The sequence below is a fragment of the Vanellus vanellus genome, assembly GCF_965231255.1.
Source record: "Vanellus vanellus genome assembly, chromosome: Z".
In the NCBI taxonomy this organism is placed as follows: Eukaryota; Metazoa; Chordata; class Aves; order Charadriiformes; family Charadriidae; genus Vanellus; species Vanellus vanellus.
This window is the reverse complement of record NC_138908.1, coordinates 53,922,398-53,994,486: the sequence shown is the minus strand read 5'-3', so window position 1 is coordinate 53,994,486 and position 72,089 is coordinate 53,922,398. Positions and strand designations below refer to the sequence as shown.

Sequence of the window (72,089 nt, the reverse complement as noted above, 5' to 3'; positions counted from 1 at the left end):
GGTTTAGAACATGCTGCAGGACCCCACTTTTGGACTGCCCTACTGGAACTTTGCAACAGGACAAAACACCTGTGATATCTGCTCAGATGATTTGATGGGAGCTAGAAGCAATTTTGATGTCTCTCTTATCAGCCAGAACTCAATCTTCTCTCAGTGGCGAGTGCTATGTGAAAATGTAGATGACTATGAAACTTTGGGAACCATCTGTAACAGTAAGTATGACTGCTGCCACATCCATGGGGATAAAATAATTTTAATAATAAAAAAAATATAATACTTTATAATGCAATGGCTTTTCCCAGCCAAAGTCTTAAAGTGTTTTTTTAAATAGTCTTGATCCAAGTTTCATCAGTCTTCTGAGAGAGTACATACTTACCAACCGTCTTGCACTGAGGCACCATGCAGTTCAAAATTTGATCGGGAGCTTGTAGCAGAGAAAGAGCTAAATGCTTTGACTTCCTTTCTTATGCAGTATCTATTAATCTCCTGTGCCATAAATAATTAAATCTGGCAGTGTCATTTCTTAACTGAAGCTTAAGTTTTCTTCTGACTGCTCCACTTACCACCTTCATGGCATTCTGCTCCTAAAAGGAGAACATCTAACAAATCCCCATGTTAAGTATGTGGAGCATGTTTTGAATGTGAAGAATATTGAATCTTAACACAACTACCTCAGCTACAAGAGCTAAAAAATCCCAGCAAGATTCTTGTATATTCATCACCTTCAAGCCATAAGCCTTCAGCATCTTCATGGAAATAGGGACAAGAAATAGGGAAAACCCACAATATTGGGTTAGTGACCTAAATAACCAACTGTAGTCCTTTCCCCAGCTACTCTGTCAGGACATCCTCAAAACTTTTGCCCTAAGTCTCATCAAGAAGTCACAATGAAAAACCATAGAAAATTTTCCAAAAACACTCACAGAATCACAAATTTCAGTGAAAAGCTTCTAGGTGCTTTTTTAAATCCTGGTGCAAAGGATCTGTCACACAGGACACCATGAAGTTTCAGATTCTTTGCCTGACATAAGGGACTGACCCATTCATTCAGTTTAAGTGTCATGTGTGAGGGATTTTTTTTACCCATGGTTCAGTCATTAGAAGGATGCAATCTGTGGCCTACTGTTTTTTACCAGTATTGTTTTCTCTCTTCTCTCCACCCCCAGGCACTGAGGGTGGTCCCATCCGAAGAAATCCTGCTGGAAATGTTGCGCGGCCTATGGTACAGCGTCTTCCGGAGCCTGAGGATGTTGCTCAGTGTTTGGAAGTTGGTGTATTTGACACTCCTCCTTTCTATTCCAATTCAACAGACAGTTTCCGTAACACAGTAGAAGGTAAACATTGCAAATAAAAGGACCTGGAACAACTCCGAATAATTCAGGGGAGAGTTGCCATTTTTCCTGTTGGAAGTATGAGTTTGGAGACAGTCTATTGGACACTAAGAACACATTGTTCTTAGCACTAAGTATTAGCTTAGTATTAAGTGGAAATAAGTTCTGGGTAAATTACTTTATAGCTTATGTCAGTTCTTTAAATGTGTAAAAGCCTCAAAAGTCTGTCACTGGCATACTAAGTAGAAACTAGCTGAGATCAGGTCCTTGCAACCTAGGTTGTAATAGGTTGCCGTTGCTGAAAACAGACAGCCCTGGCCTGTGGATTGATGCAGCTGCATCCTTAAACAAGGCAAAAAAGTGGTCATAGCAGTTGCTCTTTTATCTAAATTAAAACAAACAAAAGAAAGCAAAAGAAAATGTAAGCCTTGGGAGCACTTAATGAAACGGTGTTGAAGTAGTAATTGAAATCTGTGTACAGAATTTACTGCTAGACATGTTAGTCCTGGGCCATATAACTCTGTTTTTCTCTGAGCTCTACACATTTAAAATGAAATTTTCAGTCACCGGCATCTGAACACACACCCCCCAACACAGAAACCAGCCTAAAGGTTTGATTCATGCTGTTCAGCCAGTATCCTGCCAACTGCTTCTGTGCTTTAATAACAGAGAGTTTTTAACAGGAAAGACTAAGATTCATGAGAAAAGACTACCGAGTGATGGTTCAGATCCCTGCCAGACCTCCTGTAGATCCTTTAGCTCTTTTGAACAGGCATAACTCTTATGACGGGGAGGATTTGCTCCATTTTCTTTCTCTTGGAGAACAAAACCAAGAATCTGCATCAACCTTTCAGATACATAGGAAAGTTTTGGAGGTTTACCATACATTTGATAAATGGGCTATTGATATCTAGGTATCTAAACATGGCTTTACCACTTAACTGTACGGACCCCTTTCTGGAAAGTTCGGCCAGAGCTTGAAAACAGGAGAAATTTTCATGATGTTTCAGATCCTGACATCCGACATGAGGGGTTACGAGGTGTTGAGCACTGATAGAGTTACATAGGGTATCTTCACTGAAAAAACAGGGCATGTGAAGCTTTCTGAGATGTGTTCGCACTAAGCATGGAAATAATGTGTGGAAACATAACAGCTGGCTCATTGGGATAGATGGCAACATAAACATGCTTAAGTCAGCAGCTAGAAAACACATGCAACTGTATCAGTTATGCTGAAAAATATATAGGTCCCAAATATATACCTTTATTTTCATGCTATGATGTGGTTTATTTTGGCTGGTTTTGCATTAGATCCCAGCAGCCTTGCACTCGACATTCTCAGCATTCTTTTGTAAAAAGCTATTTTAATCTGAAAATTATGCATGTTAGAGACACTTCTCAAATGCCAGTAGGTAGAGAATTAGCTACTCAATTATGTTAAGCAAGGCAACACAACAACATGACAGCCTTTCAGAGAAAAATGGGACTGCAGCTTCCAAAACAAAATCTTCACTGGGATTTTTCATGGTTTTTTTTTGTTTGTTTGTTTGTTTTGTTGTTTGCATATTCAGGGTACAGTGATCCTTCAGGGAAATACGACCCAGCGGTTCGGAGTCTTCACAACTTGGCTCATCTGTTTTTGAATGGGACAGGAGGACAAACTCATTTATCACCAAATGATCCCATTTTTGTCCTTCTGCACACATTTACAGATGCTGTTTTTGATGAGTGGCTGAGAAGGTATTCTGCAGGTAAGATGTGTTCATGGACAGAGGTGGGATAGGTGATTGTCAGTCTGTAGTCACAGGAGCTCAGCTGCTTCTTGTGGGACAGCAAGATGCCCCTAAGCTTAGGAGAGAGAACTGGAATTTTAACAGTTAGAATAGATAACAAGGACAGAGTAATAACAAGCAAGCCCCCTTCCTCACCCCACTGACATCCACTTTCAAATCACTGTCTGTGAAGGAACTTGGCCAGAGATACCAGGCCAGAGAATTCAGGGGAACAAAATGTGCAAATACATTGTCTTCGTAGAGCAAAGATAGTGTAACCATGGAAGGTCCAAATATTTCACAGACATTCCATCACTGTGTGGGGTAAATACCTATGTTTCTTCTTGTCAAACAAGACCAGATGCCATGCACACCCTCAGAATTCATTTTGATGACCTTTTTGGCTTACTACCAGCATCCTGGTGTGCATCAAGAAGAGTGTGGCCAGCAGGTTGAGAGACGTTATCCTGCCCCTCTACTCTGCCCTGGTGAGGCCGCATCTGGAATATTGTGTCCAGTTCTGGGCTCCCCAGTTCAAGAAGGACAGGGAACTGATGGAGATGGTCCAGGAAAGGGCTACAAAGATGATTAGGGGACTGAAATGTCTTTCTTATGAGGAAAGGCTGAGGGACTTGGGTCTTTTTAGTCTGGAGGAGAGAAGACTGAGGAGGGATCTTATCAATGCTTATAAATACTCAAAGGGAGGGTGCCAGGAGGATAGGAGCAGTCTTTCTTCAGTGGTGCTCAGTGATGGGACAAGAGGTAATGGGCACAAACTTGAACATAGGAAGTTCCATCTAAACATGAGGAGGAATTTCTTTACTTTGAGGGTGGCAGAGCACTGGAACAGGCTGCCCAGAGAGGTTGTGGAATCTCCCACTCTGGAGAAATTCAAAACCCATCTGGATGCCATCTTGTGCAACCTGCTGTAGGTGACCCTGCTCTGGCAGGGGGGTTCGACTAGATGATCTCCAGAGGTCCCTTCCCACCCCCTTCATTCTGTGATTCTGTGATTTTGTGATTCCATAACCATTTCTATATTGTTTCCAAGGATTGTCACTGTTGCTGCCCTTGCTTCTTTATCTCTGAACAGAAGACAGAAAAGGAATAAGGGAGGAAGTGAATGAGAGGGAGAAAGGAAGGACAGAAGGAAAGAACTGCAAGGAAGGAAGAAAAAAGAAATAAAGAAGGAAGGAGATTGACATCAATTAGCTGGGGGGAGAATTTTGTGTAAACCTAAAGTCTGTGCATTAGTCTGCAGAAAGCAGTGACTATATTTCTCTTAGGACAATCCAGGCCCCTCTTCCTTCTTCTACAGAAGACAGCTGCTGTTGCACAACTGAGACTTCTTTGTGCAGTTTCCACAACCTGCCTCATGTATGTTTCCCACGCCAACTATCAGGGAGCAATTGTATCCCCTTGTGGTACTTACGTGACCTATCACAAGATTTTGCATCATCTTACCAAGATGGATTTCTTTTTTTTGTTTTTGCTTCAGCTGACTTTCTCCTGATTTACCATAACATTGGAAAAAATTCCACTGGAATTCATATCAGCTCCCCTCCTGAACTTCATGAGAGAGCTCTTCACCACTGTTAAAATCAGACAAAGCCAGATTGTAGCAAAAAGGTTTTCCAAGTCCTCCATATATACACATTTCTCCTTTTCCATGCAAGAAGAAATGAAAATCCCAACACAGGCAGAAATTTTTACAATTTATTGGTGGTTTGTGTTAAAACATAGAGATATCATTAGTGGTCTTGCTTTTGCACAGAGCAGAGCCCTCCATTATGGATCTGTCACACTGGAAAAGTAATCCTTCTAGATTAAATTAGGTTAGGAACAAAAAAAATGAGGTACTCAAAATCCTGAGTCACTGTTGGAAAAAAAAAGAATGAAGTAGCGCAAATTATTTTGATTTTATTTACAGAAGTGTGATTTGACTTTCAAATTTAGATATATCAACGTATCCACTGGAGAACGCCCCTATTGGACATAACCGACAGTACAATATGGTGCCTTTCTGGCCTCCAGTTACCAATAATGAAATGTTTGTTACGGCACCAGAAAACCTGGGATACAGCTACGAAGTTGAATGGCCAGGTAAACTGTCCAACCTAAATGTTTCCTCTATTTTTGTCATCATGTCTTTCTCCCATTAAGTTTATGCGTCATATAATAGAGTTGGTTCAAATTTCACAAACAATATTTGATGCATTTGTAAAGGTCTGTTTCTCATTTCTTGCCTGGCTTTCCAAGTCAGTGGTGTTTGGGATTTAGTACAGCTAAACAGCTACTGATTATAGATTCTTCCTGCGTGAAGTTCCCGCTATCCACTTCAATTTTTGGTGAAGTTCTCATTTGGATCGAAACGTTGCAGAAGGTCCTTATTCCTATATCATATGCCTTTATTAAATCACTACAGAGAATGCAAATGCCTTACAAACCAGAAAGCAGAAGAAAAGTCCAGGACTGTTTTTAGACTATATCAAGAGAGACTGAAATTTTCTCATGTTTTGGAACAAATATTATCAACTAAAATTTAAACTAGCTCCACTTCACAACTCAGTGAATAATGACAGATGATGAGCTTTGGTCCGTCCCTCTGATGTTTATCTATATACTTGACTTTTACTTTTAATAACTTTCTCTTTTTTGTTCCTTCCTGTAGGTCGGGCTCTCCGTGTCACAGAGATGATAACTATCGCAATAGTGACTGCGCTGGTTCTTGTTGCAATTATCTTTGCTGCCGCTGCATGTATTGTACGTGTTAAGAAAAATAAGGATGAGTTGCACCAGCCTCTTCTTACTGACCAGTATCAGCACTACTCAGATGATTATGATGGCATACCAACACCAAGCCAGTCTGTTGTTTGAAGAGGCGGCACTTTTTTGCATCTGATTGAAACTGTTTATTTTGCTGTATTTTATAAATGGTGGTCATCCATCTGCTTTAAAATAAAGAGCATAAACTGTCAGCTGTCTTGATATGTTTGCTTCAGGCTTCACCTCCTCTTTCATAACACCTGGGCATCAATAAGTCACCTTTGTGATGCTAATTCTGGATTGATTTTAATAGATTCCACTAAATATTCAGGGCTCACCTGCAAGACTTTTTCATGCGTATTTCTGTAAAATCCAGTAAAATTTAGTTAACTTGGTGGTATCCAATGTTATCTGACTTCACCTAGCCTTTACACACAGAATAATTTTACAAGGTACTTTTGTGAAAAGGTCAAGTCTAGAACAGGACAGAAGCAAAATCCAAAATACAAGTAGACACCCTGGCTAGGCGAGTGGAAATGTGTTTCAAAATAGCCAGCATGCCAGATAGGGAGCTAAAAGGGACTTCTGGGGGCAACAATGTGTTTGAAATCCAGCTTTAGTCACAGAACATAGTTTTGATCTTATTGATGCTTTTCGGTGGATCTGCGAAAACAGATTCACCACCAAGAAGCCACTCCAGCATTTGGACCCTTCAGCTGTACGTTCAAACACAGCTGCCTGAAGGTGATATTCATTTGAAGGGACAGATGGCAGCAGCCTTAATTTTATTTTAATTTTTATTTTTTGCCCTCTCACTCCCTTTGTCTCTCCCATTATGCCCATGGCAGGGCAATCTCTCCAGCAATGACAGACTTTGCTTCAATTCTCTCCTGCGGGAATATGAACCCACATCTCTTGAACTTTGAGGCATCAGGCTGCAGAGCAGACTTGAAAAATTAGCCATATGCAACTGCTGTTGAATTTATTCAACATGAGCCAGTAGGACAGCAACAAACTGACACCTGCCTTTGCAGCCTGAGGTAGGGCTTGAGGAATCTGACTTCAAACTTCACCTCCTCTCTTCTCATCATAACTGCGTACCCATAAATCATCAATTGTCTTCCTGGCTTATTAAATCTAAATTAGCTGTCATTAGCTGACATGCAGAGATGTTCCTGGGTTCAGATTACTGAATCCCACATCATGTACTCAACCTTCTAATTGTCAAGACTATAAAATCAAGCTGCCTCTTGTCTCTCTTTCTCTCTGACCCCAACTTCAACAAAAATGGCAAGTAATTTGGACTGAGTTCCTTCAGTCTGAGGCAGCTCTCCTAGACATTAAGTTATTAGGTAAAAGCAAGAGTCATGCCTTCTACGTGCTATGTTAGCCTCAGTAGTTACAGTGAGCACCGGGTGCACTCATAGCAGACTTACTCAGTTGCAAGAGGATACGTAATTTATACATTAAGAATGACAGAAACAGGAAGACAAGTACTCTCGGCTAGTCATGCCATCTTACCAAGCATAGGGCATGGACAAAAGAAAAAATTTACACATATAACTGATATTTAGGAAGAAAACTTTCACCTGTGGCACCCACAGAGCAAAAGTAAATTCGACAAAGGTTTTTTTGGATTGCGCTTTTGGTTTTCTTTACAGTCTAGCCAATTAGTATTTCAGGTACACAAGCAGCAGTTTGGATTTCAACTTAAATGCCTGTTTCTGCCATTCTTGCTTGTACTGAGTAGCAACTTAACAAGTCATCCACTTTAGTGATTGCAACGGATAAAGCAGGGTGATCCAATGTACTTTGGATTGGGGTCAAGAGAACAGGATTTTATCCTTAGCTCTGTTACTGACCTGCTGAATGTTCTAAGCTAGCATATTTTTACCTCTGTGACTCATTTGACTCATTTATAAAATGATAATAGAGCCTCCTTTGTAAAGTGTTTTTACTTCAGTGGATGAAAAGAAGCATACAGAAGCTTGATAGCAGAAGGAAAATGGCATGGAACAATCTGATCTTGTGAAGAGGACATTAGCCATTAAAGCTGTTCAATCCTTAAAGCAAAAACATGCACCCATGTTTTGAGCAGACCATAAGTCTTGTGGGTCAAAGAATAAGGAGACCTGCCTCCTAGTTACAGCTGCCATGCATAAATGAAGGAAGCAAGGCAGCTTTTTATAACAGACTTTAAAAGAAAAGGAAAAGCAAGTACAGGAATTAGAGGGTGAAGGAAAGTGGAGAACTCCGTGTGTGACCCATTCTTGATAAGAGTTTCACAAGTCCTTCTGTCTTTGGTCACTACTTGCAGTACTCTGAACTATGTCTGGGTGTGGAGAAAAAGTTCCTGCCATTCATTGAAGCTGCTTGGTGTTTGTTCCTGAGCTAATCTGATGGGGAAAAACTGTTTAGGTTTGAAATCTGAAATGGCCAGCATATGAGAAAATTAAGAACAAAAAAATAAACACCATAAAATTGAGTGAGTGATAACTATAGGCTTTCACTTGTTATATGGAGGCAAGAACAGGCAGCAGAAGTCATAAGAAGAGAGGAAGTGAGAAGCTGGAAAAAAGTACTGACTGAGAAGTCCTAGGTCCAACAATTATGAAGCATGTGATGTCACTTCTTCCCGTGACTTTCCCTCCCTGTTCTTGCGAAGGTTTATTCATATAAGGGTTGAATAAGGCAGCTGTAAATGATATCTGGAAATGATGAGAAAATAGAGCTAAGTTCATGTTGAGTTGATGACCATGCCAAAAGGAACTGTGACATAGGTAACAAAAGGTTGGCATCATTAAGGAAAAACTGAAAGGAGCCTCAGATTTGTATATGAGTAGAGATCTCTAAAGTCTTGTCAGACAGAAACTCTCATACAAATTAGAACTGTGTAATTTATGTAAAAATTGGAGATTGCTGAATAAATATTGATATAGTTGCTAAGAGAACTAAAATCCATGGATGTAATTGGTGACAGACCTTTTTCCACAAATAGTTATTGGCCTAACCAAATGTCATATTGTTATTGTTTTGACTTAGATTGCAGTGGCTGCATCACAAAAAAAAAAAAAAAAAAAAAAAGTAAAAATTTAAGCCTGCTTAGGTGTCCTCTACAACTGAGGATGTTAATGATTTTATATGTTTATTTGCCTTCTTAGTTCTCTAACAGTACCTAAGTTTGGCTTATGAAATGTATTTATCTTATAAAAAGCAAATTAGTAGACAGTAACTAGTGAATTCAGATAATGAAACAGTAATTCAGATTCTCTCCAGACAATATTAAATGAGTTGAGGTTTCAAAGTTATGCAAGAGAGAAAAGGAATCAGGGTCAAGGATTCTAGAAATAAAAAGAAAGCTGCTAAATTGGTATTTAACTTTGGAAAGGAAATATTCAAAAGGTTCTTTGACCATATAAATGAAAATGCAATAAATGCAGAGTCAAGATTAGCATGATTCAGATACGTTTTTCTATGTCAGTGATAGTCAAACTCCATTTTCAATAAGATGAACTATGCTGATCTTGTACAGAAAGACTTAAAGGCTTATTGAATGAGAGACAGAAATTGCCTCACAAGACAGAAACTAAACAATATATCTGCATCAAGACAGCAGGTAATTTCCATCCAAGAACCTAAAAGTTACACACAAAACTTTAAGTGTATCTGTAAGGTGTTTGAATAATTTTATCAGGTCAGCCAAAGTATTGTGCAATTGAGAACAGCAATATTTTATGGGGAAAGGAAAGTAAAAATGTTCTGTGCAACTACAGACTTATTAATTTAGACTCAATAGCATGACAGTATCCAAAACAAACCGTGAAAATACAATTGGAATCAAATACAGCACAGATTTATCAAAGTTAGACCGTGCTAGCTAGCTTAATAACTTTCTTTGATAAGATAATTAAAAGGTTTTATTTAGGAATTATATTGACACTGAGGCCTTTGATAAAGTGCCATGTGCTTAAGCCTGAAAAGGTAGGAATTGGAATAGGATCTGCAGACGGGGAAGAAAGTTAACTAGAGGAGAGATGGTGATACAGTATTGAAAGAGGTACCAGGGCTATAAGGCTAGTCCCTGCGGCCCTTTACTAGCAGATTTACGAAGACTGAATCACCGTTATTTAGTTCTTTCAAGAGAGATGTTGATGCATAAAACTGCACTGGGTGAATAGTCATCACCCCTGGGACAGTACTGGAAGAGAACATATGGAGGGATAAGGTTAACCTGCAGAAATACCTTGTCAGCTTTTAAGATTTGAAGAAAGGTGAAAGGAAGTGAAACAGCACAGTAATGATATCTCCCATTTTCCCCTACATTCCAGTAACACGAATTTCTATTCCCACACGCAAAATTTTCCAGTAAGGAATAAAAATGCATTTCAAACCAGCTTACAGTAGAAAACCTTATGCCACCAATGTGATACTAGTGTGAAAACAGCAACAGCAGTTAGTCATATAATGTAGCATAGTTTGTTGAATAAATGTACCATATATCATGGAAGTTGAAAAGATTCTGTAAGTTGGCTACATCTGGTTAAAATTTTGCCTTACGAACTGGTGTTTCTACACAAAATAAAGTTTTTCAAAGGCAGATTGAAGAATTCAGTGGAATTAATGCGCGATCAGGCTCTCCAATTAACTTCTTTTTAATGGTGGTTAGTAAAATCATAACTTGCATGAACATCCACTTTGGACACAAAGCTGAACTATTTGTGTAATTTAGAGAAACATTTCTAACCCCAGAAGGTTCACCTCCCCTATGTGTGGAAGAGCTAAGCAACACTGCTTAGTAATGGCTTTATATTGACATAGAATTGGAATGACTCCCAAAACAAGATTTATTGCTGAAGTGTATTCAGTTTGCCATCTTAATATTTCTTATTGTCCAAAAAAATGCATCCCAGCTAAACATTTGACTACCAAAAGAATAATTTGGCAAGGAAGCTTGATTAAATATGAGAAATCTATTTTGAAAATATTAATTTAGAGCAGTATGTATGGATCTTCTCTCTCAAAACTGAATTTTAACTTGAAATCTCATTTAACCTCCAGTTTACAGTGAAAGTCCTGGCTTTAGCAGAGGCTTTGTTCATTTGCTGTTTTATGGTAACGGGAAAGGGAAAATGGCATTCACAGTAATTGCTTCTTGCTGCCCGCTGGAGGGAATTAAAACAGCACAATTCCAACAAAAATAAACTTTAGATTGATTTCTGTGTAGATTTTTAAATATAGAGCATAGCGTCCATTGTTTTTTTGTCATCCTGCCAATCCCACCCTTAGTGCCCAGAGGTATCTAAGGTAAGACACTGACAATTCCAATTACGTGCACCTCTTTTCCCCCTTTATACCTCAAATGCTGGGGGCAAAGGAGGGGATCTAAAGAGTAATTTCACAGTAAGTTAGGTTAGCATGCACATAGAAACTGACTTTAAGACTTTTGGCAATCAGCCAAGCATAGATTCAGATTTTATAACTAGTAAGAGCTCTTCAAGCAACAGGACTGGTATCTTGCTGAAGTCAGTGCCCCTGTTCAGTACAACAGGGGCACATGGTGCTTTGCTTAAAGCAAAGGAGGCTGTAAAGGAACACAGAAGCAATGCTGCAGACTCAAACAGCCTTAATTTGAGGCTGAATTCATGATAGGATGACTGCCTAAGAGGATTTTAAGCTGTCCACACAACCTGTCTGTTTACTATTGGTGTTGAGTTTTATTTTGCTTCGGTTCAGAAAGGTTGAGAGAAAACTACTGATATAGATAAAAGGCCTTGTGCTGAAGAAAAATTTTCCAAAGACAAAATCTCAAGGGAGAAGAGAGGAGGGGGAGAAAATGTTTGTTTAGAAGCTGAAAGTTGTGTTATAGCTGAGATGGTCTCAGGCTATTAAGATTGAAGTTTGCAGGAAAAACAATATTTCTCTCCAGACTACCAGATAATACACCAGAAAAAAAAAAGTAGCTCTAAACAATATCATTGCACCTAAGGCCTCCAAGTGGAATTTTGTCTCTTTGTAACACCATCTACAAATCAATATATAGGAATGATTCTCAGTATGAGCAGTACAGTTAAAGACAAAGAAGGAAATAAAATTAAATAGTATCAAGTGATTGAATTATTATCTCATGCATGAATCAAAAGCGAAGATGTTGGTTTCAACTGGACTTTGGATGACAGGGCTCAGCTGTACGTATTATTTATTAATTTATATGGAAAAAAAAAAAGTCACCCTGGCTAATACCTACTAAGCAATTGCATTTCATATGAGCATAAAGCAAAAGTCTTGTGTTTAAAACAAGGTGAAATCGCCATTGTACATCTCCTTAGGAACCGTATTCTTACTTATTCCATAGCTTCAAGATTATTTGGAGTACAATTCCCTTGCGCTGTGCCCACACCCAGGCAGAGGGCGCACAACGGGGCTCCTGCCACAGGCAGGGCTTGATGCTTGCCACAAGGTGGCACCTCACCAAACAATTCCGGTGGTTGTCTGACACGGAATAGAAAACTTTCTCTAGTCAAGGAAAAAGTAATTTCAAGTTCTAAACGCAGTTTTCTAGAAAGTTATTTTAATTTCTGTCCCTCAGCTTCCTATTCCAAGAGAAGACTAGCTTCATTTTCTTTGGGACTCTATTTAAATTCCTGTATGCTTATTATTTTAAAAGCAAATCCCTAACAGGAGCAATACATGCCTAACTGTTTCATATCTGCAATTATTGGTTCACAACGGCAAGTAAATGCTGTCCATTGGGGAAGGTAATAATTTTTTTTTCTTGTTTCAACAGGGGCAGAGAAGTGATTGTCACATTGTCTTTTTTTTTTATCCCTGCATCTAGAAATGAGAAGAAAATGAGGGTCTACCAAACACCGATATTATTTGATATTAGCAATTTATGATCTGAATTTGTCCTTTTAGCACTGCTAATGTTTTTCTTCTGGCAGTCTTGGAAGACAAATCAACAGCTGCAGCAGCAGGGCCCGCAAAGAGAGCATCACTCCTTCAGGTGAATAAGAGTCCAGAAAAGTGATGCTGATAACAATCAAGCTGGCATAAAAGTGACCAGATTTTTTCAGCTGGAAATCCTCACTCAATGGCAGCCCCTGGTCTGGATTTGTACCTCAGTTTAGAAACCAAGAGCAATTCCAATGCACTGGAGCACATCTGTTCCGTGAGGCTCCCTGCAGACCACCACGCAGCTCTTCCCACTGTGCCTTTCCCTGGTGGTATTCTCTGCAACGGTGATCAAAAGATATTCCAGCCTCACCACACGAGACAAGTGCTCACCCATTCTTGAAAAAATGTATGGTAATTATTAATCAATGATAATTTGGAAACAGGCTAAAATTAGGCCATGAACTACAGAAAAGAGGCTGAAACAGTATTTCACTGATAGCATTTCCTTTCTTGAGTAACTTTTCCACATGTTCTGTCATCAGTCTGAGTCTTGTTATAATTACATTTAATGGACTCTTTAAAATGTCTTTTCTACGAGTGGAGATTTGGGGTCAGAGAGGAGAATACTTCACATGTCAGCTTCATCACAGACAGCAAGTGCTGTTTCTCCACAAAATTACCTCAAAACTGTTCCTGATCTAGAGGCAAATAGCCATAGATATTAATTACGGTTCTTACCCTTCAGATGTTAGTGAAGTGGCAGGAAAAAATAAAGTCTGTCCTCTTAGCTATGGAAGATGAGATGAGGTAAAATGAGAGACAATGAAGGATAATGACATGGAAAGAAAAGTTCAAACATTGTTCTTAGTAATCAACCAACAGTGGATATCCAGCACAACTGCTGTGAAGCTTGACATCTCAGGTTCATGTACGGTATCATCCTCAGGGGTTGCATTTTACATCCCGCGTGGCAGGACCCTCAGCTCTGACATTTGCTTAAGTCATGTGAGGCTGTAGGAGCTCCCCAGGCCTGACTGTCTAGTGTCCAGTGGTTCACCCTCTTTTACTGTCAAAAGACCCCTCTTGTTCTGCCTCCTCTCTCAGCTCTTATTCAGATGACACCCAGCAGTGCCAAGGCTAATGGGTCAGACCAGAGGAAAAGGTAGCATTTGCTTTTCAAATGTCATCAGCCTGCAGGTTAGAAGCATGCAAAAGAGCTGCTGGTGATGCCAGTACTGGAGAGCTAGACAGGGCAGGAGAGCTCCATAAACAAGGGAAAGAGGAAGACAGTAGTTATTGCTGGTTCATTTAGGGGAAAGTTATCTTTGTGCATAATGTCTGTTCACTATATGAGTTTTCAAAGGACTTGTGATGGCTGGCACGATGCCTTGCTGAAAGCAGGTCCTCTGCATGTGGATGAACTTCACTTATTTCAGGGCAAACTGTTTTCTGGAAGAGTATTTTCATCCAAAGTTTTGACTTGAAAATTTCCATCCAAAGTAGGATAATTGATTGCTTTGTTGACAAATGAAAAAAAGGAAAACAAAAAAAAGAAGAAAAAAAGAAAGAAAAAAAAGAAAATTAAGAAAAATTGAGGGATGAGAGGCCATAAAGGGAAACGACAACTAAAACATAAATGAGTTTTGCTTGCTTTAATGAAGTTTTGGGAAGATGTTTAGAAAAAGAGTAATGAGTACTCCATTGTGGAAATATTTGCCTGTATTTAAACAGCTGTAGTTTCCCTCCTGCATGGGTCTTTCTGGTCAAGTTGCTCTTGCTCTATCACTCTAGCACAGCCTTCCTTTCAGGATAGCAAACTATCTTGTTTGTTGTTTGACATCCATGTGTTTTGTGCCGAAAATAATGTGCTATGCTTCCTAACAACTTTCTCAAAAGCTCCAAATCCAGATTGAAACAGCCTTTTCTAATCTCCCCTTTCTGCAGGCAATAGCCTCTTCTACACTCCCAGGAGGAAAACAGCAGAGCTCCACATGTTCACAGGTCTTCCCTAAGAGCTGAATGTACAGTCAGTGCAGCTCTTGATTCCAGGGCTGCCTTCAGGGTTGGGGCTTGGGAGTCTCCATGTCCCAGGGAGGGCCCACGGGTCCCCAAGCCCAGTGCCAGTGCCCTGTCACCGGCATGGCCCAAGATGGTGGTATTTCAGAGTCCTGCTGCAGCTGGGGTTCCAGGGGAAGGGCTGTCCTGCCTGTGCCTTGCATCCTCAGCTTTGCAGGCACCATTTCAGCACTCCAACCTCTCTGCAGCAGATTAACAAGTAGATTAACTTCAGCTCCCATGTTCAGGCACTTTCAGGCACAGCTTCTAGTTTCTCAATTGGCTTGAGTTGCGTTTCAAACCCAGAGAATGGAATCGAGTCCAGCAGATCTCAAATTGTGTGCTGTCCCAGGTATGCATAGTCTGGAAGAGAAGAGGGACATTTTTATCATCTACCACCAGATGTTGATGTTGAATTGTCACTTGAAGCTACCTCAGGGATACAGTGCTGATTGTCACTGAGAGATTGGTACATTCCAGATTATATGTGTAGACATGACTCCTTTGACACCTGGGGAATGAGACCAAGATACCAGGGAAAGGGTGAGATTGTGGCTGCATTTTGACTACAGCTTTGCTTCCTCTACAGGAACGAGTGTCTAAAAGGACACCTGTGACACCATGAAACTAGTTGATGAGTTATTTTATTCCCTTCTGGACTTGTACTTGCTTCAGTGAAAAGGGTTTATAAACCAAAGACTGTATTTTTAAAATAAATCAGAAATTCAGAACAACACTTTTTGGCCTCAAAAGCCAAATGCTTCCATGACTATTGACTTGACAACACCATGTATCTTTAAATGAAGAGGTATGTCCCTAAAGATTCAGTTTTTTTTTTAATCAATTTATCATTTTTTTGAAGCAATTTATCATTGCATAAGGAAAATGTCATTACTAAGTCAAAAGACTCTCTGTTTGTCTAAACAGCACATAGAGTCAGCCTGTATAACCTCCACACCTCTCTGCCCCAGGCTATTCATTGGCATAAACCATACTTCTGGATGTTTTTTTTTCCTGAACCACAGGGGAAAACTTCCATACAAAGCAGAACAATCATTTAAATTCTTATATCTGTTCTAGGGTTGGAATTTGGTCTGACGTATTCTTCAGCTACGGCTAGGCATAGTGTTCTTCCATCTACAATCAGTGCTTTCAGACATCACCTTGCTAGATACAAGTTATGAGAGAAACAAGCATAAGATCAGCTAGGGGAAAAGTTAGTGACAGAAGACCAAGAATCAAGGCCAAGAACTGCAGTTAGGATTCACGAATACAAGAAAAGTAGTTTTGAGATATCTACCTGTACTTAAGACTTCACAGACCCACCCAGATCCACCTGGAAAAATTTATACCTGCAGTGGTAACAATCAGTTGGCTGCAATTAACCTTAGCCTGAAATCAAACCTAAATATTATCACCTGATCTTTAGGCTTAGTCACCTGATCAGGCTGCAATCTGGATCTTCTCCCAAGGCAGGTGGAGTTTAATTAGGATCAGGAAACACCAGGCGAGGTCATTTAGGCTGCAGTCCCTGCTAGATAACTGCTGTTATCAGGGGTTATTAACTTCTTACTTGCCTAACAAAGGTGAGTTATGGATTAACTAATTCAAGCCAGTAGGAGGGGATCAGCTGGAGTTAGAAAGTGAAGGTTTGTAGGGGCTGTGCAGGTAAGTTTAATGTTCACAGTGGCTTGTGTTCACTATGTAATTCTAGGTCTAGGCCATGTAAGCATCACCAGCTAAAGTAAAGCAGTGGAGCTCGTATCACAGTGCATGTATATGTAATTCTAGATTATCACTGACAGCCCAAGTCTATCAGGGTCAGACATGCTCAGGGATGGTGGTGGACACTGGTGGGAACTGTAAGAAATGAGGATTACTTGCCTGAGCTGTACATCTGCAGCCAGTGTTGTAACTAGAGACTTTACTCAGACTTGAGTAATTGTATACATCGTTATGACTGGTTTGGAAGTCTTCCTCCAGGTTTTACCTCAATTTATAGAAAGCTGATGGGCTAAAGAAATTATAGGGTGGGGATTAATATTCATGCTGGCAGGGAAGGCAAGTGGTAAGAATTACTTTTTTGAAGGGAGAGTTCTAAGACTAGGTCTGTGCTTAATGAAGGTGATGGGGAAGGGTAGGTGGCTAAGGTCATCAAGATGCATTTAAATATAGGTCATGGTGGTCCTGGCTGGGATTGCCAAGTATATGTTAAAGTGGATTCCTTCTAGAGATGCTTTGTAGGTAAATGCATGCTAGGGTATAAATAATGTCCGAAACAGGTTTGCTCAACTGGATTAAGGTTGTCTATCTAAAAATAACATATTAAATTAAATCAATATTAAAAGAAATATTTCAAACTGTAAAAGCCATAGGGACTGCCAGGAGTCACTGGTTTATTATGAGATTAGGTCTCAAACCAGCAAGGACTGATCTGCTCATTTGGCAGACAGAATTTAGAATAGCAGAATCTGGTTTAGCAGCTGAAAATATCCCACAGGCTAAATCTACATTTTGGGTGTGTGACTTCAGAGTAAATGACGCTGCTAGACCCGTGTAGAAAATGGTAAACAGAATGGCTGAGGGTGGTTCAGGGCTGACCATTGGGGCTAGGGTATCCATCCAGGACGGAGGTTCAGACGAACAGGTAAAATTAGGTTGATGGGGTCACTGGGACAGACCTACAGACTATCCTGGTTGAACTTGCTGATTGGATGGTGGCACAGGGCCACTGTGCTGAGGCTGAAATGAGATTGGAGGTGTGCTGCATGCTTACTACAGTTGGAATGGATCTCCACTTCACATGAAACATAAGAGCACCACTTACACAGTTGGGAATGTGCTAGAGGTTGGTGTGTTTTACCTATCTAGGGAGGAAATAAATCTGCCTAGGAATTTTTTTACCCCTTGATCCCTGCCCATAAATGTTAGTGAAGTTACTGTTAAAAGCTGACAACAGGAAGACTATTGATTCCACCGTGTTTGTTCCATGTTAAATATTTTCCCAGTAGAACTGTGAGGGATGGAAAGCAATTCAAGCCACTTAAAATAATGAGCTATTTCCTCTCCTTCCAGCACTTAAAATAATTGTCTTGGGAGAGGGTGAGGAGTCGTTCCTAGCAATAATTGAATGGGTTCTCTTTGTGTTATTCCTTTCAAAGATATCAAAGTTGTCTGTACTAAATGACTCTTCTACACCTGGCAGCATTGATAACACTGTTCAGTTCCCATAATAAATAGGATCAGCCTTCAGCACCACTTTCATTGACATTTATCTTGTGACACTATGTTTTCTATCAGTGCAAGGCTAAACACAGACCTTACCATGTTTGTGACAGGTCTTTAACCTGTCTGCAGAGCTGCTACTGTAGTGAATAAACATCTGCCCTCTTTATCTAATAAGTAGAATCTAGCTGACATCAAGTGGTGTGCAAAGGAAAAAAGGGTAGAGGTTGCACGAGGACTGTCTTTAATAAAATGTCAGAAGTGAACCTTTCAACAGTAAGATAAAAAGTAGGACAGCAATCATGACCTCTTTTGCACGCACTTCCTGACCTCCCGTGCTCTTCTATAGGGGAGGATGAGAAGCCTCATGCTTTGAATAATGAGTGTGGTATCTTTGCTAGGAAACCCCAGAAGAATTGTGCCAGATCTGGGTTTGGGTTGCTATCATCTCCCTGGGAAACTCTATTTATTTGCAAAACTCAGAACTGGTAAAAGAGCTAGAAATATGCTCTCAGCAAGAGTACTGGTCTCCTAGTACAGAAGACTGAACCCTTCTGCTGTCGTCTTGAAATTTCTGAGGAATGAAGGTTTGGCTTAGTAGCAAGCCACAACAGTTAACACACATTATGAAATCCTGTAAATCCAAGAAACTATTTTAGCTTACTTACCAACACAAACCTATTTAATTCCTGAATTGAATTTATATAATGTCAGACTACAGAAGATTTAACCAAAAAAGTGTCTCAACCAATATAATGTCTCAAAAATGAAACAGCTTCATTCACTTGCATTTCTAATGTAAGGGAGGAAAATACTTCATACTTGAATTTAAAATATATTTTTTTTAGTATAAATTTTTGGATGCAGACTGGAAAGTAACAATACTTTTAGAAGCTGTACAAATTCTGGTACTGTCAAAAGCGTTATGTCCCTTTTGAGTCTTCCTTACATGATCTACCCCTCAGTCTTCCCACAGTGGATAGACACAGGAATGATTTTGTTGAAAATTTGACCTGCAAAACAGTCTCTGGCTGATGGCCAAGAATACTTGAATGCTTTTTAGTGAAACTAAAGATGGAACAGAACAAACTCTCAAACTTTTCAGCTGTTATCTAGAAGCCATAGCCCTGCAAGAGCAATCAAAGGTTCTGAGGATGGAAGATAAAAAAAGAATGTAGAGATCTATTGAACACACTGCATGGAGTCACTCCAGAGGAAGGGCTGAGTGGCACAAGAAAGGAGTGTTGCAAGTGATCAGCAATTTCCTGGGGTAGGGGGAGAAGTAACAAGAAGCAAAGGGACAAAACCTAAATTATGGAGTGCAGAAGATTTTGCATCGATCTTTGCATGATGGGAAACCATCCTAAAAGTACTTAGACAGTTTTAATGGGTGTCCCAGTGTCAAGTCACATTCCTGTGGTTTCTCTGTGCTAGGAGTTTTACTGCTTGGACCTCAATAGTTTGTTCATATAAAAAGAACTGAAGAGTACCCTCCCTAGATACTGAGTTGATGGAGGCTGGGAATAATATTCCTTAGCTCCTGTCGAGACTGTGTAACCTCTTGTCATGCAGTTTTGTCCTTTATAACTGTGATTCTTTTTGAGTTACTTTTGCCTTGTATACGTGACCAAGTTCTACTGTCAGGACTATAGCTAACCTGAATCTTTTTATTTTAAAGTCTAGAAATTAGCATAATGCTGGTGATAAATATATCATTAAGAAGAACAATCCTATCTTCCACTTCTTAACATGACAAATGTGTGGAATATCTTACAATGATGCTGCTGGAACAACAAAAATAGGGATGAGTGGTTTGTTCCCTGTACTTTTGCTGAAACTGAAAATATGCACCTTCACATTACTCAGTTTCATGTGATACAAAAGTTTCAGGATCCTGAATGTCTTCATGGTGCCCGAGAGTATAAAATATCACAATTGGCTTAAAAAGCCACAAAGTTTTCTCTGTCCAATCAAGTGGAACAAAAAGAATTTTGAATGGCTTTGCAAGTCATGTGTTCCTTATGAGTCAGTCTAATAAAGAGCATTTTACACTAGTCTTTGTTTATTGGTTTGATTGGCACAACTGTATGTGCTATTATTGTGGCTGTTTTTGCATTAATGTTCTCACTTCCCATGCTTTCTCTTTTCATCTCTTGCTCCAGGCAGGATTTAATTATTCTCCTACCATTTTCCAAGTAAACAGACTTCATTTCAATATAATATGAAAAGATGCTTCCATTCAGGTCTCTCAGGAAAGTAGGGTGTGGTTTCTATATCTTACCCAGTAAGCTGGACCTACTGGCCTTTGCTTGAACCTAACAGTACTTAGCTCTTTTGGCATTTCTCAACAGTATTAGAATGCCTGTGTTCCCAGGAGTAGTTTACTGGCCATATGAGCTCCTTTTAGCAATTCTTGAAGCCCTGAGTAGTTTCACATTGTCTGCAGCCCAATTCTGTGCCTAACAGTAAAGATAGCCCTTTCTTAAAATACATCCTTTCTTCACTTCTGTCCGTCTATGACAAATATCTGCAAATTAATATGCAAACACTTACATTTGGTAAAAATGGCTAGTTCTTAAGAAAACTAGTTGGTTTAAATTCTCAGTAATCCACTGTATCCCACAGGCATAACTTCAGCCTTTTATTCTTAATTCTTTCCAGGGTCAAACCACGAATTCTAAAGCCATCAAATGTTTTTTATTTCTATAAATCTACTACAAATTATAAACTGTTTCACAGTACTAAAACAATGAGATCACCAGATGCCTGGCCATTTCCAACAGCAAGGCTGAAACCTGGAATAATATTGGCATCACTAAAGAGGAAGCAAGCTGCAAGGGTCTTCTGGGCTGGCTAAGGAGAGTCAGTCATGGCACTGACATGCCGTTTGGGCATGCTAACCACAATCGACCTGCAGCAGCCTTGAGCAGGTTTATATTAACAGCTGTGTAATGTAACTCAGTGTCCAGATGGAGATCGGTGACAAGTGGTGTCCCTCAGGGGTCTGTATTGGGACCAGTAGTGTTTAATATCTTCATCAATGACATAGTGCGATGGAGTGCACCCTTAGCAAGTTTGCAGATGACACCAAGCTGAGTGGTACAGTTGACACACCCGAGGGAAGGGATGTCACCCAGAGGGACCTGACAATCTCAAGAAGTGGTCCTGTGTGAAGCTCATGAGGTTCAATAAGGCCAAGTGCAAGGTTCTGTATCTGGGTCAGGGCAATCCCTGGTATCAATACAGGCTGGAGGATGAAGGGATTGAGAGTAGTCCTGCCAAGAAGGACTTGACGGTACTGGTGGATGAAAAACTGGATGTGAGTCGGCAATATGTGCTCACAGCCCAGAAGGCCAACCATATCCTGGGCTGCATCAAAAGAAGTGTGGCCAGCAGGTCAAGGGAAGTGATTCTGTCCCTCTGCTCCGGTGAGATGCTGCCTGGAGTACTGTGTCCAGCTCTGGAGTCCTCAGTACAAGAAGACACGGATCTGTTAGATCTGAGTCCAGAGGAGGACTACAAAAATGACCAGAGGGCTGGAACACCTCTCCTGTGAGGACAGGCTGAGAGAGTTGGGGTTGTTAAGCCTGGAGAAGAGAAGGCTCCAGGCAGACCTTATTGTGGCCCTTCAGTACTTAAAGGGCTCTTATAAGAAAGACAGGGAAAGACTTTTTAGAAGGGCCTGTAGCATACAACAAGGGATAATGGTTTTAAATGAAAAGAGGGTAGGTTTAGACTAGATATAAGGAAGAATTTTTTTACTATGAGGATGGTGAAACAAAGGCATAGGTTGCCCAGAGAGGTGGTAGCTGCCCCGTCCCTGGAAACATTCAAGGTCAGGTTGACAGGGCTCTGAGCGACCTGATCTACTTGAAGACATCCCTGCTTATTGCAGGGAGGTTGGACTAAACGACCTTTAAAGGTCCTTTCTAACCCAAACTATTCTATGATTCTACGATTTCTATACCAGTATAGCACAGACTGAAAATTGACCCCACAGATTTTCAGTAGGTAGTGTGTGATATCTTTCACCTGTCTTTCCACTGTGGATATTGGATGCTGTTTTCTCAACTCACCACACAGGCAGGGATATTTAACAGAATAAAACTACCGATGCTTGTGTGTATGTCCAACTCTGTCAGCAGGAAAAATGAAAATGGCTCCAGCGAAGTGGTGGTGTCGTGTCTGGACATGGTGTTGCAATAAAATAATAACATTCAATTTCACAGCAAAAGCAATCCCCATATTCAAGCTTTGCATTATGATGCATCTGTGATATTAGAAGGAAAGACAATCGAAGGATTTAGAAATTCCCGTAGGCAACTCTCACATTTCCTCCTGTAACATGTCAAAACAGCAAAGGGTGAGCATGATTCATAGGCTGTTGTTATTGTGCTGCTTCCTTATGTGTCAGATCTGACCGCTTCTAGAAGTTTAGTTTGCTTTCTGCTGTAGATGTGATGTAAGCCAATGCTTGGGCCTGCTGTGAGGGTTTTGGCACAACTCTAGGGGAAACAGAATAGTTGGAGTTTTTTTGTCTCAGGAAAAGGCTTTAGTCTAGACTGTTGCATTGAGTAGAGTTCTACTGTTTATTTTATTTGTAAAACTGGCACACATTATGAATATCACAGCAGCTAAAGGACTCTCCTGTTGGTGGAATGGGAACACAGGTCGTTGCAGTAGTTTTTCAATCAGTGGCTCACAAACCTTGAGACATCTGTGGACTATGTCTTTGTTAGGCTATTTTTGCTAAGGAGACTGTAAAAACTACTGTCAGTAGATTTAAAGCCACTGTACAGCAACATTTGTTGTACAACATTGTATTGTACAACAAAGGCAGGAAAATATTATGAAGTTTGTGATTAGGAAAAAAGGTTAAGCCACTGGACTTGGAGGTTGCTGAGATGGCTGCATGATTTGGGGTGTTGCCCAGAATTCCACACACAGTCTCCACTGTTGCTTACAGCCTTATATAAATCATTATAGTATGACTGTAACTCTGAGACAGATGCTTACCACAACCTTTAAGTCTTTCACATTAAGCTTGTCCCATAGGGGCAGTTCATTGCTCCGTGTATTTTTAAAGTAAAGGCTGGTACAACTGGTATCTACAATCTTTGCCCAGTGGCAGTAATGGCTAATGAAATCATGTACGCACATGGGCAAAGCAGCAGAGAAAGAATAATAATGCTTTAGATATGCTTCTATTTTCTCTATGTGCAATGATTAATGCCTCTGGAGTCAGTAGGGTGCATTAGCAGAAGGTGCTGTGAACACATTGTAAAACTGGGACTTCTCTGTATGCCTTCAGATCTGATTCATCTGGGTTCTTGTACAAGCCTGTGAAACAGCAAGTGCAGCAGTCTCATTTCCTCCCTTTAAAGAAAGTCAAGAAAATACTGATCTGTGTTCCTAAATGCTGTCCCTGTGTTTCTTCTCATGCTCTCTTTGCCCAGCCCATGGCAAGGAGCTCAGGAAAGGGGATTCATCACTTTTAGCATGCATCGTTGAGAAAATGTGTCAGAACTGACAGAAATAAAATACCCTGCTCTTTTCTCCACCGCCATGTTTAGTGGTGGGTTTTGGCAGTGTTAAGTTGATGATTGGACTTGATGATCTTAAAGGTCCCCTCCAACCTAGACAATTGTACGGTTCTATGTTCATGTTCTAACTGTTCAGGGGCCTTTGGGCACAGGACAATGCATTGCAGCAGTATTCCTGCTGCTGCTGAGGTAACAGTTCGTCAGTGAGTTTGTTGGTGCAAGGTGCCCTTGGTAGTCATTTCAGACTTTCACAGTTCTTTTTCTCACACCTGGATACAGTCTTAAATTTGGGGAAAGCCTGCTTTGGGGTGAACTACCTACACGTGGCATTGCCCCAGATGAAAGTTCTGACTTTGGTTGGTATGACCCAAACTTCTGCTTTGTAAGCATGCACCAGGCTTTATTTTGTTAGTTGATTTGAGTAATAGTCACCTTGATGATGATTATTAATGGCTTTTGTTAGTCTACTTGACCTTACTCATCTGCAGCAGTTCTTCAGTTGTAGAGTATCTTCATTCCTTCTAAGTGACCTACTTAAGAAGTTCAGCATTATCCTGCCCAGGTAGGAGTCACATAATGTGACACCGACACATGGCCAATGAACATCCAGCTCAAACCACCTCACCCTCCTCTGGGTGTTGGTTTGAATAAACAAATGATTGCTTCCTAGAAGCCTTGACAAAGAATATTGGCATTAGTGAGGTAACTAGCTGAGAGCAGGAAAGGCAGGACTAATGTCTACCACACCCTTTGTTGTCATGTACCTGGAACTCTTTTAATGCTCCTGCAGACTTTGAAGACAAAACGAAGGTCCGACTGCTGTAGCCCGTACTTTCAAGGGAAAGTCCACTTACAGCAATTATTTATATAAGGCTTATTTACTTCAGTGAGACTGTGGGATTCCTTCAGGACCCAAATTACTAAAACTTCATCTCTTACAGTTTGTTCATCAGATCCTCCAGTTCCTCTGCATAAGCAATGCAAAGAATATTTTTATCTCGTTATATGTGGTATCGTCTTTGACCAGCACTTTAGAAGAAGTATACTGTATTATTGGGAATAGTTTCCTCATTAAAAAAAGCCTATGTTATTACATCATGAAAAATAACCCCCACAGAACTGGCTGTACTCCAGAAAATTTATTTTTTTTAAAACACTTACTCATCCACAGTTTGATATGACATAACTCCAGGTTAAATATCAACCAAACTTTTTGCTGTACTGTAGGAATCAGTTTGACATTGTCAACAGATTAACGAATAGAAAACTTGTATGGACCTAGGTAACTGCTGGCTACTTTCCAAGATATTCTTCCAGCATAACTTTATAAAGGGGAACTAGTAATGACGACAACTGAGCACTCGGCTCAGCATGGCTAAGCATTTTTTGTCAGCCAAAGGTGGAGATCTATCTGATTGCCCACCCTGTTCAGTGGGAACCTTGAGCAGTCTCTGCATTGGGCTAATAATTCCAACATCACCAAGTCAAATTCATCCTGGAGTGCACTCTAGCTGAGGGAGGGCCTGACTATATATGCCCCCTTTGGATCTCACTTCAGGAAAATTCCTACATTGCAGGATCATATTACAGCTACTTTTGACCTCTAAGACATCTTAAAGACTTTATTTAATAAAAATTGAAAAGAAATGTATTATAAAGATACATTATTAATAAAATCAATGTTATAAATAACCTGAGCTGCTGTGTCTCATCCACTAAGTATAACATCCTTAAAACCAAATTTGCTTTTGTTTTGCTGTTCCTTTCCATTTTGAATTCTAGCACTCCTTGATAAGCACCATCTTTTATGGAAAGCGAAAGAAAGCATAAACTGAAAACAAGCCTCTTCCTTCCCAAGCTGCACATTGTTGTCCTGTTTAATGACTTTTGCCCTCTAATCTCCCTTGCCTCAACAATCATTCAAGTGCTAAATCTGCAAAGAAATACCATTAAAATAAGCATCCTATCTTACAAGCTGGGAGTAGTCACCTGGTTAACCTACATGCCCTAAGTTCACAAAATCAAGCTGACAATGTGATTTTTGGAAAATGCAGGTGTGTTGCATGATGGCACTATGGTTTTGTTCAAAGTATTTTCACCCTTCTGGACAAAGATAGTACCATGTTCCAGAGCCCATAGGCTTAAGGCGTCAAGAAAAACTACACAGTGAAATCATTTTAGGATCATCACCTTATTTCAAAATGTTTAGCATAACACCCACTCTCCAATTTCTTATGTAAAAACATGGTTTGACTTAAGGCAGGTCCAAGGCAGTGCTCAGCAGAGTCATGTGAAGAAACTTATATTTCTTGGCTCTTACACCCCGTAGGAGATGCAGATGAGATGGTGTGACAACAGAGAGACTATCCAACAAGAGGCTGAACAGCCTCATTTCTTGTCTGCACAAGCATCTGGATTTTGCTGGACTGAACTATCAAGACTTCCATCTACAGAAAGAAAGAAGTGGTTGACAGGAGGATTTAACAAGACATTGAAATCACTGAATATGTCTATCTAAAAAAAAAATAATAATGCTAGCAAAGACTGCTGCAAATGGCCTTATTTAGAGATTCAAAGTAAGAGATTCAACAAGTTCTGAATCTCACCCAAAGACTGGACTGCACAGGGCAGAAGAGAACTAGGCAATATGGGAGGACTAGAAAGATGCTGTTTGCCACCACAGGGAGAAAATTTGTGTGGCCAAAGCTCAATTAGAGTTCAAGCTGTGAAGGACAACAAAAAGGACTTTTTTTAATATGTCAACAGCAAAAGGAGGACCAGAGGTAACGTTGGTCCATTACTTGATGAGGTCAGTCACCTCACAAATAGGGACATGGACAAAGCAGAGACATTTAATGCCTCTTTCACCTCTGTCTTTAGCACCAACGATGGTCTCTGGGACTCCTGCAACTGGAAGACTGTTAAGCCCTGTGTTGGAAGACTGTGACTTGAGGAATGATAAAGCTCCCAGCCAACTCTCAACTTGTTTGAGACTTGCTGCTCCAGCTGCATGCGCATAAATCTATGGGGCCCGATAGGATTCATCCCAGGGTACTGAAAGAGCTGGCCAATGTCATCGCGGGGCCTCTCTCCACTATGTTTCAACAGTCTTTGGAGTCTGGAGAGGTCTCAGTCGACTGGCAGCTGGCAAACATTGTCCCAGTTTTCAAGAAGGGTAAGAAGGAAGACCCTGGTAATTACAGGCCTGTCAATCTCACTTCAGTGCCTGGTAAAATTATAGAGAAGGTTATTCTGGCAGTTATTGAAAAACACTTGAGGGATAACACAGTCATTGGTCATAGCCAGCATGGGTTTGTGAGGGGAAAGTCCTGCATAACTAACTTAATTTCTTTTTATGACAAGGTCACCAATCTAGTTGCCCAAGGGAAGGCAGTAGAGGAGGGGTTGTTTGTTGTTTTTTTTTTTTATTATTATTTTAGCAAAGCCTTTGATACTACCTCTCACAGTATCCTTCTGGACAAAATGTCCAGCATATACCTAGACAAGTCCACAATACAATGGGTAAGCAATTGGCTGATGACTCCGGCTCAAAGAGTTACAGTAAATGAGGGTTACACCAGGCTGGTGGCCAGTCACCAGTGAGGTTCCCCAGGGCTCAGTGTTCTTTAGTGTTTTTATAAATGGTCTGGATGCAGGAATCAAATGTACATTAAGCAAGTTTGCCCATGATACTAAACTAGGAGGAGCTGTGGACTCCCTCAAGGGTAAAGAGGCCTTACAGAGAGATCTGGATAGATGAGAGAGCTGGGCAATCACCAGTCGTACGAAATTTAACAAGAGCAAGCGCAGGATTCTCCACCCAGCACAGTGTAATCCTGGTTATATGTACAAACTGGGGGATGAGAGGCTGGAGAAAGGCATCAAGGAAACAGATTGAAAGGGTTTGGGTTGATGGCAAGTTGAATATGAGTCAACAGCATGCCCTGGCAGCCAAAAGGGCCAACCATGTCCTGGGGTGCATCAAGCACAGCATCACTAGCCAGCTGAGGGAGGTGATTGTCCCACTCTACACTGCACTGGTGCAGCCCCACCTCAAGTACTGTGTGCAGTTTTGGGCACCTAAATATGAGAAGGACATCAGACTATTAAGAGCATGTCCAGAGGAGGGTGACCAAGATGGTGAAAATTCTCAAGGTCAAAAGTTATGAGGAGCATCTGAGGTCAGTTGGAGAAGGCTGAGGGGTGACCTTATGGCAGTCTACAACTTCCTCAAAGCGGTCAGCAGAGAGGGAGGTGCTGATCTCCTCTCTCTGGTGACCAGTGATGGGACACAAGGAAACAGAATGAAGGTGCATCAGGGGAAGTTCGATTGGACATTAGGAAAATGTTGTTCACTGAGATGGTGGTTAGTCACTGGAACAGGCTGCCCAGGGAAGTGGTCATGGTACCAAGCTTGTCAGAGTTCAAGGAGCATCAGGATGACACCCTCAGTCATATGGTTTAGTTTTAGGTAGTCCAGGGAGGAGCAGGGAGTTGCACTCAATGATCCTTATGGGTCCCTTCCAACTTGAGATATTCTATGATTTTAAAATGAAGATAGAAGATCTGTCCCATAGGACGAAAATACAATTTCGATACTGTTTGATGTATGTGTTTTTGTTCACTTAGAGAGAAACCTATTTCCTTGAAATGCAGATTAACATTGGAAAAAATGGAAGATTAACAGGTTAATCTTCCAAAAATGGAAGATTAACAGGGTGGCTACAACATAGGCATATCTTTTTATCTTTGTAATTCAAGAGTAAGCCCATTGACTTGCATGCTGTTATACTGATGCAAAGCCTGTGGGAGGTGAGAATCAGGCCATCAGATAGGAAAGCATAAATTCATGAATGCATAGGGTACATTATATAGTTTACTTTCTGAATGTTGCTCATCTGGAACAACAGAAAGAACTTATTTTCTTTCTTTTCAGATTATTTACAATAGGGTTTGGGGAACTTTTTTATCAATAGGAACACTTTTTTTAAACTAACATGAAACCCTTCTTACATTTTCATTTCAAAAAATCTTGATAATTCAGGTATTCTAAAATCTTAAAAATAAAATTAATCTTTCAGATCTTGTTTTTAAAAAATCTCCTCAAAAAGAAAGTTTGAATACAGCTGGATCATGACCTTCTTGTATAACAAAGAAACCTCCTTTTATAGTTCAATATTGCTGCAACAGTAATATAAACCCTCATTTAACAAGTTGTTCATAGTTCACATAGGAAGAACTTCAACATGATCCTTGCTGATTTACAGAATGGAACAGATACATATTAAATTGAGGTTATATAGAAGCTGTTCTCCAAATATCCATAGATTAAAATAGAACTATAGGACACATGAGGGTGGTGGCAGTAAGAAGGATTCTGATTTTGTGTGTGTGGCTGCTTTTAGCTTTCTTTTCTGACGAGAATCTTGATGGGTTTTTGGTCATCTGAACTAAACAGTGCCGGCAAATATGAGAGACAAAAGTCTTTGCATATGTCTCAAGCAAAGGATTTCCAGATGGTCTGATTATATTGACGTAACAAGGGTCCTGGTCTAAAACCAATGCACCTATAATATTACTGCACATCTGTGGGATTTTTGCATGACTGTACTAAACCGTTGCAAAGTTTTCTGATTTTAAAGCACTGATGAAAATATTTCCCAGAAAACATCCAGTTTGCTGTAACAATATTTTATTTCCCAAGCTCACCACATGACTTTTTGTGGCTCTAGTTGCCATAAAAGACCTGGCACCCAAACAGAGTGGATGGCCTCACTCTCTCAACCCCCCTGGCCTGGCATGTGTCAGCTGCAGCCTCACGCATGGGGCTATTCATACCCCAAGTTTCATTCCTAAATGGTTTTTCAGCACCGCGACAGGTGTATGCAGCAACATACCCGGCCAAGCAGCAACAGGGCGCTGCCAGCACTGCTATCGGCACAGCCAGCACGTGCCTTGCTATCAGAATTACAGCAACCGGCTCAGCTGGCAAACTTTGCTTTTCCGAGAGGAGGAAGGGGGTACAATAATAATAATAATAACAATAATAACAATAATAACAATAATAATAATAATAATAATAATAATAATAATAATAATAATAATAATAATGAGCTTGGGGGGGGGGGGGGGGAGAATCAGCCTGTCTGCAATAAAACCTGTTTGACGAGTGGGAATAACATTCACATTCATATTATACTCCTATCCCTTTTAGAAAGTGATCTAAGGTCACAGAGCTCTACAGAGTTTTTCTCTTTTCTTTTTCCTTTTTCCTTTCCTTTCCTTTCCTTTCCTTTCCTTTCCTTTCCTTTCCTTTCCTTTCCTTTCCTTTCCTTTCCTTTCCTTTCCTTTCCTTTCCTTTCCTTTCCTTTCCTTTCCTTTCCTTTCCTTTCCTTTCCTTTCCTTTCCTTGTCTCTTCTCTTTTTTTTTTTCACTTTTTCTTTTATCTTCTCTTTTTCTTCTCTTCTCCCACCCCCTCCTCTCTCCCTCTCCCTCTCCCTCTCCCTCTCCACCTTCCCCCGCAGGAACACGCCGTTGCCGAGCCCTGCCCGTCAGCTCCCGGGCTGGGGGGTGGCACTCCCCGCCGTGCGGGGGCGCCCCGCCGCCGCCGCTTCGCCGCCGCCCGTGCCGCGCCTCTTCTCCAGGCATTACGGTAGGAGGGCCGCGCCGCGCCTCTTCCACCTGCCAGCGGGCTTTAAAGTTGCAGCCGGCCGAGACGCGCGATGACTCGGGTCCCGGTGCCCGGGGCAGGCAGGCGGCAGCTGCTGCCGGGGCGCATCGCATCGCGGTCCCGCAGCCGGAACAGGGCCGGGCTCCCCCTTGGCCTTAGCGGGAGTTTGTCTCCGCCGCCCCCGCCTGCTTGATTGTGCCTTTCCACCCCGTGGCAAAGGAGGGCCGGGGAAGGGCGGGCGGGAGGGGGGGAGGCCGCTTGGCCCAGGAAATCCCCATGTCTGCGGCGGGTCACCTGCGCGGCTCGCCCGCCGGCCCCGGCGCTGCCGCGGATTACAGCGCCTCCGCGCCCCTGCAGCGGCCGGGCGGCCGCGGGTAGTGCCGCCGCCGCCACCTCAGGTCCCTCCGGGGCAAGCCATGGAGCCCGGCGCCCCGCCAGACCTCCGCGACGTCGAGCAAAAACTGGGGCGCAAAGTGCCCGAGAGCCTGGCGCGGCCGTTGCGCGGGGAGGAGCTGCCGGGACGCCTCACCGCTGCTGCCGCCGCCTCCGCCGCGGCCCCCGGCCCCCCCCGCCGCCGCCGCGCCGCCGCCCTGGCCAGGCTGGAGACGAAACTTCACCTCCTGAGGCAGGAGATGGTGAGTAGCCGGGCGCCGGCCGAGGGGCCCTGCGGGCAGCCCTCGCGGCCTTCGCAGAACCTCCCGCACCGCCGCCTCCCTCACGGCGGCACCGGCCCTCCGTGGGCAGCGCTCCCCTGGCGGGGGGGACGGGGACGGCTCTCCCCAGCCGGCCCGTCCCCTCGCCGGGGTGGCAGCAGGGAGGGTGCAACCTCTGGTGCCGGCCAGGTGAGGAAGAGGAGGTGGTGGTTGTCCAGCCCAGCGGCGTGGAGGGCCGAGTGGCGGGTCACCTGCTGTTGGTTTCCGTCCCTCTGTCGGCCCGTTAAAAGTGCTGAAAGCTGGTGTTATCAATAAACGAAATAATGTGCTAATCTTTCTCTGTCCTAAACGCGTTTTCTGCATCGCACCTGTTTCCTGGTGATGACTAAATCCCGACACTGCATGGTTTTGGGCTGAAAATTTGGCCAGTGATAATCACTGACTCAGTTTCTGAATGTTGGTCTTCAGAGACTGACTTAGTTCCAAACAGACTGTGCAGAAGATGCACAGTAACCTGTGAACAAACAACTATTTATAATTTGGCTGAGAGGTGTTTTTTTTGCCAGTGGTCTCTAATGGGATTGTACTGTATTTAGTTCAGAAGTTCTAACTTGTTTACTGTCTTAATGCAGGTGCTTGTCCTACTTTGTATGTCACCATCTCAATAAATTTAGATTTTGATGATGCTGTAAAACTTACTTTTTTTTTTTTTTTTTTGAGGCAAACCAAAACAACACTTGTTGGAAGCAAGTGAGCAAGCAACTTGCGAACACTCGACAGATACGATTCTGACAACGCAGAGCACTTCAGATGTGCAAGCATAATTGGCTTCCTTTTTTATTAGGCTGTAATTGTTATGTGAGGTCCCAAAAGACCGCTTTTGGTAGCGGTTCTTTCCATAGCTCTTGCCACTAACTAAGTTTATTTGAAAACAGTGTGGAATTTGATCTTGTTGGGATGAGGATTTTGCTGGCAACCTGTTGAGGTGACTTTATGCAACTGTCTTGGAACTCAGCTGTTTACAGTAAACAAAGCAATCTCATCTTAATTGAACAAGTATAATGCCATACCATCAGTCCCTGTCACATATATATAAGCAAAAGATGGATGGGTTTGTAGGAGTTTTTAAAGAATAAGCTTGCTAGGGGAAAAGGGAAATCAAGAATATTCTTAAGAGTTAATAGCCAAGATGATGACCTTCATCTTGAGAGGTAATTTATAAATCACACTTGCTATTGTATGGCTTCATATGATTTAAGAGATCCTCATGAATCAAACAGTGTAATGATCACTGTGAATTTCAGTTCTAACACTAAGTTCCACATTGTCAGCACATCTCATGTTTATTTTTTAATTTTAAGCTTGCACAATGGTTGTGGAGTAGTTTATAATGTAAAACTATTAGGGGTGTCGGACTGCAAAGGAAACAAATAAGGTAGCCAGAGTTCTCATTGTGACTTTGTGGACATGTCATGACAGTTAGGCCTATTGAGGGGGGGGAAAGATGAGTGACTTTCCCCCATCACCTTTTCCTTTCAAGCTGGTCACTTCACCAACTTTACACTTGCAAGTTTCATGTCACAGCCATGTCTTCAATTTGCCTCTTCTTCCTCCTGCCACCCAGCTTCCCTCTTTTTCCTCCCCGCCCTCAGCATGAACATGTTTTACTCCCAACATCCCTGACCTCTCCTGTTTTTTATCACTTTAATGACTGGCTGACTTTCACATCTGAACTCATTGCTCATGCTAAGTAAGGGGAGTTCTTTTACATACCTCTTCCCATTTGACTTCTAGTCTGTATATGCCCACTAAACCACCAATATAATGACTATTTGTGAAAGGTGAAGTATTGGTACTTTGACTGTATCCTTTTCATGCTCTCAGCTGTCTTCTGTAATGCAGAACATGAAAGTGCACTATCTTCCTGGGGGTTTTCTCTACTCTCTTAGCAACTTAAGGATTTTCCTCTGTCCTTCAGGATTCTTTAGGTTCTTAATCTGTCACTTTCCCCTCTGCAGTTTCCTTTGTGATATTGTACAGATTTGATCAATTTAAGAACAATATCAGGTAAAAACACACTGTTTCTCTCTAATTTTCTTTCTCTTTTTTTTTTTCTGTACATCATGCCTAAACCAGAACCAAAACTAGCTTCTGATTTCACACCTCTTTGTAACATTATTTGGCTTTGCTGCAAGGCCTAAGAGGCTTTAAACATGTAGAAAAGTAGTTTATAGCTGCTGCAGTAGTAAACAGATGCAAGAAATCGAAAGATTAGAAGTTTAGAAAACCAAGTGTCACCCATCAAGCTATCTTTTCGTTGTGCTATGATGGCAGCTTCTGCAGCCCACTCACTGAACTTTGGATAGACACGTATATGCTTTTTTTTACTTGTTTGCTTCAGACTTGAGACAAACTTTTTGTAAGTGTTTACAAAGTAGGATTATTCAGGCTCTTCTTTTCTAGTCACATACAAAAAACTTGACACTGGTTACTGTGCTCACATCTTGGTCTTTGATGCTGAGCAGTACTGTCTTCGTTATCTTCTTGTGTTCTTGTTTTTGTTAATCAAGATGTTTTGGAGAGATGTGGCTATTTTCTGCGTTTTGTTTTGTTTTAAACTTGGGTTTATACAAATTGTGCAATTATGCAGCTCAACTTCTGTCCTTTCCCACAGCTATTGTTTGTCGCAATGACTGTGCCCGTGCTGACAGATTTCAACTAAATCTGACAAAGTGATTTCATAGATACTGTCTTAATATGTTTTGACTTATCATTGCGTTTAAAGCATGGTGATCCCAAAGCTCTTGACTGTGCTAAGGATATATTTTACTGTTCCTACATTTTCTTGTCTCTTCCCAGCTCATAACTTCTGTAAAATACCTCTATGTTCCCCCAACATCTTATTGTTTGGCCCCTGACAGTAAAGGACAAGGGAAGCATACCTGAACCTGTTTGTAATGCTTAGGAGTAGGCACCAAACCTTAGCTGAGGCAATATACAATCCTTCCAGCAACTGGAGTAAATTCAAACATACAGGAGTGGCAGTAGGTGGAAGGTTTTGTTCATTTAAAACTGAAGGGCCATTTCCTTTCCTGGCAGTGCACACTGTGTCCTTCCAAAGAAGTTGATCTTCTGTTCTTCCATCTGTCTTGTTTATGAGAAGCTAGTGCTTATCTTGCCTCAGGACAAAGTAGCAATATCTGTTGGACTGGATACTTCTGAGGAGGAGAGGTGGAAGCTCTGGGAACTCTCATCAAGTTGCCATGTCCTTGGGCTGGAAGAGCATGAATGAAATGGTGGAAGTGATTACCTCTCCTGAGTCATCTGCTGCAGGGGAATGTTAAGAGATAAGCATATTATCATGTCACCACAATTTGTCTCAGAAACACTGGTTTTGACTGTAAGTTAAAGAATCTGACAGATCAATGCTGTGAGTGTGTGTGGCAACTGTACATCTGCTGCTAAAGGCCTTGAGGCTTGCATCTTGCTCTTCAGATCCGTTTGCTGTGCCTAGTGCATGTTTCTTTTCCCCTCAAGCCTGATTTTGCTGGTAGTCACTGGAATCACACACAAAGCACCATGGATTATCTTTCTTGAAACATGGCCCTGCTTGTTCACGCCTTCTTCCCCTTCTTTGCTTTCAGTTTTCCCCACCAATGCCGTGATGGAGACTGTTGGGTCCTGGAAACCTTTGAGGCATAAAGCCATCAAGTAACAGGAGAAGCAAGACGTAATTGCCAGTGTGGGTCAAAACGCTGTGCTCTGGTCAGCCTAGGATGTGATGAGTCCCTCCTACTAGCTGATGTGCCCTTGATTCAGCATGAAATTTGTCACAATGTTAATGTTAAACTCTTTCCTCCTGTGGTATTTTAGTCAGAATCTTCCCTTGGGGGATTAATAATAACCCTTTATAGCTGCAGCCCAGTTTCTAGTGTACCATGCTCCTGAGGTCACCATTCAATAAATATGACTTCAACAGCTACACGCTGCTGTAAGTAACCAGTGAGGTTTGTTCTGCAAACTAAAATGATACTGCTTCAAAAGCCTCATTTCTCCTTCACAGGTTTTGGGGTTACTCAAAGGGAGATTTTCCTTAACACCTGAAGAAAAAAAGAGTGTGGGATTTTCTTTCTTTTCATTCAAAAGTTTCCCAAATGAACTTTTTATTACCTCTTTGAAAGCTAAAAAAGTTAAACAGAGTATAGGCTGCATTACATGTGATAAAAAAACAGCATGCTTTGCATAAAAATATTTCCACTAGAGAAGGTAAACTGTGTCTTGGAAGTGAGGGGTAAATGACAGTGCTGGCACTTGTAGATGAGATTCCTTCCAGTGAACACTGTTGAGGATCATTTTTTAAAAATATTTAATTATTAGTTATTATTTTAACAGTTATTATCAATATTCTTAATAGTTACTTGTTAATTACTAAATTTTAATATTTGAAGGCCAAACTGGGCATTCTGAGTGCAGTAGTTTTTAGGGTGAAGGGATGAAGAAATGGAAACAATCCTCTTGCCAAGAAGCTGAGCATGTCATATTTAAGCTAAAGCTATTTGAGATAGAGGCATATTCCTGTGCTTTCCCATTAGTTGAGTCTTCTCCCCCTTTGCTCTCCTAGTTCTATTTTAGTATAACTATTTTTAAAAGCCTAATTAACATGGAGCCCTGACAAAATTAAGCATCAGTAAAAGTACTTTTAACTGATTGGAATTAAGGCAGATATGATCATTATGATGCCAGTCCTTCTCTTACTCTTTTATTTTCTTTTCTTTTTTAACATATCCTTAGCATGTAAATGCAGGTGTAGGTTGGAGGGCAGAGCTGCTGTAACTCTATTCTACCAGCTCTTAAGAGTTTGAACAACTTCAGATTTGCTTAGATTTATTAGATCCACAGTTGTGGGGGGTCTGCCTTTATTAGTTTCTTTAAAAGACCTTTTTAAAAAAGTCAACAACTGTGACTTGAAACATCTCTAACACACACTGTAGTACAGGCTGCTACATTCACTGTTTTGTATGATAACATCAATTGACTTAATTGAAGCCAAGATCTGGTTCGGTGTGTCTAGTCAGCAGCGCAAAGCTATGTATCAGATGCTGGTTTTCTATTAGATTAACTGGAATTTTTGCTTAAAAACTTGATTGAAGATAAAATCTTAAATGTAAAATTACTAGTGGCTAAGCCTCAAGCCTGTGTAGGAGGTTTTGATTAACCTTGGTGTTTTAGTGAGCAGTTATTCAGTGAATCCCTACAGTGAAGCTCTTCTTAGAAGTAGAAAGAAAGTATACAGCAATAGAAATGAACTTATTTTCCCAAGACCTCCTGAAGTTCACTGAAAAAGCTGGTAATCTTGGATCTTGCTAACGAGTTCTCTCCTTCATACCCTCTGATTTGCATGATGTGGTAGAGGAGTTTGTAATTTTTACATGTAAGGCAGATTGGGCAGTGTACAGGGATCAGGATACTCGGGTTAAAGGGGTTTGTAGATTGATCCTTCGGGAAAATTATCAAATCTAGCAAGAAAAAATTGCAACCTGATTATACTACCAGAACTATGCCAGGTTTTCCATCTTTTCAGACCATCTTTGGAAGGATGAGGTGAGCAAGGTTCTTTAAATTAATGCATATTTAAACATATCTTTTGACTGGCAAATCTCACCCAGTGCCTGGCAAAAGGTTTTGAATGGTGGAACATCTGCATGTTGCTCTCTGCCAGTGCTTATGGCCGTTCTCATTCAGCTATAGCAGCTGCTGAAGGGTTTAAGTCCCCAGGAAGCACAGGTGAATATGTGCTTACATTGTCGGCTACTGCTTGACCAAGAGCCTGTGAAACATTGCTGATACCTTACCTAGCAGCGTCAGTGTGAAGTACTACTGTACACGTGCTTCTGTCTTGTGTATGGATCGTCACAGCGGTGTCAGGGATACTTCACTCGAGACATCAGTTAGACTGCCCATGTATAGTGACGCTTTTGCCAGTCCTTATTTCAAAGAATATATATTATCATTTCATGATGTTTCTTTCCTGATTACTTTGTTGCAAGGGTAGAGGAAGCATTGTGGCTTTGATGACAATTTTTAATGAAAGACATGAAGACTAAACCCCATCTGCCCAGAACTCTGTAGTTTAAGTGACTTATAATAGCTGTTAACAAATTACAAGCTTTCTGATGAAATCAGCAAAACAGCATGATTTTCGTAGAATAGCCCAGGCTGAAAGGGATCTCAAAAGATTCATCTGGTTGAACCTTTCACAGGAAAGGGAGCCTGGATGAGATTATTGAGCACCCCGTCCAGTCGCATCTTGAAAACCTGCAATGGGGACTCCACCATGCCCCTGGGGAGGCTGTTCCAGTGACTGATTGTCCTTACTGTAAAAAAAAAATATTTCTAATATCAAGATGAAGTCCCTCCTGCCTCTTGTCTTCTCCACATGGCTGCTTGTGAAGGGAGAGCCTCTGTCCTCTTTGTAGCAGGCCTTTAAGTACTGGAATACTGTGATGAGGTCCCCTCCAAGACTTTTATTCTCCAGGAAGAAAAAGCCTAACTCCTTCAGTCTTTCATCATAAGGCAGGTTCTCCAGCCCTTTGATCATCATCATTTTGTGTGGATACTTTGTTTTTTGTAGATACTCATGACTAACAGTAATTAAAAAGTACATTTTGCATGTGAGCAGGAAAAACTTGAAATGCACAATACCAAATACATATATTGAGCAGAGGTGATAGCCAACAAGTGCCTTTCTATTCCTCCATACTTTTTTTTTCCCCTAACAGTAAATAGTGAAAGAATACATTTTCAATTCAATTTTGTAAAGGTTATAAGATACTCTGTCTGTTCTCTGCCTTCAAGCTGAACACCTAGTAAACTTTCCACAGTGGACATGTTCATTTCCTACGTATTTCATTTCCATCCATGTCCTGGAAGAGAGGCTGGAAACTGGAATCTGGAACAAATGGGGATGAAGTTACAAGATCTGAGCTGTTGAAAAGCAATTGGAATTGAGTTCAATTGAGTGGAGTTTTTCTTGGATTTTCACCTGCATTTATAACCATGGCAGCTGGGCATCTCACATGTAAGATGGTTCTCAGATCACTGTTTGTAAAGATTAAGAGCTCTGAATAGAACATTATAGGCAATCTCATAATAAAAGGGGAACTTTTTTGTTATGAAGGCAGACTTGTAGGCTTTGTTTTCCAGCCCTCACTCTCATAAGCGGGGATGTTAGTTATAAGCGTTTATCCGTGGTGGATTACTTTTTGCCTTCGTGCCAGTTGTTCCCTATGTTGAATTTTGGCTTCAACCACCCACTTATCCTTACTGGTGTGGAATGGGAGCTGGTATCTAGGAGGGCAACTGGAGCCTGAGACAGCATCAGTGTATGATGTAGTTTCTTAATTTGAGAATCTGCAACTATTTGGATAACAGTGCTAAGGCCAGCTCACATCAGAGCATCTGTCTGCTATGCAGTCTGTAATCTTCTGTATAGATATTTTTAAATTCTCACTGAAATACAGGTAACAGGCAGTGCTTGAAACTTCAGCATGTTTTTTGTGAATGCAGACCTTCGGTACTGTAGATATATAGGAAAGTGATGACTTTTATAAGCTGTGATAACTCAGAAGTAGCTTGACCAAATATTACTCTAAAATAACTGCAACAAAAATGGCTTTTTGCTGGCTTGTCAGAAAGCTGTTACATTAATTACAAAGCTGAAGAAACTGTTAATTGGAGCTGTTCAAAGCAAGTAAAGTAGGAGGCAGGAGAAGCTTGAATTTGGACTGAAACGTGTAAAGGTCTCCGTCAATACAGCAGTTCTGAAAAGCAAGCTTACCTAGTTTTGGCCAACTGGTTTACTGAATGCTTAGAGGGGGACAGGGAGGAGGGAAAAACAAAGCAACCCCAAACTCTGTAAGATTTTCATATGTCTGGTGTCCTTGTTAGGAAAATCTGGATGTATTTTGGTCACTTAAGCTGTTCTGGCTTGCTGTCTTGTAGCCTTGTACATACTGTAGTTGTTTTCAAGGATAGTTTTGAAATATCATCCTTGTCATTGGATAACTTCAGTTAATGCCAAAAGGGAATCATAGCACTAAGAATTTTATACCTGTGAATCTTGGTCTTTTCAGCCACTTAAGAAAAATACTAATTTTTTTGTGGCAGATGGGAGAAGTTGTTCAAGGACTGGAGAAGAATTGGAGAGAGAACTGGATAGGAGTGACTGCTACAGAGCTTAAGGAAGAGGTTGAAATATTTCTTCTGAAATATATGACTGCTATAAAAGCCAAGAAGGAGATTAATTATTAAAATAGTGATGTTTCTTTAATGTAGGCGATAAAACATTCCTGCATATCTGTACTTTGCAGTTAAGGATATGACTGTGAGGAGCTCTTTCTTTATCAGCTGAATGGCTACAAACCAGATCTAGCTGGGAAACCTTTTGCGCCTGAGCTCATCGTAGTAACGCTGATTATAAAGTAGTAAGCCTTACCCCGAGGGTAAGTTGCTTTCTGCTCTTAATTTTACTCTGTACCATGATGCACAGAGCCATGTGAGTATACAAATGGCCTTGGTATCCCTTGGTATGCTCTTACTGTGAGTCTGTAGAAAGCTGTAGCTATACTAGGAGTAAAACCTGGAATCATAGAATCATAGAATGGTTTAGGTTGGAAAGGACCTTGAAGATCATCGAGTTCCAACCCCCCTGCCATAGACAGGGACGCATCTTACTAGACCAGGTTGCCCAAGGCCATGTCCAGCCTGCCCTTGAACACTTCCAGGGATGGGGCCTCAACGACCTCTCTGGGCAACCTGTTCCAGTGCCTTACCACCCTCAAAGTGAAAAACTTCTTCCTAATGTTCAATCTAAACCTCTTCTAGTTTAAAGCCATTCCCCCTCATCCTATCGCTACATGCTCCTGTAAAAAGTCCTTCCCCAGCTCTCCTGTAGGCCTCCGTTAGGTACTGGAAGGCCGCAATAAGATCTCCCTGGAGCCTTCTCTTCTCCAGGCTGAACAGCCCCAACTCTCTCAGTCTTTCCTCATAGGAGAGGTGCTTCAGCCCTGGGATCATCCTCGTGGCTCTCCTCTGGACACATTCCAGCAGGTCCATGTCCTTTTTATGTCGGGGACTCCAGAGCTGGAATGACAGAGACCATATTTTTATATTGAATCATAGAATCAGAGAATGGTTTAGGTAGGAAGAGACCTTAAAGATCATCTGGTTCCAACCCCTGTGCCATGGGCAGGGACAGCTTCCACTAGACCAGGCTGCTCAAAGCCCCACCCAACCTGGGCTTGAACACTGCCCAGGGTGGGGCCTCCAGAACTTCTTTGGGCAACCTGTTCCAGTGTCTCACCATCCTCAGAGTGACAAATTTCTTCCTGATATCTATTCTGAATCTACCCTCTTCCAGTCTGAAACCATTACCCCTTGTCCTATCATTACATGTCTTGTAAAATGTCCCTCTCCAGCTTTCTCGTGGGCGCCCTTCAGATACTGGAAGGCCACTATAAGGTCTCCTCGGAGTCTTCTTCGGCTGAACAACCCAAACTCTCTCAACCTTTCTTCATAGGAGAGGTCCTCCAGCTCTCCTCTGGACCAGCTCCAACACGTCCATGTCCTTCTTATGTTGAGGGCCTCAGAGCTGGACGCAATATTCCAGGTCAGGTCTCATGAAAGCAGAGTAGAGGGGCAGAATCACCTCCCTTGGCCTGCTGGCCACGCTTCTTTTGTTGCAGCCCAGGATACGGTTGGCCTTTTGGGATGTGAGCACACATTGCCGGCTCATGTTGAGCTTCTCATCAACCAACCCCCCAAAGTCCTTCTCCTCAGGGCTGCTTTCAATCCATTCTCCGCCCAGCCTGTATTTGTGGTTGGGATTGCCCCTGCTCATATGTAGGACCTTGCACTTGGCCTTGTTAAACTTCATGAGGTTTTCAAAGGCCCACCTCTTCAGCCTGTCCAGGTGCCTCTGGATGGTATCCCTTCTCACCAGCGTGTCAACCACTCCACACAGCTTGGTGTTGTCAGCAAACTTACTGAGGGTGCACTCAGTCCTACTGTCCAAATCGCCAACAAAGATGTTAAATACTACCGGTCCCAGTACCAACCCTTGAGGAACACCACTTGTCAGTGCTTGCTACTTGGACATGGAGCCGTTGACCGCAACTCTGCGTGTGACCATCCAGCCAGTTCCTTATCCACCGAGTGGTCCATTGGTCAAATCCATGTCTCTCCAATTTAGAGACCAGGACGTCATGTGGGACAGTGTCGAATGCTTTGCACAAGTCCAGGTAGATGATGTCTGTTGCTCTCCCCTTATCCACCAACAATTAAACACCATTGTAGAAGCCACCAAATTTTTCAGGTACAAATGCGTCCATTGAATCAGTTGTATTGTAATTGCATGGTATTGCTATTTGTTTTCCTGTAGATGGGTGTCTGACTAGGATACTTAATTTGGTAGTTGTTGAATTCACAGCTATGTAGTGACTTCTGTCAAATTAAAACATCACTAAGGATTGTGCCTGCAACATGTCTAGACTCTGTTTTGTAAAGTAACCATTATTGGAGGATGTGGTTTGTAGAAAGATTGTAACTATATATTGAAGTAATCTTCCTTCTTTTTCACAGCTTTTAACCTGCTTTCTCTTTATCATCAGTCATTTACAGATTAATATCCGTCTTAGTCTCTAGTGAGAGCCGGGTTGTGTCCAAAGTGACCAGTGGGCCCACTAGGTACATCCTGAGATGTTTTCTTCAATGAGTTCTGAAAAGCTGTTCAGCCACATACCTGAGCAGTTTGCAAGCTTCAAGAGATGCTTGACTGTGTCGGGGAAGTGTTCATAACTAACTGGAAGGAACCCTAGTCAGGAAAGTGACCAAAGTAAGTGACCAAAATACATCCAGAGGGTCTGTAAGGCACCTTCTAGTACAGTTTTGAAAGGTATAAATAACACGGCTCCATTTTTTTTTTTCAGATCTTGAAGCATATTCAGATGGTCAGTTATTTCAGAAATACCCTGTTGGGTGTGCAGATGATTGTGTGGAATAAAATGTGTCTGAGGATTCTGCCCTCGAAGTTGCTTCAAAGGATGTTTTCCTCCTTCCATAAAGGAGATAAGGGGAGGAGAATAGAAAGTATATATATGTCAGGTGTTAAAGTTTGCTACTCTATTTTGTCAGAATATGCAATCTCTCCCAGAGCTTCCATAAACATGGAGAAGATCAATACTGGCACAGCTATGCAAACCCTGCTCTCAACAGTCCAATCCTTCTCCTCCCTCCCCACCAGCCTGGCATTTCATAGAATCATGGAATGGTTTAGGTTGGAAGGGACCTTGAAGATTATCTAGTTCCAACCCCCCTGCCTATGGCAGGGACGCCTCCCAGTAGACCAGGTTGCTCAAAGCCCCATTCAGCCTGGCCTTAAACACCTCCAGGGATGGAGCATCCACAGCTTCTCCGGGCAACCTGTTCCAGTGCCTTACCACCTTCAGAGTGAAAAATTTCTTCCTAATATGTAATCTAAATCTGCCCTCTTTCAGTTTAAAGGCATTACCCCTCATCCTATCACTACATGCCCTTGTAAAAAGTGCCTCCCCACAAGTATTTCATAAGTATTATGTTTTGTCAAGGGAATAGTATGGCACATTTGTTAATTAACAGGAAACACAAAGTAGCTAAACTGCTAGGAGAAGTTATCTGAATGTTTCATTTGCCATACTGTAAAATAAACTACTGGCAATGTTGTATTGCCCTGCTGGGTGCAGTGCCAGGTGAAGTGAAAGCATTTAGCGCTGTAAAGCAATGCTAAATTTCTATTTAACTACTGGGAGTTTCAGATTTTATAAACACTTTACTGGCTTAATTTGTAATTTTGTTCACTGTTGTTAGGTACCAGCTGTATTCATGACTAAAATGCCTCCAGAAGGAGAGTCATTTTACTGCATTGCTGCTTTGGCCATGAAACCTACCTCTCTCTAGATACAGAAGGAAGCATACATCCAAGAATTATAATGTAACAAATGTGTTCAGTGTTTCCAGGCTCCCACATTTTTACCCCAAGGCAGAAACAAAGGTGGAACAGCTCTTTTGCTTTGCATTTTTCTGAGTATTATTTTTTTCTGTCTTCCTACAGAATCTCCACTGGTTTAAAGAAATGTTGTATTTGACATGGTTTCACTGCTTTTTGTAACTCAGATATCTAAGTGCTTGTAAGACACAGTAAACATTGCACATGACTCAATACTGAGTGTTTGCTGAAAAGGTTTTTAATTTGCAAAACTTCAGATTCTGACCTTGACCCTTCCCATAATTATAAATGATTAGGAAATTCAGTCCTGACAGCAAGGAGGAAACTGTGAAGCATTTCTCTGTAAGCAGAAATAGGATCTGCATTGGTTTGCCACCTCTTCAGAAAAATACTGAGTATCTAGCACCCTTCCTGGGATAAAACTAACACGTAAGTTTGGAAGGGTGCATGGAGAAGGCCTGTTCCAGCTGCATCGCAAGCCTGAATTTGTTCTCTAAGTTTGGCTGCTAATACTGTTTTCTCTGTTGAGCAAAACCAAAGGATGTGTGTTTAGAGTGAAGTACAGGATGAACAGTGGCAATGAGGTAGTGTTTTTATGTAGTTTGATACTGATGAATCCTTTCCACAGGCAGGAAGGTTTTTCTGACTAACAGAATTTGGATAGGTCTGCACAAAACCATGACAACTTCAAGAAGTTGGCTAGCAGGTCAAGGGAGGTGATTCTGCCCCCTTACTCCACTCTCGTGAGACCCCACCTGGAGTACTGCATCCAGCTCTGGAGCCCCCAACATAAGAAGAACATGGACCTGTTGGAGTGAGTCCAGAGGAGGGCCATGAAGACAATCAGAGGGCTGGAGCATTTCTCCTATGAGGACAGGCTGAGAGAATTGGGGTTGTTCAGCCTGAAAAAGAGAAGGCTCTGGGGAGACCTTACAGCAGCCTTTCAGTACCTAAAGGGGGCCTACAGGAAAGATGGGGAGGGACTCTTTATCAGGGAGTGTTGTGATAGGATGAGGGGTAATGTTTTTAAACTGAAAAAGGGTAGATTTAGATTAGATATTAGGAAGAAATTCTTTATTGTGAAGGTTGTGAGATACTGGAACAGATTGCCCAGAGAAGTTGTGGAGGCCCTACCCTGGGCAATGTTCAAGTCCAGGTTGGGTGGGGCTTTGAGCAGCCTGGTCTAGTGTAAGCTGCCCCTGCCCATGGCAGGGGAGTTAGAAATAGATGATCTTTAAAGTCCCTTCTAACCTAAGCCATTCTATGATTTTAAGTCATTCTAGGAGTCTTTGTAAACTCTGACTTTATACTGTTGTTCTAGTTCTCAAAACTATACAGTTATGAGAGGAGTGAACATGAAGCCAGAGTAATAATTTTTAGAGGAGTTTGCCTGATCTGTGACTGCAAGTGCATTTTGCCTTTACAAGGCCATTTCAACCACTGTAACTGTTAATGGGCTATCCATACGTTGTAGGAGAATTTTGCTGTACACTGAAATGTTTCATTCTCGAGTGGTGGCCTGTGGCAGGTTCCTAGTCTTACAGGGTTTGTAGGAGAAAACTAAATCCTGCAACAGTAATGGAGAAAGCGTCTTTGCAAGAGAAGAGCAGTACTACTAGCATGCCAAAGCAACAGTAATTTTCTTCAACTTCAAATGCTCATGGAATTTACTTATCCTTCATTAGCACCTACCTTTAGTTGCTGTGACGGGAGCAATGGAGTGGAGGCACAGTTGCTGTTTTCCCCATAGGCAGATGAGGTAGCTCACAGTGACCATCGTATTCATATTGCTGGTTATGAATTCACCAGTGCACAGCAGCAGTCCTCGCATTTCAGAGGAAAAAGAAATGCAACCCGAACAACAATATGTTGTTTAAGCTTTTGACTTTTCTTTCCTTAATTGTTATTAATTTGTATTCTGTTGAAGTTTAATGACAAAATTACTTCAGAAGAGCCCTAACCAGCCCTTTTCAAATAGAACCAACTCTGTTGTGTCCGAGCTTTCCTTGTCTAGTTTTCTCATTTCCCAGGTCACACTTGATTATTGGCAAAGGCCATATTTGTCTTTTCCTGGCCATCTAGTGCAAGTCTCGCACCTTATTTCTGCTTCGCAACTGTCTAGTTTTTCCTCAGTAGAAGGGGAAATGGTGAATGTAACCAATGAGCTTGATTCCTTCCTGCTCTTCTTATACCTTTGGTAACTACATTGATAGATATGATTAATATTCTTTGCTGAACTAGGATTAAACTATGCTGCCTCAGTAGTCTACTATGTAGAAATCTTTGCTAAGAGCAGGTTTAGGTATGAAAAGAGCAATATGATGTGAGCTAGAGTGGTGTAGGAGAAACTGAGGTTTGCACCACATGGTGTGGATGATAGTTCTTGTTCAGAGGAGGGATCAAGTAATATGGAAAGACTAGTAGCTACAGTGACTGTTCTTGTCCTGAAGTTCGTAGTTCATGACTATGATTACTGCTGCTACTTTGTCATGAGATGTCGTTGGCTAGAAGCATAGGATTTCTATTTATTTAATTTTTAATACCTGCTTTTACTTTATTACCCAGGTAATCATGCCTTTTGACCTCCAGAATGGACTACTGCATTGTTTTCTGTAGGAGCCAAAGAGTCTCTTGGCTTTTTAAGCCAAGAGGGCTCAAAAGCTGCAGCTGGTATAGCCTGCAGCAGCCTGCTTGGCTAGTTGTGTTGGCCAAATTCAGCACTTCAGCTTGCTAAAAATGGTTCTAGCCTCTTGTTTGCTTCCAGCTCTTTAACTTGGAGACCCCAGATGCAGGTTGGCTGCTAGCTGTTTGATACTTTTGTAGTGGGCAAGAAAGAACTAAAGTAGTTAACAATTTATAAATATCTGGAAGTTTGGAAGGGTATTTTTGATGGAAAGACTCAAAATAGGCAACTTTGCTTCATTTTATTTGAAAGATCTCAAATTTGCTAGTACATTCAGGTGGCACAAAGCCTGTGTATGAACCATATTTTAGCAGGATGGTGATTACACTAATGGGGAGATTTGGATGAAGTTTTTCATTTAAAAGAAAAAATAAGGCTGAATCTGAAAGACACGCAAGTTCGAATAGTGCACAGATTAAGCTTAAGGAAAAAAAAACCCAAACGTTATTTGATGAGATGTTGACTTACTTTTATTCATTAAGTTTGAAAAAATTTAGCACTAAAACATGATGTTCATAACTTTTTCATAGAAAAAAAAAAAAAACAGTGATCAGCACATCACTTTCTAACTCTAGTAAAGTAGTTCTAAGAGGACATGTCATCACTTATAATGACAAGGCTGTCTTGAAGTTCCTTTTTATTCTATTCAGATAAACCTTCAGTAAATAGGGCAGGAGTTTGCTGTTAGTGAAGATTTGGTTGTTAGATTAAAAATATGTTTTTAACACGACCATCTGGCCCATCTCCAGGGCCACAGAATTGTTACAAACAAAATCTCGTTTTGAATTCTGGGGAGATTCAGACAAAGATTTGAATTTTTTTTTAATCTTATGTGTCTCTCCAGTGGTATTGCAAAAGCAGACTTGAATTTCAAGAAAGATCAGGTTTGTCTCCAGTAGTAATATTGCCATGTCTCAGTTCTGACTTAATAAAACAAGTTGGGTTTTTTTTGTTGATTTTTTTTTTCCTTTTAAAAATAATAATGAGGTGAGGATCACTTTTGTCTCAGTAAAAGCAACATTTTCAAACTTTTGATATACCTGTAAGCAAAACCCATGATCTCTTTAAACTTTTGTTTTACTTCTATGCTTTTGAGTAGACTTACACAGTGCCAGTATTAAAGCTGATTAATTTTAAAGGGATGAGCAGGTCTGGAGTGCTCATTAACTAAACCTAATTCAGAAATTAACAGATATTTTATCCAGTTGTTTGGTTTTTTTAGAGCATGGTTTGGTCAAGACAAGCGTAAATAAGACAGAAAGTGAAATCCAATGAAAAAAAAATCTAGATATGCTACTGAGCTCTTGTGCTGTCTCATGTTGATGGGGAAGACACGTACAGTCCTGTGTGATGATTAGTGTCCAGAACATGTTATAATGACGCTGTGATCATCCATCTGCTGTAACACTTTCTGACACCCACAGCCAATTGTTACCACTGTGTATTGACCTGAATGTTTGCAGGGGTATTATCTTGCCTGTCAACATATGTGGGTCCATAATATGGATTTTTCTGGACATTTTCACCTCTCTCCTATTAGATACATATGTAAGGTCAGATGCTGCTTTTATGACAGCAATGTGGGATATTTTGAAACATTCAGTAAAAACTTCCCGTAGTATTAAAAGCTTTTTGCTCTTTGCCAACCCCTACATTTCCTCACTGCTCATTTAACTAAGTTTTAAAATAATCAGGACCTTCCTTTTATATTCATTTATCTTCTGAGGCTGGATGTTTCTCTCCCTGAATTTTGTGTTGCTTCTATATTTAAAGAGTTTATTTATTGGGCTTGAGGTGATAAAATAGGGACTTAACTAAATAACCTTTATTTTTTTCCCTCTGCCTGCTCTCTGATGTATAGCATGTTTCTCTGTGATAATCATCATCATCTTAGTAGGTATTTAAATTGTTTCTTCTTTTTCACAGTAAAATAAAAACATGGCCAAGAAACTAAAACAAACAAACAAAAAAAGATTTTCCCCCTGAGAATTCTGTGTTACACTTAGGCATGCAAGGTTCCTCAAACAGTATAATGGCAAAAAAAAATTAAAAATTATACCCTACTGAGTGAATAATTCATCCAAATCATCGAGATTTTACTAGGTATTAATGCAAATGGCAGGTTGTCCACAGGTACTCCACAGGAAAGGATCATGCACATTTCAGGGAGGTGGAAAAAGGCCTTGACATCCACTTTTTTTTTATTACAGAGATAATGTAATTAAAGAATTTCATAACTTGGTGGTATGTATTTTCCTGTCAAGTCTGAAGGAGATCAATTAGTATGTATAAAATTAACATATTAAAATAGTGTGTTGTAAGAGAAATGTAAATCACCAGTGCTGTCATTTCCTATACCAGATGATAACCATACTAGCATAATATTTTGTTCATATATTAGCAAGGAATGTCCTTGAAACCTGTTCATTAAATTATTTACACTCATTGCTTACTGATCTAACTTGCTCCCTCATGAAGTTGTGCTGCCTCCTGGTTATTCTGGTGGTGTCTCAAATCTGGCCAGCCCACTTCCTTGCTTTAGCTACTGGGTGTTTGGTAAGCCCTGCTTGCAGAAGGAGAATCCTTTTCTGGTTGATGTCGAATCACACTGTCTTTCTCCTTCCTAGTTAAAAAATGCTGTTCACAAAGCTGTGGTGTGTTGCTGCCAAATTTTACAGAAGGACCTGTAGAAATATTTATCGTAAGCATTTGGTGCAGGATAGCACTGGAACTGCAGCACGTTGCAACAAGATCATGACTAGGCTAGGGCTTCTTTTTAAACTAGCAAGGTCAAGGGCGCAGACAGAAATTGATGACTTAATGACTGCTCACTTTCTGAACAGTTGGGACTTCAGTAGTCATAATGAATTCTGCCTAAAAATCTGCTGTGAGGGTTTTAACAATTTTGGAGTCTTCAAGAGAAACAAGGGTATAAATAATCCCTTTTGCAAAAGAAGGCAAAAACTCAGCCATCAAGACTGCTTCTGTAGCTTGCCACAATGCTTTTATTGTGACTCATTATGGGAGTGCAGCTGAGAAGGGTCAGTGTAACTTGCTCAATTTGCAGAAATAAACTAGATCAGCAAATTGCAACTACAAATCAATGATGGGTCACATAAATTTAGCTTTTGTATATGTAGCTTTTGTCTGTGCTCCCTGTTGACTGAAAATTACAAGCCTAAAAAACATGAGAAAAGAAGTGGGAAAATGCTTCAGCAATACATTACAACACAAGTCCATGCCGAAGGAAACCAGACACCCAAAAAGCTGTTGATCTACATATATCACTGTTGACTGAAGTTTAATTTGCCTAAAGCAGTGTGGTGGATCACAGTCAGACACACATGGCATAATGATGAACACTGGAGCAACTACCTCAACTCACTGACAGTCTCACCTCTGCCAGACTGTGGTCACCACCTCAATTGTTTATGCATATGAAGAAATTGAAGAAATGAGAGAGCTCACATACAGTGTCAGGTTGATTGGGTTAGCTTGAATTATTGTAACGCCTGAATCAATGCAAGCTACTTGACTTTGTGGTGGAGTGGATGTAGAGCATTCCCACAAGCAGTTATAGTTCCACCTGTGCGTAGATGATCCCTTCCAGCTAAGGATAGTAAACCTGTGTTCTTATGCTCTGTCCCGTAAAAGCTCCCTGGCTTTTTGACAGGTGATGCTGAAGATGGTGTTCAAATTCAGAAGTCACTCAAGGCATTCTGCTTTTTCATTTTGATCCTGAAATACCATTGCCCAAAGTGGCTTAATTATATAAGGAAACTAATGCAAACATCCTGAATCAGTGGGACAGTTTTGAAGTAGGCAAGCAGTTTGAAGTCATGCACATGCCTATGTACTAATTAAAGTAGGAGAGAGCTCATGCACAACCTATTAATCGTTCTGTGTGTTTAAGGAGCAGACATTTGTCCCTTATCTATCATTTGTGGTTTTATTTTAGACATGTTAAATCGAAAAAAAAAAGAGCATTTATTTTACTCACTGCTGTTGAGAAGCTATTGTAATGTCATTCTGAGCTTGCTAACCTTCAAGTGGTATGCTTCAGGCTTTATGGTAGTTGCTAATAAACAAAACCTATGTCTGTGACAACACTCATCCCTGTTGTAAACATGTTAGCTCAGTGACTCCGAGTAAATAATGCTTGCATGCAGATATTCTGAATTTTGGACTTTGAGTAGGTGGCTTATGGTCTTTTTAGCTTATTATATATATTCTCTCACATGATTGGTTGATGAGGTTTTATTGATGAGTTTTATATCCTTTTATATGTGCTTACTAAATTTGTGTCTTCATAAGACTTAAATAATTCAACATTGCCAACCAATGTTTATTTTTCACACTTTGACCTTTCTCCTGGGGAATTAAGTTTCTTAGTTACTTTACAAAATGCTACGGAGTGTTTGTAGTAGCAAAAGTATCACCAGGAGAAAATGGAGTAAGCTTCGGTTTTGGACGAAAGAGGCTTCTCAGAATTCAAAACAAATTATTCAAAACAAAATCCAAGGCCAGTTTGTATGGGACTTTGAGCAACCTGGTCTAGTGGAAGGCATCCCTGCTCATGGGAGGGGGGTTGGAACAAGATGATCTTTAAAGTCTCTGCCAACCTAAACCCTTCTATGATTATTATCTGGACATCAGTTGTTAGATTTTTTACATTTTTTTCTGTTACATCTCAAATGAATTCATGGAATTCATTATTCCATGGAAAACTGAGATAATCTGCCTTTAAAATAAGAAAGGGAAGTACGCATAGCTGGGTGACCATAAAGCTGTTTATTCTGAATGACATGGGAAGTAGAAGAAAATGAATGGGAAAATGGAAAGCTGTCTCTGACACACCCTAGAAAAAGGAAAACTGCAGTAGCATTAATGCTCCTAAACTGTAGTGGTCACACATACCTGTTTGGCATGGAAAGATTCTACTGGTTTGGAATTCTGTTTGTAAAATGGGCGATAGAGATGAGTATGGCAGCGTTTAACAACAGATGGAATTGGCTCCAGTGCCTATTTCATCTAACTTCTTCACATGCTAATCCTCTTCTGCAAGACTGTTCACGCACTGAACGGCTTTCAGTCAGATACCATATTTTGCTACTCTTTCCATCCAACATCCATTTATTGTGGAATATCTGTCCAAAATTATCCTGGTTTAGAAACACAAGATTCCATAGTAGCCTACCCTAGATCAGTGTTTTAGTCCTGCTCGAGATCCTGTACAGAACAGAGTGTTTGAGCTGAGTGACTTAAATAACTCCCTGAATCCATTAACTTGTAAGTTTAAGATTTTGTGTCCTGTAGTGACTTGTTTTGCTGTGCTCTGGCTAAAAGATTTGTCTTGAAGGAAGTAGCTTGTTACTCATGCTCACTCATTTCCTTTCCTTTTACAGTGGGCTCTTTACAGCACGCATCATAAAGGTGTTAAGGAAAAAATGAAACTAATATCTTTTAATTAAATTTAGGAGTATCTTTTCCTCAGACCACATTTTATGGATACTATTAATATCCCTGCAGACTTCCTGTAGTTAAAAGAAGCAGCAGCAGCAGCATGTGACCCCAGAAATCTTAAGAGAATGAGATTACTTTCTTTTGGATTAGCAGAAAGGAACTAGAGTTGCAGACAGCTTTGACAGATTAAAAGGATGTATCAAACAGAATTTTCAGCTTTGTCATTTTTGGAAGGGAAGGGGACCCACTGTGTTTGGACGCTACTGGAAGCTAAGTCTGCAGAACATGCAGCAGGAAAACACAAATCCATTCTTCCTGTAGTCAGAGTGCAAGTGTGACTTTGATCCAAAAGCAAAGTGACCAGGCTAGGGACAGCTAATGCACTATTTTGGGTGACTGCCAGGAAGCGACAATTGTCTTTGTTAACAGCCTTGATCATTAAGACTTTTATTCTAAAACCAATAATCTAGTCAAGTCCTTTTTTAAAACCACTATATATATAAAAATGATATGCATATTTGGATATAAATGTGTATACATACATATACACAGATGTCCATATCTTTGTGTATACGTAGATTCTCTTGAATAGATTGTGACAATGTTGCACATGTTATTATGGAAGACCATAAGCAAGGCTAGTTGCGTAAGGAAAAAATATCTTGTTAAAACAACCAGTACGAGAGGGAAGGAGGCACAAACAGGAGTTTAGGCCATTTATCCCTTTCAGACTGAAGATCTGGTTGTGTCTGAATTTGTCTGTTCTGCTCACCTATGTTACCAGACTGTGTTACTTGAAAGATACTCACTGTCACTTTAATTTAATTGTTTTCTCTTGCCATGACTGTTTGTTTATTGTTAAACATTTACTATCATTCCTGGGGATCTGCACTATTGTGATTATACAAACTAGGCAAAAAGATGTAAAACCTAGCCTGTCTCTAGAATTTTGGTTTTTCTTTCTTGTCACAAATGGTTTTCTCTGTAGACCACAAGTTTGTGCTGAGGACTGAGAGATACTCACACTCACCTAACCTATGGCGGTGCTGTGCTTTTACCTTTAATTCAAAGAGCAGCTGTGGAAACTGTTCTGAAATACCTACATTAGCTATGATACACGCTGTTTAGAGTGTATCTGAAATGCATCTGTTACTGTGCATAAGGAATGGAGCTGTCAAACGTAATGAGATTTTATTGTGTTTAGTCCCTTTAGCTGAACCATCTTGGAACTGACTCGTTTACTCCAACAGTTACATGGGTTACAGCTGCATAAGTGAGTACAAACTAATGTGATTGTGTCTGGACTAAAGCAGATAAGAGGCATGAAAAGTCATAGTGACATTTTTGTGTTACCAAGCAGATGATGAAGTAAGCCATATTAAAGAAAGATGACACTTGGTGGATTACTTTTTTAATGTTTGCTTTAGGAAAAGCACACTCTTGATATGGGAGAGTTGGGATGACATGGTAGCTTGGAGGAGGAGGACTCAAGTACACAGGAATGCAAAGAATTACTCCCAGTAAGGCTGTTCCACAGAAATGCTGAAGCTGTGAGTGTATTTAGAGCAAAAAATTGTTTCCTGTGAACTGAATCTGAAATATACGAGATCGCTACTTTGTCTAAAAGGGACTGTTTCATTAGAGGCGTATTGGTGCTAGCTCTGCTAAACCTTTCCTTAATCAGCCTCTTGGGAAATTTGCTGTCTCCAAGCTTGCTTATATTCAGCGAGTTGCTGAAGTCTGTAGTTGCATTTGAGAAGTTGGGTAATTTACTGCTTTCATGACAGCCTAGTTGCTGAGCAAATGGTTTATAGTGATTTATGGGTAGGAGTAGAGGAATGGTCTTGAGCAGGAGAGCTACAAAATGGTCAATCTGTTTTCAGAACCTCACATCTGAAACAATGATAGATGGGCAGTATTGTTACAACTGTGATTAGTAAAGCTATTTTGCACAGTACCAGGTTAGTACTATGTTAAATCCTGTGATACTGGATCGAGGATAATTCAGAAGTCATTCTGTGGATTGGGGAAGGAGACTGGGAATACATATGAGAGTTACATAGACAGTCTGTTACTAGCGAAGCTTGAAATGTCTTTGTGTGGGGGTTGAACCTGGCCAGTAACTAAGCACCCACCAGCTGCCCTCTACCCCTCCAGTGGGATGAGGGAGAGAATTGGAAGAACAAAAGAAGAAAAGTAATGTGTTATAATAAAGACAGTCTAATAAGTGAAGGAAAGAAAAAATGAACAAACAAACAAACAAGTGATGCAAAGTCAGTCACTCATGTTCTCCCACCAGTAGAGCAGATGCCCAGCCAGTCCCCCAGCAATGGCTGCGTCGGAAAATCCAAACACATGGGTCTTATTGCCAAGCACAACATTTTATGGCAAGGAATACCCCTTTGGTCAGTTCTAGTCAACTGTCCCAGCTCTGTCCCCTCCAAACATCTTTCCCAGCCCCAGCCTACTTGCTGAGGGTCTAGAGTGAAAAACAGCAAAGGCATTGATGCTATGCAATCACTGTTCGGTGACAGCTGAAACACTGGTATGCTATCAACACTGTTTTAGTCACAGATATAGACCACGGCACCATACTGGCTGCTATGAAGCATCCGAGCCATAGCAGTACAATCTTCTGCAGTATCTAACAGAATGAAAATACATTAAAATAACTTTTTGAACAACTGTACCAGGTCAGTGTAATTTAGGATATCAGGAAGATGGCATCTGAATATGGAAAGGACCATGTCTAGATTGTACATTTGGCAAAACAAGATACAGTCTTTGCTTCCTGAGAATACTGATTCCATTCCAGTCCATTGTGGATGAACAATACAGGTGCTATATTTCTGTAAAATAATTGTGGACTTGGAGAATAGCATATTGTCAGTCTATTGTCTGGCGTAACGGATCTTACATGTTTTCTTCCTTATTTCTCAATGGGGTGAAAACATTCAAATTTTCAATATAATGTATTATATTTTTTTAATTAATAACCTGAAAGTTAAGATGTTAGTGCCATATGAAGGAAAAGCATGTAATATATGTGCATATATCAGACATAATGGCAGACATTTTTCTGTAGAGATGGACACTCAAATTATATACAAAGTATTTTCCAAATGTATGCATTAAAACAATGACATATCTGCATTTAGTATGCTTGATTAGTACAAGTAAAAGATATAAGAACATGTGATAAAATATGACACAAATTACACGCTAGACATGTATTGCTATGAGTTAATCTGAAATGACTGACATCTTTTTTTCAGTGGTTTTAAGCATGTATGCCCTATGTTGGCACTATGGCAGAAATTCATCTAGGTAGAGGTCTTAACTGGGGAAGTGATGAGACTGGAAGCGTGTCTGTTGTGATGTCAAACATTTAGTAGTGGTGAGGCACTGTTGGAAAGGGCTGGAGAGTTGATTAGGTCACAAACAAGCATTATCTCTCACAGTATGGATAGAAGTAGCTTCTGGTTCTCCACACTTGATATTATGGTCAAACCCATTAGTCAGACTGCCTTCTCAGGAAAACATGAAGTCAGTTAACTTAAGTATATCTGCAAAATGCAGCACTGTAATATTCCACTGTGCTTTACCGTTAACTCTTCTGTGTGAATACATCAGCCACCACAGCTAAGTTGGAAAATAACACTTTGTGCTTGATGTGCATTTTTTATTTAGTTATTTTTTGCAAATTGTTGCTCTTTATGTTAATCTATAATAAGTGGTTGACTATGAACTCATCACCTTCATCTAATATGCGTTTAAATATTTTTAAATTTACAATTTCACTAAGTTCACTATTCAATTCTCAGACATTTATAAAGCAGCTTACAACATAAACTCAGGTGTAGTGTGAATAAAAGTTGAAAGTCCATAAGCCTTTTTCCAAATGTTGCACATCTGAAAATTTTAGGTTACCCAAGTAGCCATAATAAGGATAATTTGGAGTGAATCTTAAGCTGCCTGGATCTTCTACGGAGTTTACAGTAATTGTAAATGGAAGTGGGCTTGTGTCTTGCTTCTCTGAATAATGAAAAGCTATGCCCAAAAGTTGTCATAGCAGCTGTCTTTCTCATCAAAATAACATTGTACTAGTGTATGTACAAGTCTTGTCATTTACTATCATTCCTGTTAATGGACTGCTTATGTAGCTTAATCAGGTTACCACTTGAACTTCATTGAAAGTATTAGTATAGCAATACTTTAACTTTTCTTTTTTTTTATTTACTAATTATTTAAATATATTTGTCCTAGATGTGAAAGGTGGATTGTTTGTGTGGGTTTTTTAACCCATTCATTGCCTCCAGCTTGCTATTTAGAGTTTGATTTTGAAGAAAATGAGTAATGTTTTTAATCACTTTTGCCTCGTAGGTTAATCTCCGAGCCACTGATGTGAAGCTTATGCGCCAGCTACTCATCATCAATGAAAGTATTGAATCAATCAAGTGGATGATTGAAGAGAAGGCCATTGCTAGCAGAGGTAGCAGTTTGAGCGGCAGCCTGTGTAGCTTGCTGGAAAGTCAGGAGATATCCCTCCACGGCAGCTGTAACAGTTTACAAGACTGTAGTGATGGGCTGGATGGAATATCAGTGGGGAGTTACTTGGACACCTTAGTGGATGATGTCCCTGGTCACCAAACCCCTTCAGATATGGACCAGTTCAGCGATTCTTCTATTATGGAGGACTCACAGCCTCTGCATAAGCATCCCAAAATTGATTCTGATGAGTACTACTGCTTTGGCTAACAAAAAAAGTTCCAGTGGGACACAAATGCACTCGTACTTACCCTTTTTCTTTGCTGCTATTTTATTTCGTGTGCAAACACCCCAAACTTCTCTTGGAAGGAAAACATAATATGATACTTTGATTCCACTTCATAACTTTTCTTTTACTTCTAATACATTTTCTCCTTGGTGGGTTATACTTTCCTCCTCCTTATCTTTTCTTTTTCTTAATTTATTGTCACAATTTTTCTTTTTTTTTTTTTTTTTGTTTTACTATTTTACAATCCTGTATTTACAGGTCTTTAAAAGTGGTGAAGGAAAAGCTTTATCTTTATAATGAGACATCAGGGAATGAGAGCAACCGTTTTGTATTTGTTGGCAATAAAATATCTTCTGGTAAATCTGTGTTGTCGTAATTTTTCTTGACTACCAGGTTTGGCCTTTCCAAAGACACTGTGCTTATTAAGCCTTAAATCTGAATCTTGAAAATACCTCCTCAAAATAATTTTCCTTTTGTAAGCAATGATATTTGATTGTGTTAAGCTGTCTTCACTTGGAATATAAAGTATTGTAAACTTTTCTGTGTGCGGTTTCTTTCTTTTTGAATGCTCTCATCCGTCTTGTCTAATTATGGTTTTAAATTCTGGGCTTCATTGATGTCTTGCAGTGATGCATTCCAATACTTGAAGCTCTGCATAAGAGTTTATTTCCTATTTGTGCTCATAGCTTCCATTTTCATTGAACCTGCTGTTTCATAGGCACAGTCTACATCAGTAAAAAAGTGAAAGAGGCATCCCACATTAAAAATATCCAATTGTAATAGTTTGGATACTGAGCCAAAATTCCTCAGCAGTTATTTTAAAAATATAATTTAAAGTCTTGAAAACTTTTACCTTGAAATCTTGAGGGATTTAGAGGGCACTGGTGAAACAGTTTACAGGAGACAACATGCTAGAAGGCATGTCCTGTTTTGCTTTTGTATGCACACCTTCTTCCTTAATGTTTACTTTGTTTTTACCAAATATTGTCACTGAGAGAAAGCATTGCTCTACTGTCTTTTTGTTTCCTGTTTTACAAGTAAGAGTATGATTTAACATTTCTGTGCCTAGTGGTACAGTTGAGAGCTATGGCTAGTCATTCATATTGGGAGCATCTGGGAAGAAAACCAGGAACAAATTGCTTTGTGGAAAGTCTCTGGCTTTGTGACTCCCCTGGCCCATGCTTTTGTGCAGAAGGTTAGGAGACAGATTTTTCTTTTAATTGCTTCAGAATCATAAAGAAACAAGATTTTATCCTTCTACAGTAAAACAAAATAAGAATAAAATAAATACAATTGAACTGGACACTTTTAACAGGTGAAGGAATGTATCTTGCATCTTACAGATAGTGAAAGAGATGTTGATACTTGCACATCATCTAAAAGTGTCCCATCTTGCCATGTTTGTATTCCTCCTGCCAGTAAAGCATGACATTGACTGACCAATGAAACTAATGTCTGCCAAGTATAATACAGGCTCCCTATTTTAAATACATTTTACACATTCTGAAGGAATTAAGCTAGTATATGCAGCAGTCTATGTATGTTGGTTTGGTTCATTTTGAGATAAATTAATAATCCAATGAGGTTCTGCTCTTCCAAGCCTTGTTTCCATAGATCTGTCTTGTCCAGCCTTGACCAGCATCAAATGCGGAGAAAAAGTGAAAACTCAAGAAACTGAAAGAGGCAATTCGTGCTTTGTGGTTAGCTCCATTATTTCTCAACACAGTAGATGTCTGTGTCCGTCATAATTGAAAAACAAGATGTGTATATTCTGCTTTGGACTTCATGATTTGTTCAAAGAGAATGAGAGTGAAGAAATGTGTGGTTACCAAGAATGAGGCTTCTTAGCTCAGCTTCTGAGATTAACCAGCATATTGCAGATAGCTTGAAGGAAAACAGAGGCAAGCCCTCAAATGGCAATGCTGTGCTGACTTAGCATTTTTAGATTTTTTAATTCCTTCCCCACCTTATGACTGACAGGCATAGTTTGAAAAAAAATGTTTGAAGAAAAAATCTTGGAAAAAATTATTTCTCGGTGTATCGTTAAAGAGAACATCAACTGTGGATTCAAAGTAAGTTTTATTATTTTAAATTATTTGAATCTAGGGAACAGAACTAACTCTGTGGTGTAAAACTGTGACTTTCGTGAAAGTTTTTCTACTTTTGGCATGGAAGTTAAACATCAGTATGTATACTCGCTCTGAATGTAACGAATGTGCAATATATACAGCTTTTTCTTCTCCAACTGAGATTTGGGGCAGTGGGCCAAGACGTGCATAGAATTTTTCTACTATGAAGGAAATTCAAAAATATTTTTAACATACCTTCTCAAATATCCCCTAGAGTTATGCTGAAATTACTTCAAGGAAAATACAGGCTGTAGCTGTCACCCACCCACTCGCAGCTATAATACTTGATAAAGAGTAATTACATCAGTGATAGATTTATCATGTTATGATTAAAAAGTTCATTTAAATAAGAATCAAAGCTGGCAGAAAAAAGCCTACTACTGGAAGTGGTGAAATAAAAACTGTATGTGATTAGAGGGTTTTATTCCTTTATGTCTCTTGACTGGAAATGGAGAAAGAGTACAAATGACAAAAACAGAGATGCCAGGAGACTGATAGAAGGAAACAAGAATTTCCAGGACTTTTTTTCTCGTATCCAGGAACACAAACACCTTGGGTTTTATTTTTGAAGCATAAAACTTCAAAGATTTAGGTTTGACTTAGATTCCTTAATTGCATTGATAGGAAAAACATAATAATTTACTCTGACTTCCCATTTAAGACAGACCATGTAATTTTATTATCTCCTAAAATTAATCCAATAACTTACAATTGAACTACAACTTCACTATTTAGGCAATGGAAAATGGTCAATGCTCCTTAAAAAAATATTCCCATTGGGCAATTAAATTTACTTTTAAACAGTTTACATATCTCTTCCAGCTTCCTCTTTACTTGGGCGGCCTTGGTCTGAGAAAATCTTTGTCTAGTAAAGTGAGATCGGGATGCCCTCTTCTAGCATTTTGCAGAGCTGGGTTCTTTTTTCCCTTGAGTTTCCTTGTAATTTTTTTTCTGATTTACAGAACTGAAAGCCAATATTCCATAGTATAGGACAGGATATCTGAAAGCACTTTACAAAGCTATGTCTGCTTCAAATGGATAAAAGCAATAGAATTTAATAAAAAAAAAAATTTGAAAGGATTGGTAAAATGCTGGAAGTACTGTCAAAATGTTTGAAAGCTTGAAGTTTCAAAAATCTTAGAAAAAGAGAAGTGGTGAGTCAAGGTGGTTGAAGTGCAGACTGAAATAATGTCTGGTTGCATCATGTAGCTGTATCTCATATAACCCTATATAATCCACCGAGAAACTGGGGGGGAGGGGGTTGTTTAGTAACCTTGAGAAGTTACTAAGCTGTCTGAAAAGCCTGTGCTAGTATTTTTCATGTTGCCAACACTTCTTCTGAACCAAGCCTAAAAGATGTGTCTTTGATATAAAGAATTAACATATGCCAAAAAACCAAGAGATCAGTAGAAAGCATCCATCACCTTACAGCAAAGGATTCTTTGTTTCACTTTAAATGTGCTCTGTTACAGCAAGTTTGTCTTTCTCAGAATAGCTATGAATTTACTATAGAAACAGTACAAGAGCATCCTGCCCTGAAAAAAATAAAAGCTTTTCCCTTACATAAGTTACAAAGAGATTAATGCTGCCTGCATTTGAGCTTTCCATTGGTCAGAGAGTAAATTTCCCTAGTATGTATATCTATACTGAAAATAAAGCAATTTCTTGTTTCCCACGTGAAATTTTCTATGCTATGGCATACCACTAAGACAAACAATCTTCATGAAGTCTTTTTAAAAGCATGCTCTTCCAGCAAACGTATCTTGTCCTCAGGACTGACATTTCCCTATAGTTTTTCTTGGTTTTGTTGGCTCAAGTCTGAAAGAAACAAGTTTTAAAAGATAGGTCTTTTAGTTACTGTTAGGGGACCACATAATGCAAATGACTAAGAATAAATTTCAGTAACACAATCTATCTTTTTTTCTTTTTTTTTTTTTTTTTTTCAAAATTGGCTGCAGAAACTATGTTGATATTCCTGAGCAATTTTCCTTTTTTTTTTTTTTACCCCATTTTTGTCTGACATTCATACGTAGAGAAAGCAGCAGAGCCCGAAGTCTGAAATCATGCTTTTCCCTGTGGACCATAGAGCACACTTATCCTCAGAGCAAACTTGTCAGCATTTCTGAATCCAAAATTTTATAGCTAACAGCTATAACATTATAATACATTAAAACTGTTTCATATCATCACTGTATCGATCATATTCTGGAAACCTGTGAGACCACTGAAACCTTTTTAATTTAGAAAGGATACTGCTTTGATTTACCTTTTTAATCTAGAAAGGATACTGCTTTGATTTGGTGAAGGAAAATGTTATTGTTAGAACAGTGTTAATTATGAACTCAAAGGAGAAAGTACATAACAAAATTTAAAATCTTTTGTTTTACATCTGTCTTCAACGTTGTTGGAGACAGTGTTTCTCTTCAATGTTTGTTATACCACTTGAAAATCAAAAGCCGTTTACTTTTCTTCAGATAACATTATGTGACGTTTTTCTCACAACTGTTCAAAGCTGTTGTAAAAGCAAATAGTGGTAGTCCCTTATTTAAAAGAATGCACTAAAATACTGAGTTAAAAAATAGATTTTAAAGTTTAGAAATTTTAATTGAAAATTATTTATTGTTGGGCAATATGGCTATAACTACTAATTTAATTTTAAAGAAAAAAATCTCATTTTTTAATTTCAAGTTCTTTTTTTATTTGCATTCCAAGTCAAATTCTAAGAACCAACACTGCAGAAAGAGAACAACAAATGCTATAAGTGACAGTATTTATAGAAAATGACTTGGTTAATTCTTTGTTCAAGTTTTACTGTCAGAACTGTTCCCATCATCTTGCCAGATGAGTGTCTAAACAATAGTGTCTGACTTATCAGGCAAATCAGAATTAAGCAACACAGCATAAAGTAGCACTTGTAATAAAGTGGTTGTGCTGCCTTTCTAGAAAAAAAAAAAAAAACACAAAAAAACAAACAAAACCAAAACAAAAGAAACCCTCAAATATAAACAAAAACATTTCTTTAGACAGTGAAGGAAGACAATAACAGTAGCTGTTGATGAACCTGGTCCTGTATGCACCCAAACGATAGTGGATCTCAGTATGTTAAGGACAGATGTGACTCTATGACCAAACTTGCAGGAGGCAGCCTACATGTTTTAAACACAGAAAACAAATCTGAATGCCTCCTCTGCATTTTCCATTGCAAATCATTTTCTGAACTCTACATAAAAGTGTTTGTTAAACCACGGGAAAAAAAAAAAAAAAATGAGCCTAGGACTTGGTAGTCTGGCTTCCTAGATTACTTGTTCCAGCCCTAAGACACACTGATCTCTAGAGCACTGCTCAAACGTTTGAAGACAAAGTGCTACAGTTCTCTTAAAGTAGTCCATGAATATAAAAAGCTATTTAACAGGAGTATGGGTATTTATTTTTCCCCTATCCTTTTTTGAGAGCCATATCTTACTCATGGTACCATTTGTTCTAAAAGGCAGGTTTTGCCTGTGGACGTGAGAGGAGTCTCCCAATATTTATGTATTTTCAATCAAATTCTTTAGGCAAATTCTAAGTTATTAACTGCCCAGTTGATATCAGAAATGATCAGATTAGGGAGAACCTGTTCACCTTTTGTGCATCTCTGAGAATTTTGATTGCTCAGAAGACCGTCTCTTTCCCTCAGGAACACGGTGCCCTTTGTTTCCTGACAACCGGCTATTGCACAGTTTGTACAGTCAAGTAATCCTCCAAATATTTTGATGATGAGGGAGGAGAAGAATAATTAAAATGCTCCTCGCTTTCTGCACAGAGAGACTGTGTTTGGTACAGTGACATAATCCTTAGGACAAATGTGGCTTTCATTGTGCCACCCCACCTCCCCGTTGCCTGAAGTAATGTAAATATTTGCTTCAGTCCATGAAGCTACCCGAAGTCATTGCTGGGTCACTTTCTTTCTGGTGTTCAACATGTTGATATCAGCACAGAGATTTCCAAAATGAGTGATAGTGCTGTATGGGAAGCTACTAACTTCTTTTAAACTTCACATAGAACAAATTGCTTCTGCAGAACACCATCACCAGGCAAGGTAGAGTTGAGAAAGGCTTTTAGACAATAACTATATTTTTTTTGAAAAAAGTAATGTAAGCCTAGGGATTTCAGTCTTATCATTCCACTTGTCATACTGTCGCTTAAATTACTTTGGTGACTGAAGAAGGCTGAAGGGTGAGTTTCAGGTTGTAACAGGAAAACTGTGATTTATTGATGACTCTTTATGCAGAAGCATAAGTAAAAAAGGAAGATATCACCAAAAATGCTATGAAAATACTATCATGATACTTCTTCCTCTGAAATGAATTCAAATTCAGAATGTATCCTTGGATTTGCTGAAGGGCAATATGCTCTTACTTTTTCTTTTTTTTTTAGAGAGAGAGAGAGAGAGAGAACATAAGCTCTCCGAGGAGTGTGTTTTCTTGTTGAACTGGGACACACAGATGAGGGAGTGAGGGAATACAGAGAGAATGATTTGAATAAACAGAGTGGGCCACTGATCCTAGTGAAGTATGCACTAGCAATGGTCCTGGAAGCCAATTAAAACCTGAATTAATTTCCAGAGGTGAACCTTAGAAAGGACAGGGAATTTTATACATTATTTGTGGAGACTCCATTCTGGGTAAAGGTTTGGTGGCTGTAGGGTTTGGATTGGGTTTTTTTTTTAGTTCTTCTGTTGTCTTGCAGGCTTTTTTTTCCTTACTGAATGGTAAGGCAAAAACCTTACATTCCTACTAATCTATGGTTTAGGAAATCAAATACCTTCCCTTTTTCTGCCTGTATTCAAGTGCTTGGATAGCAGAGCCAATAAGGCATTCACTGAATAATGCAAATCTGTAACACCAGGACTGAAGTTGGATTTTCTGTTAAAATGCTGACATTTCTGCACCTTTAAATAAGCATACGTGAAACAACTTAGTATATATTTGGATTTCAAACTTGAAGCAACTTGAAGCAGATTTACTGAGGAAGTCATTCTTGTACCAAAGCTTTCTTACTTTTCTGCACAATGTGAATTCTTTGATTTGTGTAGCTCTCTTTTCCATAATATAGTAAACCCATAATACAAGCAATTACAGAACTTTTTTCCCCTTACCTTTGTCATTTGAGCCAACAAAATTCTAGCAAGACTGGTAAGCTGTTGTTATTTCATAAAGATGTAAGAAAAATTTATGAAGATAGAGAAGATTACTGTCCTTCTCCTCAAGGAGTTCAAAATTTGTATAGGGCTTATAAGGCGACATCCATGTCCTCAGATCCCTTACCATGGTAATTGGGGCAATAAAAAGTACAAGTTTAGTTTACTCCACATTTCTAAGTGGATGTTAATCTTGATATTATGACAGAACTATTTAAAGCCTGAATTGCCAGTTTTGCCTTATCATCAAGCTGATGAACCGTTGACAATGTAAACACGATATATTGCCATGGTTTAAGACTGAAGGGTATATGATCTAGCCTGGGAAATGCTTTCAGTGAGGCATCCTAGGAATGGCTGGTTTGTGCTACCAGTCCCAAGTTGATTCTTATGCTTTTATACAGATGAATATTAATCAGATAGGACCTGGGGTGGTATCTGGAATGTACAGTACACAGAAGACTGTACCATTACAGTCTGTCACGAACAATGTGCAATTCATTCAATTTATTAATGCTCTGTTTCCCCTTCAGGCAAATCATTTCACCAGTGTGTGATAATAAAGGGCTTTAGTCAGACACTTTTGACAAACTTGACATGTTGCTGGACAGAAGCCATGTTCTCAGATATAAACTCACGGCTTGCTTTGCTGGGTTTTCTCACAACCAGGCCTGGAAAAGGAACACACGTTTCCTTCAGTGCCAGATTATTTGATGCAAAACTTCAGAGACTGTTAGCACGCGTATGATATCGAAGAGAAGTGTTTAGCGACAAAAGCGAGGAGTTGGGGGGGGGGGGGGGGGGGAAGGGTTACAACACAGCGAATGACAAAAGATGCTGGTGTCATGCGGGTCCCAGACGGCAGTTGAGAATCGCAAAGCAGGATCAGACATGACAGACAGGAACCAGCAAAAGAATTGCGTCTTATTTGTCTGCTCTGTCTCATTTCCACCATTGCAGATGTCATGGCTATCTACACTTGTAGGGCAATCACAAGCCATCATTCTTTTTCACTGGCTGTTTCTAACATATAGGGGATAATTTCATGAACCCCTTAAAATGCCGCAGCTTGCTTGCCTTTTCTACCTCTTGTCCCAAACCACTTTCCTTCTTCACCTTGGGAAGAGCCTGGAAGAAACCCCAACCTGTACCTTTTAACACTCGGGGAAGCAATCTGGGCAGTGAAAGAACTGGCCACTACTTGACCCACCTTCCCTTCTCAGAACTGCACTGCAGGCTTTGCCAGCCTGTAACCAGTACAGTAAACAGAGCTTTATTAGCCAAAAAGTAGTGGTGAGGGGACAAAGTTTATAGGTTTGGAAATTCCTTAATTCAGCGACAGTCCATACTCTGTTTATGTTTCAGCAGCTTGTAGGGAAAATGGGACTTTATTGTGACAAAAAATAGCAGGTAAGAAAGATTAGGCTTTGCCATGAAGAAATTAAAAAAAAAAAAAAAAGAATAATTATCTATGTTTTTGATATGGAGCAATAAGGTACAAAGGTTTGTCACTTTTCCCTGATACTGAGGGAAGTTCAAAGTACAGTTTGGAATAAAGCCCAGAGTACCTGAAGTCACAACTTTATCAAGGACTACCTTTTCCTGTTGACAAAATACTGTTCTATGCTGTAGGTATCTCATTTTCTAGCATGCCTTGTAACTTTCATCTTCTAATGGAAAAGAGTGATGTACTGTATAAATCTTCATGTTTTCTAAAAGTATTTCATCCTTTCTGTGTAGAATATATATATTTTTTTTTTTTTTTTTTCAGATGAAGAAGTCATAGTCATTTCTTGGACAGTTAGCCTCATTTTGGAAATGAGGCAGGTTTTTGTTCTATATACAGACTCATTGTCTTTTTGGTGTTTAAAATTATTTTAAATGAATGACTCATCTATTTTTTGTGAGCATCTTGTTTTCATAACGCTAAACTATGGACATTGTATTGTCTTTTTTGTTGCTCTAATTGAAGTTAAATAGGAATAATAGTACCATCTTCCCTTTCACCTTTAATTTCTTTTCAGCTGAAAATGCTGATCATTGACAGAGATAGGGAACTTCCTTCCAAACTGCTGGAATAATTCTGTTGGGATATTTTGGCCTTTTTGAAACACAATCATCATGAATAACATTTTGCAAATCTTGCAAATCAATCAGCACTTGTTCTTTAATTTCATTTTAGAAGTGCTTCCCAGGAGGAGGATTTGCTACAGTAATAAGCTCACTCATTAAGATTCAAATATGAGAAAATCAAGTCCAGAAAAAAAATGTCTCTCTTGACACAAAAGGCAAAGTGGAAAGAGGTTACTCTATGCCCCAGCATAATCTTCTTAAAGAACAAGGCAAAGGACTATTTTATCTGTTTTACCTACTTGCCCCAAGCTATCCTGGCAGTTCAATGGGGTGGAGAAACGTACCTTTTCATGGGAAAGCTCTGACAGACTTTCCAAACAAACATTACAAAGCTGATTCATAGCCAGTCTCTGGCAAACCAGTTTCCTACTACTGTTCTGCAAGCGTAGGCGTCCATTTCAGAAAGATACTTAAATATGTGGTTAACTTCAAGTAAGTGAGTAATCTCGTTGACTTCAATGGGACTATTCATGTCCTCAAATGCCTGGCTGAATCAGGAACTAAATCTTCCTGGTTATCCTTTCAGCCTGCACAGAGCTGACTCTGTGCAGACAGTGAATCTTTCCAAATGAAACTTTGCCAAACAGTCTTCACTTGCTATCCACAGTTCATTGTTTTCACTGCCTCTGAAATGCCTCTGTAATCATCACATTACTGGAAGATAGTTCAACTTTCAGTTGTTTCCTTCTTAATCTTTGCAGAGATCATCATGTAGCAATATTCTCCGATAACACTGCCATTGAAATTGTGACCCTACCAGGCTTCAGTAAAAAAGCAGAGGGTTTATTAGTCAGAGTATGAGTTAGTTTTCCTTTTTAAGAGCCAGTGCTTGTTGTAAGGGATGTGATAATCTAGGACAACTTTTCAGTCAGTATTTCTAAGAAAATGTAAAATATGCATCAGGCCAGGAGTAGGGGAAAATGCTAATCATTCAACCATAGTACTGGTACTACTTTACATCATGGCACTTGCTTAAGATGTTTAAAATTTCTAATTTCTTTGTAAGCTTGCCAGATCTCTTCAAATTAGTCCATGAAAAAATGAACTATCAGTGGTTTTCTTTTTCTTTTTTTTTTTTTTTTTTATAAGGGTAAGGGAAATTGTTTCATCATACTAAGTAAAGACTGCACTTCTCAGTTCTTTCACTGAAGAGCTGTCCTACACATTGCTAGTATGTACTCCTGTGAATTGTGTGCTAACATACTGTAGGGTTGTGCCTGAAGACACTATGTGTGTTATTAAAATCCAGAAAGCTGAGAGCAGGAGAAGGAAGGAAGGATAAATCTCTATCTGTATGGATACTGTTGCTTAGTCCCTATTATATTTGTACTGGTACCTCATTCCATGAATTGTCAACTGATAGTGACTTAGGTCTGCCTGTAGACAAAGGCGCTTTTTTTTTTTTTTTTAATTTATTTTGCTAATGTGTCCTTTACTGCTGGAGTTCTATTGTTGTCTATCTGCACAAAACAAGCAACAAAAGTATCTTCTTTTTTGCTGTCTCCTAAGGAGCCATAGAAGAAACACCTAAAGAGGCTATGAAGCTCTGAGACTATCACAGACAAAGGGAGAGAAATGCATCAGAAGGTATCTCTTCTAGTTAGGGAAATACAAGAGAAACAGTATCACTGTAGAGGACTATATGTGTCTTGTGAGGGCTATAAGTGTCTTGTGATCAATATGTTCAGACATGTCATTGGACTTTTCTCATGACTTTTCATACAGTGTCTATGGAGCTGGGTATGGATTAACAAAAGGACATTCCTTTTTTCTCTTAAAATGAGAAGAAAAAGTCAAATGTGTCCTAACTATCTTCACGCTGTCTCACAGACTCCATAAGCAGAAAATAGGCAGACTTGGTAGTTCTAGGGATGGGGAAGCAGAAATGTATAGATATAGCTGGCATTTAAAATGAAAGTAGGAGAATAAGGTCTTAGCATGAGCTACATCCTTCAAAAATGCTTGAGGACTAACTCTCTTTCTGTCAACAACTACACACTTTCTTAGATTTATTTATCCAAACAGTCCTGGGGACTTTGATAGAATGACATGTTTGTGACAGTAAGTGGCACACAGTATACCAAAGCTTAGTCCCACGCGGTGCGACCAGTGTAATTTATTGTTTTCCATCTCTTACGCTATCTTCTCCTCACATGTGTGTGTTGTGACCTCTAAAAATCACAGACCTGGTAGGGGAAATCAAACCTTGATCTGAAAGCATAAGCGCCTGGTTACTGTAAATCCAGAAGCTGTTGATAGACTTGGACTTCTTACAAAAGAGAAAAGAGACCCAAACCCTCATTTTACAGATCGAAACCATTTCTATTATGCATTGTTTGTTTTATTTTAAATGGAAAACTATTTTGCAAAGAAAGTTCCAGTTATTTAATCCTCATTTCTTCAATATAATTCACATTTTAATTAAAAAGGCGACTCATGCTTACCAGAATGTGCATCTATTTTGTTTCCTGTGGAAATGCAAGATTGTTTAGGGAATGCTCATTTTATTCACTGTGGAGCTCAAGGACATTCAGACAAATGGTTGCCTGGATCACATTTAATGGATTATACCAAATACAATGCAAGAACTAAGAAAACCATATAATAGGCTGCGAAATTAAATAAGTATTGACCAGTGCAGAAGGAATCAATGGCTGTTGAAAAAAGAATGATTATGGTAGATTGCATCCTCAGGGTATAAGCATATAAGCACACGCAAATGGTTGAGCCTTTGAAGCTTTTTTAGGTGCTGGAACCCAGCAACAGAAAAAAGAAAAAACAAACAAACAAACAAACAAACAAACACACAAAAGAAAACCTTGAATTATTATCTGATTTGGTTGTTGCTTTCACTGAGAGGAAAAGGCAGTACAGGGACAGTTATTCTTGTCAAAATATGATAATATCTTTGTGGCAAAAAATACAGATGGCATATGTTCTTTCAGAATTGTCTAAATGTTTACAAGGGCCTGATCTACTCTGACAAGAGTGGGAATGTCTGTGTTCACATTAGGACAAAAACATCAATTTATACTCACTTCACTCTGAAAAGCTGTGTAGTAAAATGGCCCCGGGGAATTTCATGCTGATTACACACGAAAGGCTTCCGGATCATCATGGAAGAACACAGAATTATTTTGGGACAGCATCTCACAGAAGTGTAGGACAAAATCATAAACAGTATCTACATAGATAGACAAAACACAATTTGCTTGGCCAAAAAAGTGAAAACAAAGCTATCATACTCTCTTCTCAATTAATCTGGCATAGCAGTGTCCTTGACATTTTGTACTGCTTTTTGGAGATATTTCTATGTATGAGGTTCACATTTATGTTTTCCCTACAGGAAGTATGTAGCCTGGTGCTTTCAAAAGAGTATGCAGAGACAATCAATTATTTTTCAATGTGAATCTCTTATATGGTTGATTAACTTCCTCTGTCAACAGAGATAGATAAAAATTGATGTTCTTTCCAATATTATGAGATACAGTTTAACTACTTCTATTGAACATAGTGAGAGTTTAACTTTGGCTTGAATAAGTTGTCCTAAAATAAAGGTCAACAGCTTAAAACTGTATCGTCTAAAACTCAGCAAATAATTCCACATTTAGGAATGGAAGGAAATTGTCCAGCTTCCCAAAGCACTGAACAGCAATGTCAAACTACATGGTCATCACAGTTACACTTTCTACTTAGCAGAAAGTATTGCCATCGTCTTATCAGAAAGGTACTAACATTTAAAATTCCCTTTGTCTGGAAATGTGCAGCAAGTGTACAAATGAGGTGCTCATAGTGAAGTCCTTGAATTCTATAAAGCAGGCCAAAATGACGGTTCTTCCCAGTTAGCTTGAAGATTTTGGCTCAATTATGTTCATTGGGAGTCCTACCAATAGGACTCTGGCTACTTATTTACCTCTGGCTAGTTGCATGATTCATACCCAGATTGAAGATCTTTCCACTAAGAAAGATTAATTTTACCAGCCCTAAGTCCCTAGTGGTGAAGTTAAGTTGAGAATTCCCATTAACTTCATATTAATCAATTCACTGTGTTCATGACCAAATAGCTTCATTAATGATTTAATTCCATCGAGTTCAAAATTGACTTGGACTTTACGAGCACAAGTTAAGTTGTGGATATGACTTGGATAAATAGATCTTCACAGGAAGTATTTACAGCCCAAATGAGTTCTATGGCAGAGATCTATTTTTGTTTCCTGCCTTGTTTTATCGCCATCTTTGCTGAGAAACGCCAACTTTGCCACATTAAAGCTATTTATAAATCCAGCCCCAATTCAGTTAACAGTTTAGGTTGAACTAAAAGAATTGTTTCGGAGATCTCAAGAAAGTTCATTTTAACTTTTTGTCAATATACTCTTTCAAGTTTCCAAGACGGCCTTAGAAATGGGACCAAAACCCCATCTTCTGAATGAACAAGAACAAAGTTCTTCCAACAGACTTTTTCTTTTTGAAACCCATTATTCAGCCTACCACTCAGATTTGAAAATCCTGATGCAGGTCCATTCTACCCCCAATTTCGATTCCTTTGCCTCTAGATACATCCTGTTGAGTGACATGGTTTATAGGTTAAACCTATCCCATGGGAACTGACACATCTGAGTTTTGGTCCTGCTGTTAATAAGTATATATCTATTTTGTACAAAATGGAACCACATCATCAGAAGAAACTGAAGGACTCATACAGAATACCTCCTCACCTACTTCAAGAGCATTCTTCTGTGAAACAGGTAACATTTGTCCTAATGTCTTCTCTAACCAAACTGAAAAGGAAGTAAAATTAAAACAATATTGAAGCTGGATAAAATGTTTAATTTAACCTAAAACTATTTTTTTTTTTTCTAGTTTGACCTCTATACTAACACATCCATTTTTGAGAGGGATTTGAAGTAAGATGAAAGAGGTCGTCTGAAATAAAACATTGAGGGTTTTTTCAAGCATATGGACATTATGAAAGTAGATATAGAGCCAGATCTTCTATGCATCCTATTTATCTTCTTCCTTGATGATAACAGTCCTTAAGTGTTTGAAGAATGTAATCATATCCCCTCTTAGTAACTATTTAGCCAAACCAAGGTATTTATTTCATTCGAGCTTTCCTCATAAATTAATCCTTACAACCACATGTTTATTTCTGTTGCTTTCTCTGAACTCCCTCCAGCTTGCTGAAATTTTTTGGCACAGAGGTGCTTGTAACCATAAGCAGTATCTGTGGTGTGGTCTCCTTTATACTACACAGACTGGAGCTATCTTCTCCCTAGTCCATGGTATTGTGCCTCTACATGTATATCCTAAATTTACACTGGCATTTTTTGTTGCTGCGTTCCTTTGCAAGCTCCTTTATAATTTGCTATCCGGTGTCACCCTGAGGGATTTTGGCTGAATCTCTCTGCTGCTAAATATCTGAGTTTCAGGTTATTTTTCCCCTAGATGTAATAGCATGCATATTTTCCAGATTGGACTTCATTTTCTTATTTCCTGCCCAAGTTTCTAACCTTTCTCATTTTTCTTCTGGCTTTAGCGTTCTTACCAAACCTTATAATATGTAAATCTCATTTACATTCCATTTCTCATTGTTTTTAGTTCTTCCATGAGCAAGTTAAATGAGACAAAACTTAAGGTGGGTCTCTTTTGTGTCCACCACCCTCTCTCTGTTACTGGTTATTTTGTGACTTAAAGCATTATTGGTTTATAAACTTTTTTACTATAACCCCTAGCAAAGTCTGAGTATGCGTTAGCAGATATCTTTTTCTTGCCCAAATTCTTTCTTGTCACAGCTGGTAAAAGGAAAATTCAGATTAATAAGACGACTTTGGAACTTAGAGGCAATAACTGTGTCAACGCACTTTACCTTGAGAATTTATATGTACATATTATTTTTACATATGAGAACCTCAAAGCTTCAAATTTAATTAACCTGTCATTATTACTGTCCTAATGCAAATGCAGGACTAGGGCACAAAAGACTGAAGCAGTGACTAACAGGAAATCTGTGTTTGCCATGCCTGAACCTTAACCACTGCATCAGATTAATGAACTGGGAATCCTTGTCCTAATTAACTCACATAGAAATTTAAATCATTGGATAATATGGATAATATGATGTCATTAAAACAAAATAATGAAACAGTTGAAAAAGATGTCCTGGAAAATGCCAGATTGAAGAAGCTTCTATTTCTGTTATAGAGAATTGTTCCCAATGAGAATTGTTCGTATGTAGAAAGAACAGTAATGTTACAAAAAGGTTTAATTTGCTCATAGGAACATTAATTCCAAGGCTTGCTTCAAAGTATTTACTCTGTAATCACTCTGTTGTTGAAAAAGGAGACTGGAGCAATGCAAAATCACCACTCTGAGCTATTCTGAGCAAGGATCAAAAGGAGTTTAATAACAGTACTTGCAGAGACTTTGTAGATGATGAATAACTGTGGAAAGACTTGTTATTTCTTAAGGAATGAGAGCTGGTTGATACAGCCTTACTTGGAATGTGGGAAGGCGTCAGTTTTATTAAGTACAGGTCTGGATTTCACTTTCTTGTTAATGGAGGACTACTGATGAGATGGGTGTCTATGATCTGAAGAGGAAATAATATTTTATTTGACACTCTATTACAAATTGGATGGAGAAATGTGCCCCCAAATGTTTCAGTCTTACTTAATCAGCAAAGAACATACCAAATGATTTTCATCAGGAAATAAAAAGAAAGGGTGATGCTTTAAAGTTAAAGTTTTGAGGTGTAGATTTATTGGATAAGGGGGTTT

General features: G+C 39.7%; 2 protein-coding genes across 2 annotated transcripts in view; both read left to right on the top strand.

The window, feature by feature from the left end:
• TYRP1 (tyrosinase related protein 1) overlaps window positions 1–5,980 on the top strand; it is a gene marked incomplete at both ends in the record, with an annotated part of 10,913 nt that extends 4,933 nt beyond the window's left edge. Inside the window, 5 exons of the mRNA XM_082497181.1 lie at window positions 8–212; window positions 1,167–1,334; window positions 2,903–3,082; window positions 5,060–5,206; window positions 5,775–5,980. Of these exons, the coding sequence (XP_082353307.1) occupies window positions 8–212; window positions 1,167–1,334; window positions 2,903–3,082; window positions 5,060–5,206; window positions 5,775–5,980 (906 nt within the window). The remainder of the gene's footprint in view (window positions 1–7; window positions 213–1,166; window positions 1,335–2,902; window positions 3,083–5,059; window positions 5,207–5,774) is intronic.
• Window positions 5,981–30,479: 24,499 nt separating this feature from the next.
• On the top strand, window positions 30,480–56,411 carry LURAP1L (leucine rich adaptor protein 1 like). The gene is made up of 2 exons (XM_082497592.1): window positions 30,480–30,891; window positions 55,479–56,411. Exons 1-2 carry the CDS (start codon window positions 30,673–30,675, stop codon window positions 55,851–55,853), a joined length of 594 nt encoding a protein of 197 aa, XP_082353718.1. The 5' UTR covers window positions 30,480–30,672; the 3' UTR covers window positions 55,854–56,411.
• The last annotated feature ends 15,678 nt before the right edge of the window (window positions 56,412–72,089 follow it).

What these genes read in the sequence shown, in the direction of transcription:
- LURAP1L (XM_082497592.1), top strand. Translation starts at nt 30,673, where the DNA reads ATGGAGCCCGGCGCCCCGCCAGACCTCCGCGACGTCGAGCAAAAACTG. An exon ending in ACCTCCTGAGGCAGGAGATG is followed by an intron (nt 30,892 to 55,478) that starts GTGAGTAGCCGG and finishes TTTGCCTCGTAG; the next exon opens with GTTAATCTCCGAGCCACTGA.